Source organism: Marmota monax, unplaced genomic scaffold (assembly GCF_021218885.2).
Source record: "Marmota monax isolate L192 unplaced genomic scaffold, Marmota_monax_Labrador192_F-V1.1 WCK01_AAM20220418_F8-fsc00416, whole genome shotgun sequence".
In the NCBI taxonomy this organism is placed as follows: Eukaryota; Metazoa; Chordata; class Mammalia; order Rodentia; family Sciuridae; genus Marmota; species Marmota monax.
The window spans coordinates 256204-327487 of NW_026694067.1; the positions used below are offsets into that span (position 1 = coordinate 256204).

Consider the following 71284-nt stretch of genomic DNA (forward strand, 5'->3'; position numbering starts at 1 on the left):
TGACCAGAATCCAGCCCTCCAAGGGTGGTTCTCAGAAAGAAGCAAAGACTCCTCTGTCCTTGGAGCTCCTTTACCCTGGGGATTGAGACCTTGATTATTCATGCATCAGACTCCTGACTTCCTCAAAGCGCATGTTAAATTCAGAATATGATAAATGAGAAACCAAATGGAAGGCTCACAGAACTACTTGGCTGCTAGGTGAATTCCAGAGTCATCAGGGAGTGTGAGGGTGGGTAAGGGCTTCTGTGCCCCAAAGTCTGGGGAAGGAAGTTGTCCCAAGAACACAGCAGAGGCAAAGGGTCTTGTAATGAGGATATGGCAGACTTGGAGGAGCCCCTACTTGTCTAGGTAGAGCACAACTCCTTTCCAAAAGAGCTGAGAGGACTAGGCTGGAGCAGAACCTGATGTTGAGGAGGACAAGAAGTTTCAGGAACTCTGTGAACTCAGTACAGGCTCAAAGCTTCCCCACTGCCACCAGAAACATCCTTCCATCCTGGATGGACTAAGAACACTCATTATTCCACAGAGGAGGTCTGGGAACTAGAAGCATAAAGTGAGGTGGAAATATGGACTGTGGAGGGCCTGAGGAGGTCAGGGCCAACTTCCAAACTCGGACTCAGACCAGGGAAGAGGGAGAACAACCTACCTGGGTGATAACTAGTATTAACTAAGGCTACAAAGGGGAGTGATACAGACTATCTGAGTGAGGTAATTTGGAAAGGGCTGTCTGTTCTCCAGGTGGCCTAAGTCCACAAGAAAGGAAATAAAAGGGAAGGGGAGTCCCTGAGGGGATAACAAAACCATGAAGAAAATGATTTCAGAAACTTTAGGTGCATCCCCAATACCTGGGCTGTCCTATGTTGACCCACACCACTTCTCTATCCATACAGGTCAGCCCAAGTCTTCTCCCTCACTCACTATATTTCCACCCTCCTCTTAGGAGCTACAGACCAACAAGGCCACTCTGGTGTGTCTGATCAATGACTTCTACCCAGTTCTGTGACTGTGGCCTAGAAGGCAGATAGTACCACAATCACCCACGGTGTGGATACTACCCAGCTCTCTAACTGGACCAACAACAAGTACATGGGCAGCAGCTACCTGACCATCATGCCTGACAAGTGGACATCTCATGAAAGCTTTAGCTGCCAGGTCACAAATGAAGGAAACACTGTGGAGAAGAGTGTGTCTCCTGAAGGATGTTCTTAACCTTTTGTCCCTAACCCCCCACCCTCATGATCCTGGAAGTGAAGGACCCTGGTGAGGGACCCCTCCTTTTCCTAGTCTTCCTACTGAGCGCTTCTCTCTGAACCTACTGACTGCTTAATAAAATATCCTATTGTGAATCACAAATCATGCTCTATCTCATTTGTTCTTATCTTTATTTTAGTTGCAATGGCCTCAGAGTTCTCAGTGTAGTATGAAGGGAATCCTGGCACCCAGTAGGAAAATTAGGGCCATTTGGATAATCTCTTAGGGAATAACCCCAGGACGTACCTTCCTCAACCAAATTCCCATTTCCCCAACTCTCTTCCATATTCCTGAGGCCCCCCCAACCACACAAGGTCATACCAGGTGGATCTCACATGTTCCTCATTCCTAAATCTCATCAATAAGGACCTAATCATGTATCATTTCACATTCTAATGTGCCACTGGTAACTGGTTGTGTCTCTAGGCAGAAAGATCATTGCTCAGGGACCTGGATCCCTGAACCCTGGGGCTTGGGGCCCTGCTTTTTTGTGCATCAGAATTCTGCCTCCATCAAAGGGAATGCATGTGTGTTAAACTCAGGAGATGAGAAATGAGAAAGCAAGTAGAAGATTCAGAGAACAACATGGCTGCTAGGTGAAATCAAGGTCATCAAGGACTGGGGCTGTAATTCAGGACAGACCACTTGCCTTGCATTCATGAAGCACTAGGTTTGATCCTCAGCACCACATAAAAATAAACAAATACAATAAAGGCATGCTGTCCATCTACAACTGCATTTTTTTAAAGAGTCATCAGAGACTGTGAGGGTGGGTAAGGGCTGCTGTGCCTCACAGTCTGGGGGTGAGGAGTAGTCCCAAGAACACAGCAGAGCCAAAGGCTCTGTAAGATGCCATCTCCTGCTCATTTGTTCCACCAAACCCACATAGAATTGGTGAGTTCCCTATGCTAGTCGGGACTGTGAGCAGAAATTTTATCCCTGCAGAATGGCCTTGCCTACCTGGAAGGGACATAGGCCTGTTAGAACAATGGAATTGGCCATGATGAGGAATTAGGGGGAAATAAAGAGGACTACAGATGTTCAGCTACAGACTAGAGATAAAAACATGAAGATAAAGAAAAACCTTGGACCAAGATCATGGTCTTAGCATGAACAATGTTTGAAATTTCCATTTCCTATGAGGAACCATTTTGGGAGACTATTAACCAAGTGAGTTGTCCATAGTTTGTCATCACCAGGGAATCATGGAAAAGTTTGGAAAATGAAACTTATAATGTGTATTCCTGAGGCTTTAACATTGCATGTTAGCTAAGTAAAGATACAACTTCCACAGTAGGAAAAAACAGCTAATATAATGAAACAGTATTTTCCACACTGTGTTGACCTGCTTCTCCATTCTTGGGAGTCCTATAGTACTCTCAAAGAGAATCATATTTCATGGAGATAGTTAGGGGAACATAGGGTAAAGCAAAAGCATACAGAAATGATCACTGTATGATCCAATGAATGTGAAATCGAGATTAAGTTTGATAATATCATGGGGTTGGAATGAAGCCCTGAAATATTGGAGCATAACCTTCCAGGATGAAGAAGGTTTATGGTTGGTTGATGGATAGAATTTTGTGATGGTAAAAGATAGAAATTGAAACAGTTGAAAAAGATATGAAAGAAATTAGGCAAATGGGAAAAGGCACCAAATTGGGCATAGAACCAGCATTCATTGATTTCCCAATGAAGATGTGTCAGAGATCAATTAAAGACAAGAACTAGGTAAAGTTCAGAATAAATCTGGGCAGAATGAATGTATCAAAATAGCTACTAGCAAGGTCTAGTTTCCGGGAGGACTCAGAGCCTCCAGATTCTCCATCCCACAAGGCCCACACCCTTCCTTTCTCATATGGATCAATCATATGCACCTCCAGCCCAAAGTCAGAGATACACTCTCAGGAGCCATGACAATGGATTACATAACCTAAATATGCATCCCTAGCTGTCTCTATTAGTCCACTGTGCCCAAGGTGCTCACAGGCCCTCTCTCTGAGTGTCTACCTCATCAAGAACATGGCAAATGTCCACACCAGAGCTGCAAAACCAAATATAGCACTTGCAAAGAGAGGAAGTTCTGGTGTCACAATGGGACAGAAAAGGGGTTCCTCCTCGACCTTGATTATGGACATACCTAATCAGAAACCTCAGATTTAATATGCCTCAGCACTAAACTGACTCCAAGTTTTGGATAGAGAATCTGAGACTATCCAATGCCCTATCAATGGCCTTAGTGCACACAATGCCAGGATCCACCCGATCCCAAAACACTGCCCCAAGAATAACCTCCTCTTCATTTTAAAAATTGGTGTTTATGGTGAGGATTTTCAACCCAAAGAGAAAACAGGAATAACAATGACCCCCCATGGTCTCATCATGTACTAATTATCTTTCAGCAAGAGTAACTTCCCTTCATGCAGGTTGCCCAATTCCATCAGTGGCTGCAGCCAGCACAGATGCAGCTGGTTGGGGGAGGGTCAGGGCAAGGCAAAAAAGGATTTTTGCACAAGTCTGTGTCATAGTGTTGGGTGTTCAGCAGAAGGACAAAATTGACCATCCTAAGTGAGTGACTTTCTGTTCTCTTGCTCAACCTTAGTTTGGGGGAAATTTTCTGCTTATTTACTCTTTTTCTGTGTCCAGTCTCTGTCCAGGGACAAGTAATCTCTCTGGATTTTATTTCTGTTACACTGAATTCTTTTCTTTCTGTTCAGATGCTTGTGATTGTTTCAGTAGTTTATAATTAGTTTGTGAAGGATTAACTTGAGGCCCTATCTAAGGGGAAGAGGAGATAAAAGACATTGTGGGAGTGACAAAGGGTGAACTTTAAAAGACTTAGGACACTAAGGAGTAAGTGTGGGGAACAACATTTCAAAACTCAGCCCAGGCATCCTGGACTTTAACCTCAGGATCAAAGGTCATGAAAGGGATAAGTACAAGGAAACCCAAGTCTTCAAGTTTGACAAGGAACAAACCCCATACAACACATTGAGTTTCAGGAAACTTAGGAGAAAGAAAAGAAGAGGAGGCTCTGGATAACAGATAGGCAAGAGAAGAGTGACTGAAGATGAGTGTTGTGGATGTGTGTCTCCACAGGGCACAGGCTCCTGAGTTTACATATGAACAGGTCCCAATACAGGAAACCTACAGATATGACCTGTATACAAGGCATTCTGGTTTGACTCTGCAAAGAAACACATTGGGGTGAAAATGGGCTCCTTAGTAAAAACACTGGCCCTCAAAACCAAGTAGTCAGGTCATAAATGACCATAATGAAACACACTGGAGTCCTGGAGAGCTCAGAGGACAGACAGAGACTAAGGATGGACCAGAAAGATATCAGAAGGAGGCAGGTCAGGAAGGCAAGGGTGACATATTTGTGTGAAAGACCATGGTCTAAGAAGTGCCAGGCAAGGTGATACACAGGTGTCCTGGATTATTTAAAGCCTAAACATGGGGAATACTTTAAGGAATTCCCCAACACACTCTCTACATCAAACATGCTCCAACACAGAGTTCCTGAACAAGAAGACATTCCTCACACACTGAGCATAGGGGCTCCAGAGTGGACATCAGAACACTGATCCTTTTTGCTTGGTCCATTTTTCAGGTCGGTCAAAGGCTGGGCCCTCGCTCACCCTGTTCCCACCCTCCTCTGAGGAGCTCCAGAGCAACAAGGCCACACTGGGGTGTCTGCTCAACAACTTCTATCCGGGTGCTGTGACCATGGACTGGAAGTGAGATGGAACCATGGTCACAGAGGGCGTGGAGAACACTCAGCCCTCCAAACAGACCAACAACAAGTACATGGCCAGCAGCTACCTGGCTCTGACACAACATGAGTGGATCTAATGTGACATACACCTTCCAGATCACTCATGAAGGGAGCACAATGGAGAAGAGTGTGTACCCTGTACAGTGTTCCTAGGTCCCAGACCCTCATTTCACCTTGGAGCTGAAAACCCCAGGGAAGCTTCTCTCCTCCCACCCTATCATCCCAGCCCTTCTCCCTCAACCCAGAAAACCCTCAATAAACATCTTCCTTTTCAACCATAAATCATGGTCTTTTTAATTTTAGTTTTCACACTTCCCATCTTATCTTTGACCATCCCCTAAGTGTGGTCAAAGACTTTGAGATTAAAAATCCAGGAAAGGCTTCTGATATTACCCTGGCAGATCCACATGATTTTCTACAGCAAGGAAATGGCCCTCAGCAGGAATCCAGCCTCCACATTTTCACCTATCCACCCTATGCTTGTTCCTCATGTGCCAACTTGTTTACCTCCCCACTCTAAGGATCAGTCTCTCCTTGGATCTTCAAGACCTCCAGAAGAATGTGTGAGCTCCCTTCCCTGGAGCAGTCTGAACATCACTCCATCCTTGAATATCCTTCCATCTCAAGCCTAAGCCCCCATCACTGAGTCCATCCATCTTTTCCCCTTTGTCTCCCTTTTCCCACCTGTAATTCCTCTCCTTGCTGCCTAGAGGCAATTGCTCTTTCTTCTGTGTCAACCCTGCTCCTACCTCCCTGAGGACACTGCCTGGGCCCCATAGCACTGTCAACTCCCAGCCCTATAGCACTTATTAATAGGATACTCAGTCCATGAAACCTGATGATTCATACTACACTCACCTCTTGGTACCCCTGGTCTATGTGTGTCCCTCAATTTTCCATCTATTTTCTAGTCCCCTGAGAGGCAGGAATCAGTATTGCTTCTAATGGACCCACCATAGGTGCCCTAAGATTGTCAGTGAGTCTAATGTGTTCAAAGTCAGTAGCCACATTCTAGAATACCTTCCACCTGCTGTGTGCAAGCTGATGCACCTTCTTAACAACTTGGTGTAGGCTCCCTGCTGTTGTGGAAACACACACACATAAACATATATGCCCACAAACAAACACGCACCTTTCCACACAAAATGCATATAACAAGCATATGCTCTTTGATACACATTGTCATGTTGAGCATCTCTATGAATGGATCAGGAAGTCTCCAGGTAACAGGAGAGGCAGAAAAGCCCTCTGGTGTCATGAAATCAATCATCAAATGTCATCACCTAAAGTCCCAGAATAATGGTCTCTGTGGTAGGCCACTCACACTGGGGAAAGGGAGGAAGTTTCTGTCCATTCCAAGAATGGCAATGAGTTGAGGAGAAAGCTTGGGAAGGGCTGTGCTCAGGGAGCAGCACGTGACTTTGGAGAACTAGGGAGGTACTTGTTGAGGAGGATACTTCAGGTATTCCAAGCTGCCGGTGTGTGTCCCCATGTGAGCTCTACAGGTTAATGGGCCAGCACAAGGAAGTGCACTGAGAGCCTGGTTCTGGGATCCCATTCTGCTTATGTACTTCTCATGAGGGTTACTATGTGTGTCTCTAGGTTGTAGGGGCACCCAGTCATGGTGACAATATGAACAGAGGCTGACTGCTTCATGTGTGCACAAAGGCCATGTTGAAGCAAGTATGTGCACAGGTGCATGTGTAAGTCAGAAGGAGGTCAAGGGGAAAACAGAGATCCCCACACTTAGAGCTTATGGAATAAACTCTACTGTGAGCAAGGAAAGTATTCCAACCACTACCCAGGAACTTATCTCTGGAATTTGAAATTAGGATCATCAGTCATTATTTAAACTGCTGTTAGAATATTGTATTATTAGAACATTATTTTATTAGAATGTTACATAATAGGTGTTTGTCCAGTATATTCCTGTGACATAATTTTGAGTATTCTCTGAATAGAAAGAAGAGAACAATAAATCTTGGAAAACATAGGTCTTTGAGTTTTCAAATATCTACAACTATGTATGTAAGTGTATGTGTGTGTATATATGTGTGTGTGTGTATATATATATATATATATATATATATATATATATATATATACTTACATATACATATATATAAATATATATGTATATATATATATATATATTTATATATGTATATATAATCATCATTCAGTCAGTAGTGTTAAGGTTTTCATATTGTTTTTGGAAATTACAAAAAAATTGTAAGATGAGGAGAAAATTATCCAGAACCCCATCATCTCACATGATTGCCATTAATTTTTGACAGATTTTTGCACTTTCATCTTTTCATATCATAATTAATATATATATATATATATGTATTTTATTTATGTATTCTTTATTTATATATGTATTCTTTATTTAAATGTCATATATATATGTATTTTATTTATGTATTCTTTATTTATATATGTATTCTTTATTTAAATGTCATATATATATATATATATATATATATATATATATATCTCATTTAAATAAAGAAAAGAAAGAAATCCTCTACAACCCTTGGGATGACTCAAGATGGTCCTATCCCACAGCCTTTAAAGAGGTCATCTTCCCACTCAAGCAGAAGCAAGAAATCTCACCCACCCATGTCCTGAGCAGCCCCTGTGAAAGAAGGCTGAACATTGGGCCTCTGTTGCAACTGCAGGAGGGTCTGGGCTGTGGTGAAAAAAATGGTTCATATACAGATCTGTTTCACAGTGTGCTGTGTTTGGCAGTGGGGCCAAGGTGACTGTCCTTGGTGAGTTTTCCCCTTCCTCTCCCATTTGGTGGATTTTCTCTCCTGTCTAGCCTTTCTGGAGCTGAAGTTTCGATTTATGCAGGAATCTGTAATCTTTGCCACTCCTTATCTGCTTACTCATTTTCTTCCGTTAGTCCCCTAGTCTTAGTTATTTGCTGGTGCAGTATGGAAATAACCCTTCCGTGTACCCTGCTGGAAATTCCCTCTGGCCCAAGGGACATTCTCAAGAGGTTTTCTTTGAAAGATCTTCAGAGTACCCACAATCTCCACTTGCTGAATTCTCTGGACCACAGCGTTCAGAGTCACAAAAGTGTCTCAGGCTAAAGCTCTAGGGGTATGGGTTCTACAAAGGGGGTTGGGAAGTGCTTGGCCTCCCAGGGTCTATCCTTCATGGTCTCTGTTATGGTCTGCCTCAACACATTAAGGAGAGTTAGACTGAAAACTTGGAGTTATGGAGAAGTAAATAGAAAGGAGACAAGGATGGAGGAAGAACTTTCTGTGGAAAGGTAGATCCAGTTATTGGGTCTCTTCTCCTGCTGCCCCACTATAGTTAGGATGCCTTAGCCAGGGGTGGGGAGGGGGAATTTTATGACTCACAAGTCTAAATGTGTCCACTCTCCATCCTATTACTGGAGGAGAGGCCCAACAGAAACTTCCCAGGGAACATATCCTGATAGGCATGGGTGACGGAGGAAATGTTGGGGCAGGAAGATATCCAAGGACTTACACATCCCCCAAGAACTTCAGATAGCAGTGTGACATTTTAGGAATTATAGCCCCAAGCTTTGTCCCAATTAACTGGACCCTCAATTAACTGGACTCCTTGGTATCCAGACCCAGGGACTGTCACTTCCACTAGGGGTAGGTAGCCCAGAAGGGTCCTGTGGACAGAGGCTGCAATGAAAGTGCCAGGGCAATGTGTGAGCATAAAATTGGCACTTCCTCTGTTTTTCCTTTTCCCAACAAGTGATTCTTCCATAGTGAAGAGAAATACATGCTGGTGATCTCTTGGTGAGGTTTTTTCTCAGGACAGATGGCACCTTCCAAGAATGACACCATGTACTGGTCATTTCTCAGGGATTTTGCCTTTTTCTCATGAAGATACCAGATGTATCAAAGACTTCCTCCAGCACAGATGCAGCTGGGTCTAAGGGGATAGGGGTAAGGCAAGAAAGGGTTTTTGCACAAGCTGTGTCACAGTATTTTTGTGTTTGGTGAAGGAACCAGCTGACAGTCCTGGGTGAGTGACTTTTTATCCCACTTTCTTTGTTATTCCCGAGGATTATAAGAGTTTCTCCTGGTCGTGTTGTGCCTGGTCTCAGCCTGGGGTTAAACATTCTCTATGGATTTCAGCCCTCAGGCACTGAACTCCTGGTTTTCTGTAAGACTCCATGAAAACTCAGATAGTACCCATGACCCTTCAACTCTGATATCAGAGGAAAGAAACTAGACAGGATTACCTTTGGATACTCAGCTGTCTTTCTCTCAGTTTGTGCCACATATTTTCCCTCAGATGTGCTGTGTTGTTCTGTCTTTCATTGGCTTAAGCCCTGTCTGATGAGCTGTGTGAACATGTGCACTGAGGCACTATCTTATGGGGAAGAGGGACCAGGCTTATGAGGAGCTGAAATTACTTGAATTAGAAAAGAAATGGAACACCCAAGGCTGGGATATCAGAGGTTGGAATATCATGTGCCCAAGGCTGTGAGACTCAAAATACAGAAGCAGACAGGGATCCTTAAGCCTCCATGGGTCTCTAGGTAAAGGGAACAGAGCCACAATGAGACTCATGAAACTTAGACAAGAGAAAGAAAGGAGTAGAAGACTGTATATATGATGCTGGGTACAGATGCACTGAAGGACATGATATGGCAAAGTGAGCTCCTCAGAAGTATGAGATCCTGAACTCATAAAAAATACTTGTCAGTGCAGAAAACCAACATATCTGCCCTGTGGACAAAGACCTTTACCTTGAGGCCATTCCAGAAAGACAGACTTTTAGGAACAGAGATCCTTACCCATTGCAGAGAATCAAGAGGAGACTCATTGGGGTAAAATGGGCTCCTTAGTAAAAACACTGTCTCTCAGAGCCAAGGAATCAGGTAAGAACTGACCCTTAATGGAACACACTGAAATATCAGAGAGCTCAGAGGACAGACAGAGACCAAACATGGACCAAACAAGATGTAGGGTTAATCAGGACAGGAAGGCATGGGTGACATATTTGTGTGCAAGGCCATAGTCTAAGAGGTGCTAGGTAAGATGATACACAGGTTTCCTGGGTAGTTTAACATGTAGTAACATACAGAATAGTTTAAGGAATTCTCCAGGACACCCTCTACATCCCACATGCTCCAACAGACTCCCTAACCAAGAAGACTCTCCTCACACACTCAGCATAGGGCCCCCCTGGGTGTACACTAGAACACTGATCCCTTTAGCCTGCTCCATCTTGCAGGTCAGGCCAAGGCTTGGTCCTCAATTACCCTGTTGTCACCCTCTTCTTAGGAGCTTCAGAGCAAAGGCCACACTGGTGTGTTTGATCAACAACTTCTACCCAGGTGCCATGACCATGTCCTGGAACAGAGTTGGCACTAAGGTCACCCAGAGTGTGGACAATACTCAGCCCTCCAAACAGACCAATAATAAGTACATGGCCAGCAGCTACCTGACTCTGACTGCAGATGAATGGATCTCATAAGATATACCCCTGCCAGGTCACTCATTAGGGGAGCACCGTAGAGAAGAGTGTGTCCCCTGCACAGTGTTCCTAGGTTCTAGACCCTCACTCCACCCTGGATCTAAAAACCCCAGGGAAGCTTCTCTCCTCCCACCCCTACCATCCCAGCCCTTCTCCCTCAAACCAGAAAACCCTCAATGAATATCCTCCTTTTCAACCAGAAAACATGGCCCTGCTTCTTTTAATTTATGCACTTCCCATCTTAACTTTGGCCATCCCATCAGGTGTACATAATTAGACCTTGAGAAAACATGGCCAGGAAAGACTTTTGATATTTCCCTGGTAGATGCTTTCACTCTCACCCAAACTCCTCAGAATTTTCTACAGCAAGGGAATGCCCTCAGCAGGAACCCAGCCTGCATATTTTCACCTATCCACCCTGTGCTTGCTTCTCTTGTGCAGACTTGTTCACCTCCCCACTACTGTGATCAGTCTCTCCTTGGATCCCCAAGGCCTCCAGGAGAATGTGTGAGCTCCCTTCCCTTGGACAGTCTGAATGTCACTTCATCCTTGAATGTCCTTCCATCTCTAGTCTAAGCCCACATCACAGAGGCCATCACTTTTATATCTCCCTTCCCCCACCTGTAATCCCTGTCCTTCCATGTCCATCCTGCTCCTACCTCCTCAAAACACAGTCTTGGTCCCCATAATCCCTCTGTGTAGCACTCACTGAAAGGAATTCTTAACCTCTAGATCCTTTTTCTTACTCCACATTCTTCTCTTTGTGCCCTGTTTGGCTATTTTTCCTTTTTCAAATCCCTCAGAGACATGGGTCAGTTCTACTCTCTATTGTCCCCTATGGTCAGCTCAATAGTTCCCTGTCTTTAGTTCTTCATGTTCAGCCATTCATGGCTAGTCAATAAGTGCTCCAGATTACAGTCAAGTGTTTGATTCCAGCCTTACATCTTGCATCAGTCTTTGAACTGACTCCTCTCATTAGGAGCTCTGTGTTAGTCTTCTTAAACAGGTTATTGTCCTTGAAGTACCACACTGTGGGTATCTGAGCTATGAGACAAATGAATGCACATGTGAAATCCCATGCATGCACCCACATATGTTACAGACATGAACACATATACACACATTCTATATTGTACATCCTTCTGGGGTTAAAGTGGGCACCCAGGACCCTCCTAGGTGCCTCAGTTTCACAAAGGTCCCCAGCTCCACTTTCACTGTGATATAAACAAGCCTCTCTCTTTTTGCCCTCTACATTCCCCATGATGAGCTGAGCTGGAAAGACTCCAGAAACTGAAGCCCTCAATCCACTGGACTCTCTGGAATTCAGACTCTGAGTCTCATGCCCCCTCTCCCACCAAGGCAGCCCTAGAAGCTTCTCTACATGGAGATAGAGCAGGGTCTGCAATGATGGTGCTTTGTTGATCAGAAATCTTTTTCTATCTCCTTTCCTCTTAACTCACATTCATTTGCAATTTCCCTGAGATGCTTACTGTGTAGTGGGGAAAATTCTGGCACCCAGGAGGAAAGTAGCCCAGAGAAGCAGTTCACAGTCTCTTGGAGCATCAGATGGAAAACAGTAGTCAGAAGGACTTGGGACTCACTTCTCTCTCCTTCCTCTTTTTCTTCCTCACAGTACATGGACCCCAGCTGTCTGGGTCCTTACTGTATGGGGATATCCATGGCTGGAACCTACTGAGACAGTTTCTTTCTCAGTCTAGAGAATGAATGCATAGATGAATGAATAAAGAAAATGGCCTTGAGAATCTGTCCTGAGTCCCCCACCTTGGGTGGCAGCACTGAGCAGCTAGAAGGAGAACTGGAGGCTTTGGTTGCTAAGCACATTTCCTGACACTCTCCTCCTCCCCTGTGTGCTCAGGCTCACAAACAGTTAAGTTTTGCTGTGCTTAGCAAAACAAGGAGTTCTGTGAGAAATGAACTCTTTGAACTGTGTCCTTGTTTGCTGTCTTAAGAAGATAAAAGAATGTTCTGCCAAGTGTAAAATATATATATATATATATATATATATATATATATATATATATATATATATATATATATATATATGCCAGGAAATAACTAACCACAAACTAAATGATAAGAAATATGGGACTTTTTAGAAACATGGCAGCGGGTGCTGAGAGATCAATTCTCTGACCTCTTCAGCTGCGCAGGCAAAGGGACTCTTAAACCAACTGAATGCTGTTTGCCCAGGATAACTAGGCAATGCTGGGCTGACTCGGACCTGGGGTGAGCAATTTGAACCCCTCAGAACCCACACCGAGCCTGGAGCAGGTGAATTCAGGCTTCCGTATGCAGTTTCTGGCTGATCTACTGCGTCTCGCAGCCAAACAGTCGTGACTCAGCGCTACGAACGCTCACGCTGAATAGAGAAACAACTCTTCGGTTCCTCCATGAACCTTTGGAGGTAATACCAACTGAGCCTTCATAGGCAGCGGGCACGGGATTGAGACGGTGCCTGGGAGAGCCGGACCGGACCCACCCTTCGCATCAGACAGCCGGCAAACGGAATGAACGGCGGCCCTTTGCAAGGGACACCAACATGGCAGAGAAGTGATGTCACCAGAATGTGGTGGAGGGGATAGCTTCATTGAAACTGGCATCTGCAGGTGTGTGAACCCCGGGCCCTTCATCTCCACACAGTGGGGAAATCTCAAGGCCCCCCCCCCAGCTCTCCCAGGAGCGCAATAGTCAGACCGAAGGAGTCAGGAGCGGTGCAGGACCTGCAGCACAGGATCCCTGGCTACTGCTCCCACCAGCGCTGAAAACTGAGATCTCTTGCACCAGCTCCTGGGGGCGTGGCTACCAGAGGGCAGGTAGAATACGCTGACGGTTCATAGCCCCACGCTCCACAACCTTACAGTCTGGGGGAATGGCAAACAGGGAGAGTGTGCCCAGTCATTCGAGAAAATAGGGCTCCCAGGAGCAGCAGACCCAATGTGTAGCCAGTATTGTAGTGAGCGTCACCAGTGAGCGGGGCCTGGCTGGAGGAAAAGTGGGGAAGTGACTGGATACTGAAGATACTGGATACTGGATACCAGAAAAGGCCCTAGGCACTCAGGATTGGAGACCTGCCCAGTGGGGGAAGAGGAGCCACCTCACAGTGATTGGTTCCTGCGTATTGAGAGGAGAAGCTTGACCCGGTGGGCGCAGCTCCACCTACTGGGAGAGAAGTTAATCAAACTTTAAGACTGCATTTTTTAATATATTTTTTAAATTATTATTATTTTTTAATTTTATTTTTTGTCTTTTCATTTCTTTTCAATTTCCTTATTCCCCTTTTCTTGAATTCTACCTGTTTACTCTCACTCTCTTTAGCGACTTCTTCCCTCCCCTTCAAATACCTTTCCTCCCAAGCAACACCACGCTGTTTATGTGTAATTGACTAAATGTGTATAGGTAAATGTTCTGAGGCGTTATATAGTGCTACCAATTCCCTAGCTACCCACAAATACTCCAGACCATTCTCCTGTTAATATCCCTCGTCAGTAGAGCAATCTTCCAAGGTTGCCAAGAAATACCAACCTCTATACCATCACATCACTCGACCTAAACATAAGTCCCAAGACCAAACCGCAGATAGCTATATGCCATCAGTATCCATCACAGTTTAGGAAACAAAAGAATCTGCTTTAAAGTGCAACAAAATTCATCATCTTTAGTCATAGTCTCCCATCACAAAAGAGAGACTCTGGAGATACACAAAACCAAAATAAATTTATAGGAGTAAACAGTAATTCAGCAGTCAAACAGAACCGGAAGCAACATGAGCAGCATGAAAAAGCAAGGAAGAAAAGGAGTACAAACAATGCAAGATAGCTTAAATCTACAGGAGAACCTAGAGGCATCAGAAAAATGGTCAAATAAAGAACTCAAGGAATGCCTTATACAGATGGAATGGAATCTTAAAGAGGACATGAGACAGCAAATTCAAACAATGAAAGAACACATTGAAATTGAATTACATAAACAGATAAAAGAAGCAAATAAGCAACTTTACCAGAAAATAGAGATTATAAAAAATATCAAACAATAATCCTAGAAATGAAGGAAACTATAAACCAAATTAAAAACTCAAACGAGAGTATCACTAGCAGGGTGGAGCAAGTAGAAGTCAGAATGTCAGACAATGAAGACAAAATATATCACCTTGAAAAGAGTCTAGCCAACTCAGAAAGGCTGGTAAGAAACCACGAGAAAAACATCCAAGAGATATGGGATAATATAAAAAAAACAAACTTAAGAATCATCGGGATAGAGGAAGGTATAGAGGTCCAAACCGAGGGAATGAGCAATCTGTTGAATGAAATAATTTTAGAAAACTTTCCAGATATAAAAAAGGAAATGGATGTACAAATTTTAGATACATATAGGACATTGAGCATACAAAATCACAGTAGACCAATGCCAAGGCACATTGTTATGAAGATATCCAATATACAGTACAAAGAGAAAATATTAAAAGCTACAAGAGAAAGGAGGCAGATCACACTCAGGGGTAAACCAATAAGGTTAACATCTGATTTTTTATCACAGATGCTGAAAGCGAGAAGATCCTGGAACAACGTATTTCAACCACTGAGAGACAATGGATGCCAACCAAAAATTTTGTATCCTGCAAAATTAAGCTTCAGATACAACAACGAAATAAAAATCTTTCATGATAAACAAAAGTTAAAAGAATTCACAGCCAGAAAACCAGTATTGCAAAACATCTTGAGCAAAATACTACACGAGGAAGAAATGAAAAACAACAACCAAAACCAACAATGGGAAGTACCTCAGTAAAGCGAGAGTGGAGAAAAAAACTAATCATGGAGAAACAAACCAAATTAAAAAAAAGAAAGATAAATTATCAAACATGACTGGAAGTACAAACCATATATCAATAGGAACCCTAAATGTTAATGGCTTAATCTCACCAATAAAGTGACATAGGCTGGTAAAATGGATTAAAAAAAAACAAATCCAACAATATGATGCCTTCAGGAGACACATCTGATTGGAAAAGACATACACAGACTGAAGGTGAAAGGTTGGGAAAAATCATAGCACGCACATGGTCCTCGGAAGCAAGCAGGGGTGGCCATCCTCATATTGAATAAAATCAACTTCAAGACTAAGTTAATCAAAAGGGATAAGGAAGGATATTATAAACTTTAAAAGAAATCATTCACCAACAAGACATAACAATTATCAATATTTATGCACCAAATAATGGTGCTGCAACGTTCATAAAACAAACTCTCCTCAATTTCAAGAATCAAATAGACCACACCACAATAATTATGGGTGACTTCAACACACCTCTCTCACCACTGGACAGATCCTCCAAACAAAAGTTGAATAAAGAAACTATAGAACTCAATACACAATTAATAACCTAGACTTAACCGACATATATAGAATATATCAACCATCATCAAGTGGATATACTTTTTTTCCTCAGCAGCACATGGATCCTTCTAAAAAATATACAATATATTATGCCACAGGGCAAATATAAAATGTGGAGATAATACCATGCATCTTATCTGGTCATAATGGAATGAAACTGGAAATCAATGATAAAAGGAGGAAGGAAAAATCTTACTTCACATGGAAAATGAACAATATGTTACTGAATGATCAATGGGTTACAGAAAACATAAAGGAGGAAATCAAAAAATTCTTAGAGATAAATGAAAATACAGACAAAACATATTGGAATCTATGGGACACAATGAAAGCAGTTTTAAGAGGGAAATTCATTGCCTGGAGTTCATTCCTCAAAAAAATAAAAAAAAAAAACCAACAAATAAATGAGCTCACACTTCATCTCAAAACCCTAGAAAAGGAAGAGCAAAGCAACAGCAAATGTAGCAGAAGGCAAGAAATAATTAAAATCAGAGCGGAAATCAACAAAATTGAAACAAAAGAAACTATTGAAAAAATTGACAAAACTAAAAGTTGGTTCTTTGAAAAAATAAATAAGATAGACCCTTTGCTAACAGAAGAAGAGAGAGAACTCAAATCACTAACATACAGGATTAAAAAGACAATATCACAACAGATGCTACAGAAATACAGAAGATAACTAGAAATTATTTTGAAACCCTATATTCCAATAGAATAGAAGATAGTGAAGACATCGATAAATTTCTTAAGTCATATGATTTGCCCAGATTGAGTCAGGAGGATACACACAATTTAAACAGACCAATATCAATGGATGAAATAGAAGAAGCCATCAAAAGACTACCAACCAAGAAAAGCCCAGGACTGGATGGGTATACAGTGGAGTTTTACAAAACCTTTAAAGAAGAATTAATACCAATACTTTTCAAGTTATTTCAGGAAATAGCAAAAGAGGGAGCTCTCCCAAATTCTTTCTATGAGGCCAACATCACCCTGATTCTGAAACCAGACAAAGACACTTCAAAGAAAGAAAACTACAGACCAATATCTCTAATGAACCTAGATGCAAAAATCCTCAATAGAATTCTGACGAATCAGATACAAAAACATATCAAAAAAATTGTGCACCATGATCAAGTAGGATTCATCCCTGGGATGCAAAGCTGGTTCAATATATGGAAATCAATAAATATTATTCACCACATCAATAGACGCAAAGAAAAGAACCATATGATCATCTCGATAGATGCAGAAAAAGCATTCGACAAAGTACAGCATCCCTTTATGTTTAAAACACTAGAAAAACTAGGGATAACAGGAACTTACCTCAACATTGTAAAAGCTATCTATGCTAAGCCTCAGGCTAGCATCATTCTACATTGAGAAAAATTAAAGGCATTCCCTCTAAAATCTGGAACAAGACAGGGATGCCCTCTCTCACCACTTCTATTCAACATAGTTCTCAAAATACTGGCCAGAGCAATTAGACAGACAAAAGAAATTAAAGGCATAAACATAGGAAAAGAAGAACTTAAATTATCACTATTTGTGGATGACATGATCCTATACCCAGAAGACCCAAAAGGTTCTACAAAGAAACTACAAGAACTAATAAATGAATTCAGCAAAGTGCCAGGATATAAAATCAACACGCATAAATCAAACGCATTCCTGTATATCAATGACAAATCTTCTGAAATGGAAATGAGGAAAATCACCCCATTTACAATATCCTCAAAAAAATATACATTGCTGGTGGGACTGCAAATTGGTACGGCCAATTTGGAAAGTAGTATGGAGATACCTCGGAAAGCTGGGAATGGAACCACCATTTGACCCAGCTATCCCCCTTCTCGGTCTATTCCCCAAAGACCTTAAAAGAGCGTATTATAGGGATACAGCTACATCAATGTTCATAGCAGCAAAATTCATAATAGCTAGACTGTGGAATCAACCTAGATGCCCTTCAATAGATAAATGGATAAAAAATATGGCATTTATACACAATGGAGTATTACTCAGTACTAAAAAATGACAAAATCATGGCATTTGCAGGGAAATGGATGGCATTAGAGCAGATTATGCTAAGTGAAGCCAGCCAATCCCTAAAACACAATTGCCAAATGTCTTCTTTGATATAAGGAGGGCAACGAAGAACAGAACAGGGAGGAAGAGCATGAGAAGAAGATCACCATTAAATAGGGACAGGAGGGGGGAGGGAAAGGGAGAGAGAAGGGAAATTGCATGGAAATGGAAGGAGACCCTCATTGTTATACAAAATTACATATAAGAGGAAGTGAGGGCAAAGGGAAAAAAACAAGAGACAGAAATGAATTACAATAGATGGGGTAGAGAGAGAAGATGGGAGTGGGGGGGAGGGGAGGGGAGGGGGGATAGTAGAGGATAGGAAGGGCAGCAGAATACAACATACACTAGTTTGGCAGTATGTAAAAAAATGGATGTGTAACCGATGTGATTCTGCAATCTGTATACGGGGTAAAAATGGGAGTTCATAATCCACTTGAATCAAATGTATGAAATATGATATGTCAAGAGCTTTGTAATGTTTTGAACAACTAAAAATAAAAAAATAAAAAAAAAAGAAATACGGAGCACTGTGACCATAAACAAACTTTTTCTGAGAATGTTTATCCATTCTTGAAAGGATTAAGCTGTTCAAAGGATGTTTTTTTTCTTTTCCCTTGTTTTAATTAACAATGATGTATAAAAGAAGGATAGAGAAAAGTAAAGAAGGTGCTCATTTATACTGGATGTGTGTGTGTGTGTGTGTGTCTTTCTTTAAGCATCTCTGCTGTAACAGGAACTACAGATTGTCAGCTGGTTTTGACACTCCCCTGGGCTTCTGGAGCCCCAGCTGGCCCCAGGGCCATCTTGTGCCACCAGCAATGTTCCCCTCTGCTGTTCCCTCCCCCAAATTACTGAATTTTCTCCTCCTCCTCCCCAGCCCCTGACCTGTGGGGGAGGGGGCCTTCCCTGTAAGCACCCTACCTAGTTTCTTGGCCATGTGGCCTCTTTCCCTTTTGTTTCTGAGTCCTTCCTGGCCTAGGCCTTGGGAAAGTGTGCACATGTGTATTTCTGTCTGTGTTGTGGGTACTTTTTTTCATACATAGGCATGCATGCATGTAGCTCCTGCCTGGTCATACGTGTGTGTTGTGCACACATGCGTACAAGGGCATGCAGATCCTCAAAGGACTGTTTCTGGGCTGTGGGTGTGTTGTAAGAGAAATAGAATCTGGCTGTATCCCTGGGCAGTGGTAGGAAGGTGTACATAGTTCCTGCCTGGTCTCAAGCCTGGCTTTACCAAATCAGCTGTTCTTCAGGGCCACCCTACTCCTGTCCATCTCCCAGAAGAGGGAGAATGTTCTTCATCTCTTATCCTCAATCTCCTCTTGGGGGCAATGCAAAGCTGGGTGGAAGGAACTAAATTAGATGTCCTGCAAAAGCAGCCTCACAGAGACCCACAGGCCTGGCATATGCTCTATCAATCCAGCTCTCAGGGTATGTTTTTGGGCTCAAGAGCAAGCTTAGAAGGTGGCAGGGATACCATGTCATACCTGGTACATGCAGCTGGGTGACTCCACTTCTTCTCAGGGGCCTTGTGTGATGGTGTCCAGTGAGGTGCAGCACCTGGTCCCACCCCTGCCTCTCACCACTCACAGCACCTCAGCCCGAGAGGCCATAGTTTAAGAAAAGTGCTCTTTATTCCACATCATCCAATATTTTTACACAAGTAAATTAAAAATGCATATCTCTATATATAGTGATCTGAGTGGGAGACTGCATTCTGGAACAAATGCTACCCCAACCCTGTAAACATGATGGGATGGAGATGGGGTTGGGCTAGTGGGGTGGCATCCATCAGGGAGGACTGGCCTGCCCAAAATGACCTGTCCCTGGTGCTGGCTGGCTGCAGGGTGGGAGACCCCCTTTATACACACACCTGGCTGCTGAGAGGTTCTGGGGTTGTAGCTGGTCAGCAGGATGCAAACATTGTCCACATTACCAGCACAAGGCCAAGGGGCACAAGGCTGCAGGCCAGGGCTGGAAGGGCACCTGAACCCTCTTCATCACTTGCCCTGCTGCCTCCACTTCCCGCTTGTCGTAGATGACACTGACTGCGGGCGTGGTTCTTGCGGGAATAGCCTGTCCTCTGACGAGGACCAGTGGTGAGGACTCCTGGTGACTGAGACCCCTCTGGCTGTAGTGCAGTCAGTGGGGGCTCTGCAGAGCTGGTCAGGGTCCCAAAGAGAGAGTCATTGATGTTACGTGGGCCTGAGCTGTTGCCTCTGGGCTGTCACCAGGTGGAACACGCCTCTTGAGTGTATTGCCAGCAGAAGCTGGCCTACCAGATTCTAGCACAGAGGCCTTGTCTGCAGTGAATGGCTGGCAGCATTTGGGCAGCCCCAGCAGCTCCTCATCAGTGGCCACACTAGTCCAGATGGGATGGAAGGGCCTGGCTTCCACAGCAGAGCCCTCTAGGTCATTGGCAACAAGACACTGGAAGTCACAGCCAGCCAGGTGCATGGGCAGTTTACAGGGCATCTCAGATGAGGAACATTGGAACTGCTGCATCTCAGATGAGGAACATCGGAACTGCTGCAGCCAGGCCCAGAATGGGTGTGCCAGGTAGTCGCATACCCAGGGGTTGTCATTGAGCCGCAAATACTGCAGAGCATGTAGAGGTGCCAGGGCCTCTGTAGGCAGCATTGAGAGTCTGTTTGCAAACAGGTAGAGTGCCTGAGGCGGCCAAGGTCATGGAAGACATGTGGGTGCACATGGGCCACACGATTCGGGATGGTCAAGACTTTGCAGGCCACGGAAGGTGTGCTCTGGCACACTGGGGATGTGGTTACTGTGAAGGAAAAGGTGTGTGAGGTTGCTCAGGTCATGGAAGCCATTGTCTGTCAGTGCCTGCAGCCAATTGTCTTGAAGGTAGAGGTACTGCAAGGTGGCCAGGCCACGGAACAGGCCAGGGCCCAGTTCCTGCAAGCTACAGCAGTCCCCCTGGGCCCGATCTCCATCCCCATATTTCAAGCATTATTCATGGCTTGCCTGCCCCCAGCCCCCTAACAGCTTGCAGGTCATGCTGGAGGAGGAGGAGATGTGCTCTTGGCATACACTATAGGGCCACCAGACTGAGCACAAGGACTACTAGGAAGTGGGGTTCAGACTGTCTCATCCCTAGTCTGTCAGGTGCTGGGGTTTGGGTAGCTTATGCGGAAATCCTCCTTCAATACTGTAGAAAGAGGCACACTGAGGTTCAGAACTCTATGCCCAGCCTAGGCCCTTTTAGCTCTTGATAAACCCTAGAAGCTGGGAGACTGGGGATTTCCCCTCATTTCACAATGGGGAGTTGTGATTTAATGAAAAAAAAATGCAAATAGCAGCCACTATGGGTTCCAGGGGGTATGGGGTGGGTCTACCAAATAGCACCTCTGCTGTTACAGGAACAGTGGTCTGGGTGCAGTGAGGGCATGGGGTGAAGGAGTATAGTTCCCACCCCAGAGTACCCTGCCCCCAGCAGGCTGCTCCCTCCTCCACACATCATCCCTTTTAAGCACTTCCTGACTTGGCTTGGAACACCTCCTGCAGCCTCCTCCCCTGGCCTCATTTTCTGCTTGATCCCCTCCCAGGGGAGGAGTTCACTCTTCCCAGCTAGTCACTGCAGGTCCCAACTGTCCTCAACTCTCCAACCCAGATGCACACTCAACTGGGACAGTCTCCCAGCAGCAATCTCCCCCTGCTTATGGTGTTGTACCCTCGCTTCCCTTGAAGGGCCAGACACTCCTGGGCCTTCAGTGAGGCTCTATACTAGCAAAAGACTTCTCCTGGGGCTAGGGTGACCTGGCCTCAACAGCAGGGCCTATTATTCCACCATCAGATTCCCTGCCCCTTTGAATGCTGAAGGTTCTTTCAGCCTACCTCGCCTTAGGAATGAGTCTATTGAAATGTGAATCATTTCACATCGGGTTATGGCTTGTAAGCTAACACTTGAGTTATCAACTAACACCTTCATTGACAGCTAACACCTTCCTTGGTAGCTAGCTAAGAGCAGGATTCTGCAGATAGGAGCTGGCTAAGTGCTGGGGTTGGAGTCGAGAGGGAGGAGAGAGAGATCCATGGTCCAGCTTCAACCAGCCAGGACTGTGACCCTTGGGCCTTCCATACTATGCTGGGCCCCCTGCCACAGGGGTCCTCTTCTGCCTAGAGCACAACAATTGCTCTAAATGCAGAGTCCCAGCAAACCAGTTAAGTATAATAGTCATTAAATATGTCCCTAGGTCCTGGGAGCATGTCCAGGCATCTCCCTTCTGAACTCTGCCTTGCTGGGTTTGGGGTCATTTGTTGGTTGCAAGAGAGATGGCAGCCCCAGGATGGGGGTCCAGAAAGTCAGAAGCCTATGAGCCCCCAAGCCCTGGGTAACCTTCCCAAGGCTGGATATGCATGAGAGGCATTTTGGCCTTATGTTCTATTTAAATTACTGACACCCCTGCTTCCTTCTTATGCATCTTCCCTGGGAAAGTGGAGCTTGGCCATGCAAGTTCCCCACAGTGTTTCACCTGCTGTCACAGGCACACACTGTGCTATGTAAACTGTATTTCCTAGCCCAGGAATTCAGGAAGACCTTGGGTTGGTTGCGTTGGGGGCCCTCAGTGGTCAGGCTCACTGCCATAACTGGGCCACATCACCAGTCAAGCCATGCCACAGACTGTGCATATCACCAACTGTGCCATGCTCTTGATTAGGCCTCCCTGAGACTGGGCCATGCCACCAACCTCTCTCTGCCATAATGACAAGTTCTCTGTGCTACCTACCATATATGTTGACCATGTCCCTCACATCATGACTGAGCTAGGCTACCACTGCATCATGTCCTATGGCCCCAAGACCTGAGGTGTGGTCGGTGAGTTCACTGGTATAGATGCCCATGTTGACTCCAGACTGAGCCACACAGGGGAGGCAGGCAACTGGGAGAGTGGCCACATGGCACTCAACTCTGGTAGCAGCAGGTATCAGGCACAAAGACAAGGCTTTATTCCTGCCAAGACAACTGCTTTTTGGAAACCAACTTCTGAGAGTCGGCCCTCCACACTGGCCCTGCTATCCACACAGCGGCTGAGGTGGGCTTTCTTCTGCTGCAGCCACAGTAATTGGCTCCAGCCTGGGCCCCCTTGGGGCCTTCCCCGCTGGTCTCCATAGCAAACCCTCTGCTGAGCAAGCATGAGGGGGCATCTTTATATGAAATAATCAAATCCAACTTTGTGGCATTGTTTGTATTTACAGTGGGGGCCCAGGGAATACAGAAAACCCAACCAGGTAGTCAGGAGGGTGTCCTCTGACCTTACACCATGGCTGCCCCATTTGACCTCTTCCTGCCCTCCACCTTGGAAAGCAACCCCTCCCTATCCACCAGAAAGCCTCACTGGGCCAACCCCCTGGCCTCTGCAGCCTTCTGAACTACAGGGCTCCTGACCTCCAGGGCCGGTCCCCTCCTTGCCCATCTCTCCTATTTTTCTCCCCAACCTGACCATTAATTCTCCCAGGAGATTCTGCCCTCTTCCTGGAGATCAGCCTGGCCACCCTTGCCACTCTCATCATCTCATTCAGGTACCAACTCTCAGTGATCATCCAGTGTGAATGTGACTCCAGACACATCCAGGGAAAAAACAGCCCTGCAAGGGCTCCAGTTCTCACACATATGAACCACATGGATTGCCCCCTCAGATCCCTGCAGCCACCCCAAGGACAGGCCAGGTGGCCACCTGAGCCTGTCCTTGGTGCCCCTCTTGCCATTCCCCAGGAGCCTGGCTGTAGTTGTATAGAAGCTCCCTCCTCATATCCAGATGAGAGGGATCTCCTGCCTGAAGGGTCAATTCCCCTCTACCCTGGTATACTAGCATTCCCTGACACCCAGGTGGAGAGGTCTCCCACCTGGAGAGGCGAGTCCCCTCTACCCTGTCTGCAGCGGTATAGGAGCTCCCCCGCTAAACACCCAGGTGGGAGGGGTCTCCCGCCTGGAAGGGTGAGTCCCCTCCACCCTGGCTAGGGTGGCATAAGAGCCCCACCACCAGACACCTAGGTAGGAGGAGCCAGTCATCTCTACCCTAGTGCTGGTGGAATACGAGCTCCCCCAGATGCCCAGGTTTGAGGGGTCTCCCACCTGGTGGGACAAGTCCCCTCTCCCCTGGCTGCAGTGGTATAGGAGCTATCCTGGACACACAGGTGGTAGGGGTCTCCCACCTGACGGGGCGAGTCCCTCTACCCAGGCTGCAGTGGTATACAAGCTCCCCCAGACACCCAGTTGGGAGTGGTCTCCCTCCTGGAGGGGTGAGTCCTCTCTACCCTGGCTGCTGCAATATAAGAGCTCCCCTGACACCCAGGTGGAAAGGGTCTTTCACCTGGAGGGGCGAGTCCCCTCTACCTTGGCTTCGGAGGCACTTGGCTCCCCACCGGGAAGGGCGAGTCCCCTCTACTCAGGCTATGGCAGTATACAAGCTCCCCCAGACACCCAATTGGGGGAGGGGACTCCCGCCTTGATGGGTCTCCCGCCTGGAGGGGCAAGTCCCCTCTACCCTGGCTAAGGAGGTATACAAGCTCCCCCTGACACACAGGTGGGAGGGGCCTCCCACCTGGAAGGGCAAGTCCCCTCTACTTTGGCTGGTGCCCTATAAGAGATCAAAGGACATCCAGGTGGGAGGGGTTTCCTGCCCGCAGGGGGAACCTCTCTACCCTAGCTGTAGCATTATACAAGCTCCCCCCCACACCCATTGGGTGTGGTCTCCTGCCTGTAGTGGAGAGTACCCTCTACCCTGGCTGTGGAGGTATAGGAGCTCCCCCCACAACACCCAGGTGAGAGGGGGTCTCCCGACTGGAGGGGCATGTCCCCTCTACCCTGGCTGTGGTGGTATACTAGCTTTCCCTGTAGAGAATCAGATGTGACTGTGAGCTTGAAAACGTGATTATTATTGCCCTTGATGGAGTCTGCCTGCAAACAGGATATTCTGTCAAGGTCTAGATAAGGTGACAGCAAATTATGCTTGCATATGAGATGTTTTGTTGTCTTTGTTGGGGCTTACTTGCAAACGAGAGGTACCTTCACAGTTTAGATAAGGTAACATTGGACATGCTTGAAAAAGAGGTGTGTACTGTCCTTGGGAGGACTTGCCTGCAAACGGGATGTTCTGCCAAGTGGGCTAGGAGGGCGCCAAGAAAAAATTTTTTTTTTATCTGTTCTTGACAAAGAGCAGAGCTCAGCATGCTCAGGCCAAGAGTAGATTAGCCATGAGAAGCAGATCACTTCTGATTAGAAAGTAAAACTTCTGTATGCTATGTTTAACTAGCTAAAAGACCTGCTATAAAAAGATTGCTGTATACAATAAAAGACTTTTTTTCTTCTGCTGCTTTGCTTGCTCTGCTTCTTCTTTCTTCTCAAGCTGACCTGCGAGTGAATTACTGCAACATTTGGCATGTGAGCAGGATCCAGCACAGAAAGGGTAAGCACTCCAGGTTAAGAAAAAGAAAGGGGACTTTTGGGATTAACAAAATATCGAAAGGGTATCCCCTGGGTTGAAAGAGACTTTAGGGGAACTTTCAGAACTAACAAAACATCAAAAGGGTATTCACTTCAGGTTGAGAAAACTTAAGGGGGACTTTCAGAATTAACATAGAAAACTCCCAGTCCTTAAAGGAACAATATGTGGAGTTACTACAAAGATTATTGTATTCCATAGATGTAAAAACATATCATAAGAGACTTAAAGAGTTATTTAAAATTATAGAATGTCATTGTCACTGGTTCCAGTTTCAAACCAAGGTCCAGTTAAATTTATAGGAATGGAAATTGGTTCAGAAAGAACTCCGTAAGCAGCATCAGGCTGGGAATGTTATTTCTTTGAAGATTTGGACATTGTGTAGCGCTATTACTCAAGCATTACAATTATTAGAAAGCAATAATGAAAAGGGTTCTCATTGTGAAAGCCAAGTTGATACATCAAAATCTGATACTAAGATTAACAAAACGGAGCCCAAGGAAGATATCTGTGATACTATAGATGAGTCTCCTAAATCAGATCTGGGTGATGTGGAAGATTCAAAAAGTTCAGATAGTGACTCCAATATAAAAGAAATTATGGAGGCCTTTGTGGAAAAAATGAAATTAAAAAAGCAAAGGTCCTCTCTTAAACCTACTACTCCTTCTAATGCTTCTCTCTTTCCAATGACAAAGTATAAAATTGATATGGGTAAAAAACAACAGCACTTTTCATTTCCTTACTATGATATATGATGATGATGATGATCTTACAGCTCCCTCTAGTGGTTTTGTTAATCCACCACATTTATTTCCTATAACTGGACAACAAAACCTTCATAATCCCCAAATGATTGATGTTCATTATACTACAGTAAAGTACAAATTTATAAAGGATTGTCACAAAAAAGGTAAAGGTGTCTTTTACCTGAAGTCAAACTAAACTAAACAAAAAGCGTAAATTTTATGGTACTTTCTAATTACCAGCCGGTCATTTTTTTCTAAGACTCTTGCTTTTTCTTAGATTCTGTATTTTTTGAGCTCATAATTTTGATCCTACAGACCTAAGTTAATGTTTTTCTGATCAGTTCTATTTTTGACCAACTGTGGAGTATTTAAACATTACAATGGAAATTTCACCTAAAATAGCTACAAGGCCTTTATTGTGTTATGTGTGCACACTTGTATTATGTTTTGTATGTCTGTTCGTGCGTATGTCCATATATCATGTACATGATATAAAGGTTGATATATATGTAAAGAGAGCTCGTAAAAATTTTTAAAAAATGGGTCCAAATATTTTTAATTCACTGATTTAAATGGTTAAATTTAAATTGGGTAAACAGATAAAAAAATAAGATGTCTTTAACATGTTACTGTCTGATGTGCTTTGGTTCTAGGACTTTTCTTCAACAACATCAACAAAATGGCTAACACTGTTCATTATACTTGTCTAATGTTTTGATAAAATAAGTAAATTAATTAGACATAAGATTACTCGTTTATGAGTACTTTTGTTAAATATCTGATTGATGTACAAGGTTAATATGCTAAATGTTAAATATACCATTAAATATTTTTAACTCCTTAAATTACATTAGATAACATTATTGATTATTTTTAAGTTGGTAAATAAATAATAAATAAATGGTTGCTTTGTCATCCCTGATATTTAGACACTATATTTTCATAATATGGTAAACAGATGTGATTAATTGTGTACTACAAATAACAAAATATCTCTTATTAAAATGGAATAATTTGCCTAAATTCAAAAATTTACAAGGATTGTTTCAAAGTATGAGTAAAGAAGGAGTTAAAAGATGGAAAAAAATTAGAAGGTTCTAGGTATGGATTTAATAGAAGAAAAATTTGTTTCTGGAAGTGAATAAATAAGAGGGTTTAAGCAAGGGATAAAGAAGGTCTGTGTACATTGGCTATATAGGTTTAAGTAAATGATAAAGAAGGTCTGTGTACATTGGCTATATATGTAAGTTTTTTTAGCAATTAATCTTGAAGGAATTAAGGATTATACAACTATGGTTAAACAACAACTATTATTTTTCAATATTCTAATATGTTATTTCTTTAAGAGCTAAACTTGATTAATATAAAAACATCAATAGTAATTGTGGTACTAACACTCTTCTTTGTATATTAAATATATTCATATTTTCCAGGTATATAAATCATTAAGATAGAAGCTTTAAAAAATTATATCAAGCTGGTGTTCTCCAAAAGGTTGCATGGTAATTTTAGGCTTATAAAAATAACATTGGAGATTTATTTATATCATTTAATGTTCTATAACTGGGCCTATTATCAATAAGATATATAAAGTTTTATGTTACTTTTTACACTGAGATACAATTAAAATGTATTTTTTTAAGTTAATGAGAGCCTAATCTACATAAAGGTTAATATTATAAAACACAAAAACATTTTTCTATTTTTCTACAAAAAGCTAAAAGCTTTCAACCTTTCTTTATTTCATGTTTTAGATGTGTTATCATATTGTGTTAGTTAATACTCAAATAAACTTAAACAATTATTTATATAAAATTATATTTAAAAACAAAAATAAACTTTAAAACTGCAACACTTTAGGTTTATAAAGAGCCCTGCTTACCTAAGATAAGACTCTATGTCCTATCTCACTACATGTAAAAATACCTACAAAAATAGTAGGCCAAATTTCAGTACATTTTACTCATATTAGAGCACATTCTATACTGCCAGGACCATTAACTAGAAAAAATCAAAATATTGATCAACTATTATTCCCCTTACAAAAGGCTCATCTAGAACATGCTTTACATCGTACAAACACTAAAGAACTTTATAAAAAATACAAAATAACTCAAAAACAAACACATGAAATTATAGCTAACTGTTCATCATGTGCTCCTTTTAATATTCCTTACTGTCCTCCTGGTGTTAATCCAAGGGGACTCCATCCTAATGCCCTTTAACAAATGGATGTTGTTATAATTCAGTCATTTGGACGACTAAGATATGTACACCATACTATTGACATTCATATTCATTTTCTATGGGCCACAGCATTATCTTCAAAAAAAGCTGATGCAATCATTTCTCATTTATTATCTTGTTTTGCTGTCATGGGAATTCCCAGAGAACTTAAAACTGACAATGCACCTGCATATACCTCACAAAAATTACATTCATTTTTACAAAAATATGACATTACACATACATTTGACATACCTTATAATAGTCAAGGTCAAGCTATTATAAAAAGGACAAATCATACGTTAAAAAATATATACTAAAAATAAAAAGGGGGCATATGGCTATGGCTTATACACCTCAAAATATACTTCATAAAACTTTACTAACTTTACATCTTTTAATGTCTAGTCAGGTTCCAAGGTTCCTGCAGCCCAGCAACATTTCTCTACATTTAAATCTCAGCCATTATTTCAAAAATCATAAATACCTATATGGTACAGGGATGAAAAATAAGAATGGATTTCTAGGTTATTGCACCACATGGGAAGGGGGTTTGCTCTTATTTCTACAGGTAAAACACCATTCTGGGTACCTTCAATACTTATCAAATTGGGAATGAGCGACCCATTTGTCAGACAATTTCAGGAGCTGGCAATGCAGAGAACTTCTACAATGGCAATGAGAACAGCAGACCCCCCAACATGGGGACAGATGAAAAAGTTGACTCAAGAAGCTGAAAAAAATCTTCAAAAGGCAAATCAGCCTTTAAATCTTGTTAATCTTTTATTAGCTATGCTTGCAGTTATTAATTGCCAGGTAAGTATAGTTTCTGCTCATTCTTTTGCTTATTGGGCCTATGTTCCTAACCCTCCTTTGGTGCACAGTGTTTCCTGGGAGAACCTAAAGTTTGTGTGTGTAATAATAATACTAATTTTCCCCCCCTCCTGTATGTGTGGGAATTAAAGCTATTCCATTCCATAAAAATCTGTATAATATTTCTAAGATAACTAGCTGTTGAAGGAGTTCCATTGTGTATAGGGACTCGTTCTTTCTGTTTGCCTTTTATAGCACATACCAGTTCTCATTCCTATAATACTTGGGGAATTAATTATCATAGTTATTCTACTGCTGTTTTTACTGTCATGATATCTTCCGAGGATTTAATACCTCTAATATGTATGTTAATCAATCATTGCTAACATCTGAAAAATGTTTTATCAGAACTCATCTTCCTTTATGTTCAGCTAAATACTTTGAAACCTTTTTAACTCATTTAGAGTGGGAAAAATGTCGTGATCATCACCCTAAAACAGTAGTTAAATATCAAAATATCACTATAGTTGATTGGAGTCCTGATCATTCTAAGTTTATAAAAAGTTGGTCAAATCGTACTTTAAGATGGCATCAACATAATGGGACAATAAATGCTTGGGGTAATGAGACAATTAAAATGCAACATTATGCTTTGGTCCCTCCAATGTTACAGCATACAAAGTTTTCCAATATTCAAGGGGATATATAAAAATTATGGGAAGTATCTGGGAAACTCACTGTATGGACTGGAAATTTCACATTAGATGTATCCCATTCCTCTCCTTTTGAAGTACATCTATATAATAATCTGACTTATTTTGCTTCTGCATATGTTAAATTCCCTTATTCTCTTATGATTGGAAACTGTGATTGGAATGAAACTTGGGGAACAAGATCATGTATAGACTGTTATCTTACTCAATGTGTAAATAGAACTAATTGGGAATTAATAGAAATTAATAATTATTCTTTAGTTATTATTAAAGCTCGCACAGAATTTTGGGTGCCTGTTAATTTGACTTGTCCTTGGTCTGATTCATTGTCTGTTACTCATTTGTACAATGCTGTTCAAGTTTTGTTACATCACTCTCGATGATTGGCAGGAATAGTTATAGCTTCTATCCTTGCAGTTGCTTCTGTAACTGCCACTGCTGCAGTAGCTGGCATTGCTTTACATCAAGGCATTCAAACTGCGGATTTCGTGAGAACATGGCATCAAGATGCTCATTTATTATGGCAACAACAAAAGGACTTAGACTCTCAATTGGCTACAGATGTGATACATTTACAACATACTGTTTCCTGGCTTGGCGATAAAGTGACTATCTTGGCTACCAGAAATGTTCTAAAGTGTGACTGGAATTCTTCTCATATTTGTGTGACTCCTGGGCCATATAATACCAGTGATTCCTGGGAAACTGTTAAAAGATGGTTAAATGGACATCAAAATTTAACTTTTGAAATTATGAATTTGGAAAAAACTATTATTGACACCTTTAGTAAGACATTACCTGAACTAACAGGATCTGATATTTTACAAAAATCATCTTCAAGTATTGCTAATTTAAATCCTTTAAGTCATTTCTCTACCTTGTTGTCAACTTCTTTAGGTAACACTGTAATAATTTTTGTTTTGTGTTTTGTTTTGTATATAGTCTTCCAACGCTGAAAAAAGTGAAGGCAACTGAAACATGAAACCTCTCTTATTGCTTCTGCTATGGCTCATTTACAAAAACAGAAGGAGGGAGATGTAGAGAATCAGATGTGACTGTGAGCTTGAAAACGTAATTATTATTGCCCTTGATGGAGTCTGCCTGCAAACGGGATATTCTGTCAAGGTCTAGATAAGGTGACAGCAAATCATGCTTTCATATGAGATGTTTTGTTGTCTGTTGGGGTTTACTCGCAAACGAGAGGTTTCTTCAAAGTTTAGATAAGGTAACAGTGGACATGCTTGAAAACGAGGTGTCTACTGTCCTTGGGAGGACTTGCCTGCAAAGGGAATGTTCTCCCAAGTGGGCTAGGAGGGCACTAAGAAAAATTTTTTTATCTGTTCTTGACAAAGAGCAGAGCTCAGCATGCTCAGGCCAAGAGTAGATTAGCCATGAGAAGCGGGTCACTTCTGATTAGAAAGTAAAACTTCTGTATGCTATGTTTAATTAGCTAAAAGACCTGATTTATTGCTGGCAGAAGGCTGCCTTCTTTGTTCACAATACTATAAAAAAGATTGCTGTATACAATAAAAGACTTTTTTTCTTCTGCTGCTTTGCTTGCTCTGCTTCTTCTTTCTTTCTCATGCTGACCTGCGAGTGTATAGGAGCTCTCCCCCACACACCCAGGTGGCAGGGGTCTCCCGACTGGAGGAGCATGTCCCCTCTACCCTGGCTATGGTGGTATACTAGCTTTCCCTGACACCCAGGTGGGAGGAGTCTCCTGCCTGAAGAGGCAAGTCCACTCTACCCTGGCTGTGGCAGTATACAAGCTCCGGCCTACACTCAAGGGGGGATCTCCCACATGGAGGGGCGAGTCCTCTCTACCCTGGATAATGTGGTATACAATCTCACTGTGACACCCAGGTGGGAGGAGTGTCCCTCTGGAGGGGCGAGTCCCCTCTACCCTGGCTGCAGTGGTATAAGAGCTCCCCCTGACACCCAGGTGGGATGCGTCTCCCGCCTGGAGGGGCATGTCCCCTCTACCCAGGCTGCAGAGGTAGGTATTCCAGTTTCCGCAGACATCCAGGTGGGAGGAATTTCCAGACTGGAAGGGCCAGTACCCTCTACCTTGCTGCAGTGGTATATGAGCTACCACCAACCGAAACCTAGGTGGGAGTGGTCTCCCACCTGGAGCGGCAAGTCCCCTCTACCCTGGCTGTGGGTTATAGAGTTCCCCCAGACATCCAGGTGGGATGCGTCCCTTGCCTAGAGGGGTGAGTCCCCCTCTAGCTTGGATGCTGTGGTATAGGAGCTCCAGCAGACACCCAGTGGGAGGGGTCTCCCGAATGGAGGGACAAGTCTACTCTACTCTGTCTGCATCAGTATACGAGCTCCCCCGGCCCATACAGATGGGAGGGTCTCCTGCCTGAAGGGGCGAGTCCCCTCTACCCTGGTTGTGGTGGTATACTAGCTTTCCTGGACCGGTGAATCTGCTCTACCCTGCCTTAGGCGGTGTACAAGCTCCCCCAGACACCCAGGTGAAAGGGGTTTCCCGCATGGAGGGCCGAGTTTCCTCTACCCTGGCTGCAGTGGTATACTAGATTTCCCTGACACCCAGGTGGGAAGGGTCTCCTGCATGGAGGTTCCAGTCCCCTCTACACTGGCTGCAGCGGTAAAGGAGCTCCCACTGACACCCAGGAGGGATGGGTCCCCTGCCTGGAGGGGTGAGTCTTCTCTAGCCTGTCTGCTGCGGTATAGGAGCTCCCACGCAAACCCAGGTGGGAAGGGTCTCTTGCTTGGAGGGGCAAGTCCCCTCTACCCTGCCTGCGGTGGTATATGAGCTCCCCCCAAAACCCAGGAGTGAGGGGTCTCCCGCCTTGTGGAGAGAGTCCCCTCCACCCTGGCTAAGTCTGTATACAAGCTCCTCTGGACACCCAGGAGGGAAGGGTCTCCGGCCTCGAAGGGCTAGTCACCTCTACCTGGCTGCAGTGGTATAATAATTTTCCATGACACCAAGGTGGAAGGGGTCTCCCACCTGGAGGAATGACTCCCGTCTACCCTGGCTGCATTGGTGTACAAGCTCCCCCAGACACGCAGGTGGGAGGGGGCCCGCCTTGAGGCGTGAGCCCTCTACCATGGCCGAGGCAGTATAGGAGCCCCCCCCCATACCAAGATGGGAGGGATCTCCTGCCTGAAGAGGTGAGTTCCCTCTACCCTGGCTCTGGTGGTATAGTAGCTTTCCCTGACACCCAGGTGGGAGGGGTCTCCTGCCTAGAGGAGTCTTTCCCCTGGAGGGGTGAGTCCTCTCAACCCTGGCTGCAGCAGTATAGCATCTCCCCTGGATACCCAGGTGGGAGGGGTCTTCTGCCTAGAGGGGAGAGTGTCCTCTACCCTGGTGCAGCAATGTACAAGCTCCCCCAGGCACCCAAGTGAGAGGCAACTCCCTTGTGGAGGGGCAAGTTCCCTCTACCCTGGCTGTGGTAGTATAGGAGCTCACCGCCATATCCAGATGAGAGGAGTCTCCCACCTGAAGGGGCAAGTTCCCTCTGCCCTAGCTGCTGCAGTGGTATACTAGCTTTCCCTAACACTGAGTTGGGAGGAATTTCCTGTCTAAAGGGTTGAGTCCCTTCTAACCTGGCTAAGGTGGTATACAAGCTCCCTGCTACACCCAGGTGGGAGGGGTCTCCTGCACATCGGGGCGAGTCCCCACTATCCTGGCTGCAGCAGAATAAGAGCTACCTTCCCCCGACACCCAGGTGGGAGGATTCTCCTTACTGGAGGGGCGAGAACCCTCTACCCTAACAGTGCAGTTTTAGGAGCCCCCTCCGGCACCCAGGTGGGAGGGGTCTCCCTCCTGGAGAGGCAAGTCCCCTCTAACCTGGCTGCAGCAGTATATGAGCTCCCCCTGACACCCTGGTGGGAGGGGTATCCCGCCTGGTGGGGCAAGTACCCTATACTCTGGTTTTGGGTGTATTAGAGCCCCCCCCCCATCCAGGTGGGAGGCTTCTTTTGCCTGTAGTGGCAATTCCCCTCTACCCTGGCTAAGGTTGTATACAAGCTCCCAGTGACACCCAGGTGGGAAGGTCTCCTGCTTGGATGGGCGAGTCCCCAATACTCTGGCTTCTGCGGTATAGCAGCTCCCCCACACATACATCCAGGTGGGAGGGGTCTCCCTCCTGGAGGGGCGATTCCCCTCTCCCCTGGCTGTGGCTGTTTTGAGTTCCCCCACACCCAGGTGGGAGGGGTCTCCCATCTGGAGGGGCAAGTCCCCTCTCCCCTGGCCGCAGAGGTATAGGAGCTCCCCCAGGGAGAAGTCTCTCAACTGGAGGGACAAGTCCCCTCTACTGTGCCTCTGGCAGAATATGAGCTCTCCTGACAAGCATGTGTGAGGGTTCTCCAGCCTATTGGGGCGAGTCCCCTCTATCCTGAATGCAGCCACATATACGAGCCCCCCCCCCCCCCCCCCCCGCCTCAATAGCCAGATCAGAGGCTTTCCAGCTTGGAGGGGCGAGTCCCCTCCACCCTGGCTAAGGGAATATACAAATTCCTGAGACACCCAGGAGGGAGAGGTTTATGGCCTGTAGGGGCGAGTCCCCTCTACCCTGGCTGTGGCAGTATAAGAGCTCCCTCTGAAACCCTGGTGGGTGGGGAATCCCGCCTGGAGGGGTGAGTCCCTTCTACCCAGCCTGAGGCAGTATAGGAGCTCCACCTAACACCCAGGAGGGAGGGGTCTCCAGCTTAAAGGGGAGAGTACCCTCAACCCTGGCTGTTGTGGTATAGCAGCTCCACCCTACACCCAGATAGGAGGGGGTCTCCTGCCTGAAGTGGTGAGTTCCTTCCACCCTACCTGTGGCAGTATATGACCTCCCCTGACAACCAAGTGTGAGGGGTCTCCCGCCTAGTTGAGCGAGTCCCCTCTATCCTGGCTGCTTCGGTATATGAGCTCCGGCTCCCCCATAGACAGAAGGGAGGGATCTCCCTCCAGGAGGAGTGAGTACCCTCCACCCTGGCTAAGGCAGTATACTTAGGCAGTATACTTCTTTCTGGAAACCCAGAAGAAAGGGGTCTCCCGCCTTCAGGGGCAAGTCCCCTCTACACTGGCTGCAGTGGTATAAGAGCTCCACCCCCCATACCCAGGTGGGAGGGGTGTCTTGTCTGGAGGGGCAAGTCCCCTCTACCCTGGCTGCTGCAGTATACAGGCTACCCTGGACACTCAGGTGGGAGGGATTTCCCACCTGGAGGGGCTAGTCGGCTCTACCCTTTTTGCAGTAGTATATGAGCTCCTCCCGAAACCCAGGTGGAAGGGGTCTCCTGCAAAGAGGGTCAAGTCCCCTCAACCCTGGCTTCAGTGGTGTACGAGCTCCCCCCAGACACACAGGTGGGAGGGGTCCCTCGCCTGGAAAGGCAAGTCCCCTCTACATTGGCTGAGGCAGTAAAGAAGTTCCTTCAGACACCCAGGTTGGAGAGGCGAGTCCCTTCTACCTGGCTGCAGCAGTAATCGCCCTCCCCCGGACAACCAGTTGGGAGGGGTCTTCTGCCTGGAGGGGCGATTCCCCTCTACCCTGGCTGCGGACATATAGGAGCTCAGCCAGACACCTAGGTGGGAGGAGTCTCTTGCCTGGAGGGGTGAGGCCCCTGTACCTTGGCTGTTGCGGTGTATGACACCAGGTGGGAGGGGTTCCCTCCTTGAGGGGCAAGTCCCCTCTTCCCTGGCTGTGTTGGTATAGTAGCTTTTCCTGACACCCAGGTGGGAGGGGTCTCCTGCCTAGATGGGTATTTTGCCTGGAGGGGTGAGACCACTCTACCTTGGCTGCAGTGGTATAGGAGCTCCCCCAGACACCCAGTTGGGAAGGGTCTCCCGCATGGAGGGGCAAGTCCCCTCTACCCTGGCTAAGGCGATACATGAACTCCCCCCCCCACACACACACAGGTGGGAGGGGTCTCCTGCCTGGAGGCCCAAGTCCCCTCTACTTTGGCTGTTGCCCTATAAGAGCTCCCTGGACTCCAAGGTGTTAGAGTCTGTAAACAAGTCAAGATGGCGCCTGGCATTTTGCAGAGGGAGTGGTTTGTGAAGTAAAGCCAGCGAGCCATTGAGTGTTGGAGATTCCTTATTGGTTGACTGCTGTATCTAGTTTATGTTAATTAAGATAAGCTGTGTGTAATATATATATATATGTATATATATATATATATATATATATATATATATATATATATATACCCCTCCGGTCCTACAATAAATGGCTCCCACTCCTGCTGTATCAATGTACACAAGTTGCTAGTCACCCCCTGGGCTGTGGCACCAAGGTGGGAGGGGTCTCCTGCCTGCCAGGGCAAACCCCTCTACCCTGGCTATAGTAGTATAAGAGCTCCCCCAACACCCTGGTGAAAGGGGTCTCCCTCCTGTAGGGGCGAGTCCCCTCTACCCTGGCTGCGGGGGTATAAGAGCCCCCTCTGACTCCCAGGAGGGAGGGGTCTCCTGCCTGGAGGGGCAAGTCCCCTCTACCCTAGCTGCAGTGGTATTCAAGACACTGACACCCAGGTGAAAGCGGTCTCCCGCCTTGAGGGGTGAGAACCTCTCCCCTGGCTGTGGCAGGATATGAGCTCCCAGGACACCCAGGTGCGAGGGGTCTCTCCTCTGGAGGGGTGAGTCCCTGTTACCCTGAATACAGCAGTATAGGAGCCCTCCCCCCAGACACCCACGTGGGAGGGGTCTCTCCCCTGGAGGGGCTAGTTGCCTCTACCATGGCTGCTGGGGTATAAGAGCTCCCATGACACCCAGGTGGGAGGGGTCTCCCGCCAGGGGTGGCGAGTCCCCTCTCCCCTGGCTGCAGCAGTATAGTAGCCCCCCCCACACACCCAGGTGGGAGGGGTCTCCCACATGGAGGGGTAAATTTCCTCTACCATGGCTGCGGCGGTATATGAGCTCCACAAGACACCCACGTGAAAGTGGTCTTCCACCTGGAGGGGCGAGTACACTATACCCTGGCTGCAGCAGTATACAAGCTTCCCCTAACAGGCAGGTGGGAGGGGTCTCCTGCCTTCAGTGATGAGTCCCCTCTACCATACTGAGGCGGTGCATGAACTCCCTCAGACACACAGGTAGGAAGGGTCTCTCCCCTGGAGAGGAGTTTCTGGTACACTGGCTGCGGCAGTATACAAGCCCCCCCCCCCACACACACCCAGGTGGGAGGGGTCTCCCGCCTAGACTGGTGAGTCCCCTCTACCCCGGCTGGGGCAATATAGGAGCTCCCCCGACTCCCAGCTAGAAGAGTTTCTTGACTGGAGGGGCTAGCCCCTCTACCCTGGCTGCAGCGGTATTCGGGCTCCTCACCACAACCAGGTTGAGAGGTCTCCAGACTGGAGGGGTGAATCCCCTCTACCCTGGATGCAGAGGTTTAGGAGCTCCCCAGACACCCAGGTGGGAGAGGTCTCTCCCCTGGAGGGGCGAGTCTCCTCTACTATGGCTGCAGCAGTATAGGAGTACACCCCCCAACACCCAGGTGAGAGGGGTATCCCACCTGGAGGGGAGAGTGCACACTACCCTGGCTTCAGAGGTATAGGAGCTCCCCACGACACCCAGGTGGAAAGGGTCTCCCTCCTGGATGGGCGAGTCCTCTCTACCATGGCTTTGGTGATATAAGAGCTCCCCCTGACACCCAGGTGGGAGGGTTCTCCCACCTGGATGGGCAAGTCCACTCTACTTTGGCTGCAACTGTGTACAAGTTCCCACTGGACACCCAGGTGGGAGGGGTTTCCCGCCTGGAGGGGCAAGTCCCCTCTACCCTGGCTATGGCGGTATAGGAGCTTCCCAGGACACCCAGGTGGGAGGGGTCTCCAGCCTGGAGGGGTCTCCAGCCTGGAGGGTTGAGTTCCCTCTACCCTGGCTGCAGTGGTATATGAGCTACCTCCAACACCCAGGTGGGAGGGGTATCTTGACTGGAGGGGAGAATCCCTTCTTCCCTGGCTGCTGCGGAATTCAAGCTTCCCACCTGGAGGGGCGAGTCCCCTCTACCCTGGCTAAGGTGGTATACAAGCTCCCCCTGACACCAAAGTGGGAGGGGTCCCCGGCGTGGAGGGGTGAGTCCCCTCTATACTGGCTGTTGTGGTATTCGAACTCTCCCCAAAAATCAGGTGGGGGGGGTCTTCTGCCTGGAGGGGCGAGTCCCCTCTACCCTGCCTCCAGTGGTATACTAGATTTTTCTGAGCTCCTGCAGACACCCAGGTGGGAGGGGTCCCCGCCAGGATAGGCAAGTCCCCTCTACCCTGGCTGCAGAAATATAGGAGCTCCCCCAACACCCAGTTGGGAGGGGTCTCCCGCCTAGAGGGGTGAGTTCTTTGTACCCTGGCTGCGGAGGTATAAGAGCTCCCCCTAACACACCTAGGTGGCAGAAGTCTCCCGCCTGGAGGGGCGAGTCCCCTCTACCCTGGTTGTGTGGATATAAGAACTCCCCCTGACACCCAGATGGGAGGGGTTTCCCGCCTGGAGAGGAGAGTCCCCTCTACCCTGGCTGCAGGGGTATACAAGCTCCCCCAGATACCCAGGTAGGAGGGGTCTCCCGCCTGAAGGGAGTCTTCTCTACCCTGGCTAAGGCAGTATACAAGCGACCCCTACACACAGATGGGAGTAGTCTCCCACCTGGATGGGCGAGTCCTCTCTACCCTGGCTTTGGTGGTATACAAGCTCCTCAGACACCCAGGTGGGAGGGGGTATCCCTCATGGAAGGGAAGGTCCCCTCTACTTTGGGTGGTGCCCTATAAGAGCTCCCAGGACACCAGGTGGGAGGGTTCTCCCGCCTGCAGGGGCAAGTCTCCTCTATCCTGGCTGTGGCAGTATAGGAGCTCCCCGCGATGCCTAGGTGAGAGAGATCTCCCTACTGGAGGGGCGAGTCCCATGTACCCTGGCTGATGAGGTGTAGGAGCTCACCCAGACACCCAAGTGGGAGGGGTCCCCCACATGGAGAGGCGAATCCCCTCTACCCTGACTGTTGCCTTATACAAATCTCCATACCCAGATGGGAGGGGTCTCCCTCCTGAAGGGGCGAGTTCCCTGTATCCTGGCTGAGGTGGTATACTAGATTTAACTGACACCCAGGTGGGAGGAGTCTCCTGCCTGGAGAGGTGAGTCCCCTATAGCGTAGCTGCAGGTGTATACAAGCTCCCCGCAACACTCATGTGTGAGGGGTCTCCCACATGAAGGGGCCAGTCTTCTCTACCCTGACTGCTGCGGTTTAAGACTCCCCTAACACTCTGGTTTGAGGGGTCTCACACCTGAAGGATCAAGTAACCTCTACCCTGGCTAAGGTGATATACAAGGGTTCAATGATACCCAGGTGGGAGAGGTCACTCTACACTGGCTGCTGCTGTATAGGGGCTCCCCCCAACACCCAGGTGGGAGGGGTATCCCGCATGAAAGGGCGAGTCTTCTATACCCTGGCTGTGGCTGTATTCGAGCAGCCCCTCCCATAGCCAGATGAGAGGGGTCTCCCCACTGAAAGGGCAAGTCCCCTCTACCCTGGCTGCAGTGGTATACTAGCTTTCCCTGAAACCCAGGTTGGATGGGTCTCTGGCCTGGAGGGGCGAGTCCCCTCTACCCTGGCTGCAGCGCTAAAGGATCTTCCCTGACACCCAGGTGGGAGGGTCTCTGGCCTAGAGAGAGGAGTCCTGTCTACCCTGGCTGCAGTGGTATAGGAGCTCCCCCCTACAGATGGGAGGGGTCTCCTGCCTCCAGTGGTGAATCCCCTCTACCCTGCCTGTGGCGGTATATGAACTCCTCTGACAACCAGGTGGAAGGGATCATCCGCCTGAAGGGTCGAGTACCCTCTCCCCTGGCTTGGCAGTATATAAGCTACCCCCCACACCCAGGTAATAGGGTCTCCTGATTGAAGGGGCGAGTCCCCTCTACACTGTCTGCGGGGTTATGTAAGCTCCCCCTGACACCCAGGTGGGAGTGGTCTCCCGCATGGAGGAGTGAGTCCCCTCTACCCTGGCTTTGTAGGTATACAAGATCCCCTGACACCCAGGTGGGAGAGGTTTCCTGCCTGTAGGGGCGAGTCCCCTCTACCCTGGCTGCAGTGGTATAGGAACTCCCCCTGACATTCAGGAGGGAGGGGTCTCCCGCCTAGAGGTACTAGTCCCTCTACCTTGGCTGCAGCGGTGTAAGAGTGCCCCCAGACACCTAGGTGTGAAGGGTCTCCCGCCTGAAGGGGTGAGTCCCCTCTACCCTGTTTGTGGTGGTATATGAGCTCCTGCAGACACACAAGTGGGAGGGGTCCCCCGCCTGGAGGGGCGAATCTCCTGTAATCTGGCTGCAGAAGTTTAGGAGCTCCCTGGATACCAAGTTTGGGAGGAGTCTCCCGCCTAGAGGGGTGATTCCCTTCTTCTCTGTCTGCTGCAGTATAAGAGCTCCCCCTAACACCCAGGTGGGAGGGGTCTCCCGCCTGGAAGGGCAAATCCCTTCTACCCTGGCTAGTTTGGTATACAAGCTCCCCCACCCAACAACTAGGTGGGAGGGGTCTCCTGTCTGTAGGGGCAAGTCCTCTGTACCCTGGCTGAAGCGGTATATGGAGCTCCCCTTACACCCTGGTGGGAGGGGTCTCCTTCCTGGAAGGGCGAGTCCCCTCTACCCTGTCTATGGCGGTAAAGGAGCTCCCCGCGATTCCCAGGTGAGAGGGGTCTCCAGCCTGGAGGGGCAAGTTTCCTCTACCCTGGCTGCTGAGATATAAGAGTTCCCCCAGACACCCGCTTGGAGGGGAGAGTCTACTAACCCCGCCTGTGGTGGTATAGGAGCTCTCCTGGTCACCTAGGTGGAAGGGGTCTCCCACCTGGAGGTGCGAGTCCCCTCTACCCTGGCTGTGGCAATATAGTAGCTCCCCCGACCCAGGTGGAGATATGAGAGTTCCCCCAGACACCCAGGTGGGAGGGGTCTTTAGCTTGGAGGGGCGAATTCCATCTACTCTGGCTGTGGCAGGATACAAGCTCCCCCTGACACCCAGGTGAAAGGGGTCTCCCACCTGGAGGGGCGATGCCCTGCTACCCTAGATGCAGATGTATAGGAGCCCCCGCACACACACACACCAAGGTGGGAGTAGTTTTCTGCCTGGAGGGGCGAGTCCCAACTACCCTGGCTGGAGCGGTATATGAGCTCCCCTACCCTGACACCCAGGTGGAAGGGGTCTTCCGCCTGGAGGGGTGAGTCTTCTCTACACTGGCTGGGGCGGTATACTTAGCTCCCCCAGACATCAAGATGGGTAGGGTCTCCTGCCTTTAGGGGCGAGTCCCCTCTACCCTGGCTTCAGCCGTGTATGAGCTCCCTCAGACACTCAGGTTAAAGGGGTTTCCCGCATGGAGGGCAGAGTCTCCTCTACCCTGGCTGCAGTGGTATACTAGCTTTCCCTGACTCCCAGGTGGGAGGGGTCTCCTGCATGGAGGGGCGAGTCCCTTCTACACTGGCTGTGGCAGTATAAGAGCTCCCCTAAAATCCAGGTGTGAGGGGTCTCACACCTAGTGGGGCGATTCACCTCTATCCTGGCTGCAGGTGTATATGAGCTTCACCTCCCCATAGCCAGATTGGAGGGTCTCCCGCCTGGAGGGGTGAGTCCCCTCTACCCTGACTGCTGCGGTATAGGAATTCCCACAGACACCCAGGTAGGAGGGGTCTCTTGCCTGGAGGGGCGAGTCTACTGTACCCTGGCTAAGGTGGTATACTAGCTCCCTGGGACACCCAGTGGGAGAGTTCCCCTGCCTGGAGTCTGGAGTCCCCTCTACCCTGGCTGGTGCCCCATAAGAGCTCCAGGGACACCCAGGTGGGAGGGGTCTTCCTACTGGAGGGGCTAGGCCCCTCTACCCTGGCTGTGGCAGTATACAAGCTCCCCCCCACTCCAGGTGAAATTAGTCTCCTGCCTGGAAGGGAGACTACCCTCTCCCCAGGCTACAGCAGTATATGAGCCCCCCAACCAGACACCTAGGTAGGAGGGGTCTCCCGCCTGGGGGGGGGCGAGTTCCCTCTACACTGGCTCAGGTGGTAATCAAGCTTTCCCTGACACCCAGGTGGGAGGGGTCTCCCGACTCCAGGGGTGAGTCCACTCTACCCTGGCTGTGGAGGTATAGGAACTTCTGTAATCACCCAGGTGAGAGGGGTCCCCCATCTGGAGAGGCGAGTCCTCTGGCTGCAGTGGTAAAGGAGCTCCTCCAGACACCCAGGTGGGAGGGGTCTCCCGCCTGGAGGGGTAAGTCCTTTCTACCCTGGCTTCAGTGGGATATGAACTCTCCCTGACACCTAGATGAAAGGGGTCTCCGCCTGGAGGGGCAAGTCTCCTCTACCCTGGCTGGTGCCCTATAAGAGCTCTAGGGACACCCAGGTGAGAGGAGTCGCCCACCTGCAGGGGCAAACACCTCTACCCTGGCTGTGGCAGTATATGAGTTCCCCGCGACACCCAGGTGGGAGGGGTCTTCTGCTATAGGGAGGGATCTCCTGCCTGTAGGGACGACGTTCCTATACACTGGCTGCAGTGGTATTCTAGCTCTTCCCAACACGCAGGTGGGAGTGGTCTCCCTACTAGTAGGGCAAGTCCCCTCTGCAATGGCTGTAGAGGTATAGGAGCTCCCTCCCCACCCATACCCAGGTGGGAGGGGTCTCCTGCCTGGAGGGGGAGTCCCTGCTACCCTGGCTGCAGCTGTATAGGAGCCCCCACCCCAGACACCCAGGTGGGAGAGGTCTCTTGCCTGGAGGGGCGAGTCCCATCTACCCTGGGTGAGGCTGAATACAAGCTCGCCCAGAGTCTAAGTTGGGAGGAGTCACTCCCCTGGAGGAGTGAGTCTCCTGTACCCTGATTAGGGAAGTATATGAGTTCCCCTGACACCCAGGTGGGAGGGGACTTCCCCCAGGAGGGGCAAGTCCACTCTTTCCTAGCTGCAGCGGTATAAGAGCTCCCCCAGACACCCAGGTGGGAGGGGTCTCCTGACTAGAGGGGCGAGTCCCCTCTACCCTGGCTGTGGCAGTGTAGGAGCTCCCCCAGACACCCAGGTGTGAGGGGTCTCCCGCTGGAGGGGCGAGTCCCCTCTGCCCTGGCAGGGGCTGTATATGAGCTCCTCCTGACACCTGGTGGGAGAGGTCTCCCTCCTGGAGGGACAAGTACCCTCTACCCTGGGTGCGATAGTATATGAGCTTCCCCTGAAGTCCAGGTGGGAGAGGTCTCAGCCTTGAGGGGCGAGTCCCCTCTACCTTGGCTAAGGTGGTATACAAGCTCCACCTTGAGGGATGAGTCCCCTCTACACTGGCTCCAGTGGTAATCAAGCTTTCCCCGACACACAGGTGGGAGGGGTCTCCCAACTGGAGGGGCAAATCCACCCCTACCCTGGCTGCAGAGGTATAGGAGCTCCTGAAGTCACCAGGTTGGAGGGGTGGCTCAGCGAGTCCCCTGTACCCTTGCAACAGCAGGATAAGAGCTCCTCCCGGACACCCAGGTAGGAGGGTCTCCCACCTTGAGGTGCGAGTCCGCTCTACCCAGGCTGGAGCAGTGTATGAGCTCCTCCAGACTCTCAGGTGTGTGTGGGGGTCCCCCGCCTGAAGGGGCTAGTCCCCTCTACCCTTGCTGCAGCAGTACATGAGCTCCCCCAACACCTAGGTGGGAGGGGTCTCCCGCCTGGAGAGGCGAGTCTTCTCTGTTTTGGCTGGTGCCATATAAGAGCTCCCAGGACACCCAGGTGGGAGGGATCTCCCACCTGTAGGGGCAATTCCCCTCTATCCTGGCTGCTGCGGTAATTGAGCTCTCCCTGAAACCGAGGTAGGAGCCTTCTCCCTACTGGAGGGGCGAGTCCCTTCTACTCTGGCTGCGGCAGTATATGAGCCCCCACACGACACCCAGATGGGAGGGGTCTTCCACCTGGAGGGGTGAGTCCCCTCTACCCTGGCTGCGGTGGTAATTATGCTCCACCTGACACCCAGGTAGGAGGGGTCTCCCGAGTGGAGGGGCGAGTCCCTGCTACATTGGCTGCTGCTATATATGAGCCCCAGCTGACACCCAGGTGGGAGGGGTCTTCTGCCTGGATAGGGGAGTCCCTTCTAGCCTGAATGCAGCGGTATAGGAGCTCCCTCACACACACCCAGATGGTAGGGGTCTCCTGCCTGGAGGGGCGAACCCCCTCTACCCTCGCTGCGGGGGTATAAGAGCCCCCTCTGACACCCAGGAGGGAGGGGTCTCCGGCTTGGAGGGGCGAGTAGCCTCTACCCTGGTTGGGGCCGTATACTAGCTCCCTGACACCCAGGTGGGCGGGGTCTCTCGCCTGGAGGGGCGACTCTCTGCTAGCCTGGCTGTGGTGGTATATGAGCACCCCCAGGACATCCAGGTGGGAGGGGTCTCTGGCATGGAGTGGCGAGTTTCCTCTAGCCTGTCTGGTGGTATAGGAGCTCCCTGGACACCCATGTGCGAGGGGTCTCCCACCTGGAGGTGCAAGTCACCTCTACCTCGGTTGGGGCAGTATACTAGCTCCCCCGACACCCAGGTGGGAGAGGTCTCCCGCCTGCAGGGACGAGTCCCCTGTACCCTGCCTGCGGAGGTATAAGAATTCCCCCAGAAACCCACTCTAGTCTGGAGTGGTGAGTCCCTGCTACCCTGGCTGCAGCTGTATAGGACCTCTCCCCCCAGGAACCCAGGTGGGAGGGGTCTCACGCCTGGAGGGATAAGTCACCTCTACACTGGGTAAGGGGGAATACAAGCTCGCTCCAACACCATTTGGGAAGGGTCTCTCCCCTGGAGGAGCCATTTCCCTCTACCCTGGCTGTAGCAGTATAGGAGTTTCCCCTGACACTAAGGTTTGAGGGGTCTTCCTCCTGGAGGGGCAAGTCTGCTCTACCATGGCTGCAGCTGTATAAGAGATCCCCCAGACACCCAAGTGGGAGGAGTCTCCGCCTGAAGGGGCAAGTACCCTCTAACCTAACTGCAGTGGTATATTAGCTCCCCCCTGACACCCAGGTAGGAGGAGTCTCCTGCCTGGAGGGACTAGTCCCCTCTATCCTGGCTTCTGTAGTATAGGAGCTCCCATGACAACCAAGTGTGAGAAGTCCGCTGCCTGGAGGGTAGAGTCCCCTCTACCCTGCCTTTGGCAGTATAAGAGCTCCCGCAGACACCCAGGTGGAAGGGGCCTCATGCCTGGAGTGCAGAGTTCCCTCTACCATGCCTGTGGTGATATAGGAGCTCCCCTTGAACACCCATCTGGAGGGGCGAGTCCCCTCTACCCTGGATAATGTGGGATACAAGCTCCCTGTGACACCCAGGTGGAAGGGATCTCCTGTCTGGAGGGGCAAGTCCCCTCTACCCTGGCTGCTGCTGTATAGGATCTCTCCTGGACACTCAGGTGGGAGGAGTCTCCTGCCTGGAGGTTAGAGTTGCCTAGGCCCCCTGCCTCTGGCCTTATAGGAGCTCCCCTTGACACCCAGGTGGGAGGTGATTCCCACCTGGAGGGGTGAATCCTCTCCACCTTAGCTGTGGAGATATAGGAGCTCCCCCTGACACCCAGATGGGAGGGGTCTCTTGCCTTGAGGGGCAAGTATCTTCTACCCTGGCTGCAGCAGGATAGGAGATACCCCTGAAAACCAGGTGAAAGGGGTCTTCCGCATGGATGGGCGAGTCCCTGCTACCCTGGCTGCAGCTGAGTAAGAGCCTCACTTCCACTCAGTTGGGAGAGGTCTCTTGCCTGGAGGGGCGAGTCCCCTGTCCCCTGTCTGCAGCAGAATAGAGTTCCCCCTGACACTCAGGTGAAAGAGGTCTCTGCATGGAGGAGCCAGACCCTGCTACCCTGGCTGCAGCTGTATATGAGGCCCCCTACCCCTGCCATACCCAGGTAGGCAGGGTCTCCCGCCTTGAGGGGCTATTCCCCTCTACCCTGGCTAAGGTCCCTTTTACCAGCCAACTCCTATGACTCACCATTGTTCCCCTTATGGTGTGGTATCCTGGCACTGCCGGGACCCTCTGCTCCCACTGCTTCTTTCTAGCTTGGGTTCTTCAAATAGGTCCTGGCTACCCACTGACCACACCCCAGCCTCTGTACCACTGGTATCCCCTAACAGTGCCCGCTTTTGCCCCTCCTTTGGTCCAGGATCCTGGGGCAGAGGAGTGGAATTGGCTAGGCTCTGCGCCCTGAATGCTCCCTATCAGAAACACAGCCCTGCCACTCGCCTGTGTCCCCTTTGCTGCCTGAACCTTGATGCCTGGCAGTTAACATGTGACTTGCTCCAACCCAGCCCTGAGAGATACCCTCCCTTCCCTCCACTGCCCTCTTGCCTTGCATGCTGCCCCACCCCAACCCAGCCTTCCCTAACCCTGACATTTGCACTCAAGTCCCAGGGCCTGGCCACTCACCTGATCCCATTATCACATTCCTCATGTCCCTTGATGTAGCATGGATTCTCTTCCTATTGGGTCTGACCTGGGGACCCTTGCTTGGGCCTGCCAGCATGGTCCCCTAGCTGCCCTTTGTGCTTCCCTCTGTCTCCTGGTCCTCCTGCAGCCCTTCCTAACCTTCACCTTGTGCTTTTCCCTGGCACTCGTGGGTCTCCTGATCCTTCATTCTGGGTCGGTCCGGGGGTCCCTTGCCTGTGCTCCTGACTTGGGTCCTTGCTCTTGCCTCTCTGTGCACCCACTGTGACCCCCACCCCCGTGCCATCACTTTGCCCTCCTCCTGGCCCCCTTCCCTTGCCAGATCTCCTTTTGCCAGGTCCCTAGCCCTAGATTTTCATCTGGGCCAGGGCACCTTACGGGAAACAGAGCCCTGCCCCTCAACTAGGCCCCATTGCTCTCCCTGGATGCTTGTTCCTTCAAGTGGAACCCTGACACCTAGCAGTGGCCCTGGGCCTGGAGCCTGCCTGTGCCCTGCTGGATCCCCTGCCTTCCCTCCCAAGTCTTGTCCACTGTCCTGAGCCCCCTGCCCAAGCCCTGGTCCTTGTCTCTTCATTCCTTGGTCTGGCTCCTCACTTGAGCCTCTGGTGACCCTTCTTGCTCTATGCTTTTCAGGGCTTTGTCTGAGGGCCTCTTGCTGGGGCCACTTCCCTTCTTTCCTTGGCTTCCCTGTATTTCAGTACCCTAGTGCAGACCTGGCTTATCGGCCCCACCCTTCCCTGCTCTCCCCTGGCCTGAGCTCTCCTCTAGGTCCCTTGCTTGGGCTCCTTGCTGGAGTCCTAGCCCCCACCCCACCCACACCCATCATGCAGCCCTTCAGGCTATGCCTTCCTTTGGCCTTCCTAGTTTCTGTCTCTGCCAGGCCCGCTTTCCTGATCCCCTTTCCAGGATGCTCACCTGGGCCAGGGGACTTGACCTGGCTTCTTTGCCCTGTGAGCTCCCTTTGGGAAAATGTAGCCCTACCCCTTGCCTGTGCCCTTTGGCCTCCCTCAGCCTGGGCCCTGCTCCTGAACTCTGATACCCTGCAGTGGACCTGGGCTTCAGCCTTGCTCCCACTGTGCCACCCACTGCTCTTTCTCCACTCCCTCCCCTCCCCATACATGTTTCTTTTCATTCACCCAGGACTAGGTTCTAGCACTTGGCTCTCCATTGCTAGGCCCAGCTCCTTGCTTGAGTCCCTGGCCACCCTTCTCGAGGACCCTGTCCCTGTTCCTTGGTTTCAGGTACCTTTTACCAACCCCCTCCTGTGTGTCCTCTCTGTTCCCCTGGTGCTGTGGTATCCTGGCACTGCCTAGACCCTCCACTCCTTCTGCTTCTTCCTAGCCTGGGCTTCTTGTATGGGTCCAGCCTGCCCACCGACCCAACCACCACACATCAGAGAGCCCCTCACAGTGCCCTCTATTGCCATTCCTTTGGTCCAGATCCCTCTCTGAGGATGTAGACAACTGGTGTAGAGGAGTGGAATTGGCTGTACTCTGCACCCTGAATGCTCCCTATGGGAGACACAGCACTGCCCCTCTCCTTTGTCCCCATTTCTGCCTGAATCTTGAGACTGGGAATTAACATGGTACTTGTTCCAAACCAGCCCTGAGAGATCCCCTCCCTTCCCTCCACTGCCCTTTCACGTCCGTGCTGCCCCTACCCCAACACTGCCCTCACTAACCCTGGTACGTTGCCCTCAAGTCCCAGGGCCTGGCTGCTCACCTGAGCCCCTCACCACATTCCTCATGTCCCTTGAAGTAGCATGGAATCTCTTCGTGTTGGGTCTGACCTGGGGGTCCCTTGCTTGTGCACCCCAGCGGGCTCCCCTAGGTGCTCATTGTGCTTTTCTCTGTCTTCTGTTCCTCGTGCAAACCCTTTTCACCTTCCCCTCGTGAATTCCCCTGGCGCTTGTGGGGTCTCCTTCGCCTTGGGTCTCTTATCTATGGTAGATAGTTTGGGTCCCTTTCCTGGGCTCCTGGCTTGGGTCCTGGGTTTCGCCCCTCTGAGCACCTACCACGACCCCCCTGCCGTGCATTCCAGTCACCCTGCTCCTGTCCTCCTTCCCTTGCCAGGCCTCTTTTGCCAGGTCCCCAGCCCTGGATTCTAATATGGGCCAGAGAGCCTTATGGGAAACAGAGCCCTGCCCCTCACCTGCACCCAGAACCCTGACACCTGGCAATGGCCCTGGGCCTGGACCTGACTGCCCCTGTTGGATCCCCTGCCTTCCCACCCAAGTCTTGTCCACTGTCCTGAGCTCCCTGCCCCAGCCCCAGCCCTTGGCTCTCCATTCCCTGTCCTGACTCCTTGCTTGAGCCTCTGGTGGCCCTTGTTGCCCAGAGCATGCCTGGGCGTTGACTGAAGGCCCCTTGCTTGGGCTGCTTCCCCTCTCCCCTTAGTGTTCCTGTACTGCAGTCCACTAGTGCCATCTGCCTTCCAAGCCCTGCCCTTCCCTGTTCTCCTTTGGTGTGGGCAATCCTCTAGTTCCCCAACCTGGGCTCCTTGCTGGGGTCCAGGTCCTACCCCACCAGCACCAGTGCTCCAGCTCTTCCCGCTGTGCCCTCCTTTGGCCCTCCTTTCATTCCTGTCCCTGCCAAGCCCCCTTTCTTGATCCCTTTCCCAGGATTCACACCCAGGCCAGGGGAGTGGACCTGGCTTCTTGGCCCTCCTGACTCCCTAGGGGAAAAAGTAGCCCTGACCCTTGTCTGGGCCTTTTGGTGTCCTTCAGCCAGTGTCCTAGTCCCCAACCCTGACACCTAGCCATGGACTTGGCCCTTAAGCCTTGCTCCCTGTGTGCCACCAGCTCCCCTCTCTCCTCTCTCTACCCTCCCCAGCCCTGTTCTGGTCCAGGTGCCTCCCTGAGGATCTACTTACCTGGGGCAGAGGAGTAGAACTGGCTTGCCTCCGTACCCTGAAGCCTGCTATGGGAAACAGAGCCCTGCCCCTCACCTGGGCCCCTTTGTCTGCCCAAACCCTGACACCTGGCAGCGGACATGGGCCTTGTGTGGACCTTGCTGTGCTTGATCCCTTCCCTTACCTCCCCTGCCCTCTTATCTTACATGCTGCCCCTACTCCAACCCAGCCCTCCAGAACCCTGACCCTTTTTGCTCCAGTCCCCAGGCCTGGCTCCTCGCCTGGGCCCTTGACTGGGTTCATTCCTCATGTGCAGTAGTGTCCCATGGCTTTGCCTGGCATTTCTTCTTGTGGGGCCGGATGCGGGGGGCCCGTTTCTTGTGCCCCCTACCTCACTCCCCTTGGTGCCCCTTGGGCCGCCTGCCTGCCCGCTGTCTCTTCATCCTCCCATCACCCCTTCCTCCCCTTTCCTGCTTTCCCCTCAAGCAGTCCTCTGCTTCTTGGGTCTCTCATCATCGTGGGTATGGTCGGTCCCTTGCCTGGACTCCTTGCTTGGTTCCTGGCTCTCGCCCCTCTCCACACCCCTGTGAGCTTGCGTTGAGCCCTCCTGTCACCCTCCTCCTGGCCCCCTTCCCTTGAACCCACCTCTGCCCAGTCCCTGGCCCTGGATTCTCATCTGTGGCAGTGCGCCTTATAGGAAACAGAGCCCTGCACCTGACCTTTGTATTTGCTCTATCTGGGCCCTTTGTCCTGCCCCCAGAACCCTGAAACCTGGCAGTGACCCTGGGCTTGGGGCATGCCTCCTCCCTGCTGGATTCCCTGCCTTGCCTCCCCATCCTCATCCACTTACCTGAGACCCCTGCCCCAGCCCAAACCCCTCCACCACATCCAGAGGAAAGGTATTTCCTCACAGTCCCTTTTTTGACCCTCCTTTGGTTCTATTCCTTATCTGAGGATCTACTCACCTAGGGCAGAGAAATGAAATTGCCTGGCCTCTATGTGTCGTGACCCCTCATCGGCAAGGGAAAACACGACATAGGATTCTTCTTTCAGCAGTTTATTCAGGCCTTGTTTCATGTATCATCTTCTAGTGACCCCCCCGCCGAGCGCCCAAGCATAGCCTAATAAAGCTTACTCAAGTCCAATCCAAAGCTGCCACGCGGGGTTTTCTCATAGGGTGTTGAGGGACAGCATGCCAACTCTCCCAAATAAGGAGTTGTTTACCAAGATCCACAACGGAGACTGGCACCATCTTCTAATGGCGGCAACGGTCTACAAACACGGCTCACCACAGTTCCCCCTTATCTCTTAAAAAACAATGCAGGCGAAAGTAGAGGTCCTATCCCACTGTGCAAACATGGCTGCAATGTATGGCTCAGTCCTAAGGAGGCGCCTTCCCTAGATCTGACACCATATCAGCCGACGCCTTTTTTCATGGGACGGGGCGTGGACGCCAAACCCGTATGCAATAGGATATGCTTCCCTTGAGGTCCGGAGATCAGATCACTCAAGTGCAGTGTCTTGCCTCGCATCTTGCATCGTGCTGATGGTGAAAAAGAAATGGGATTTTACAAGTAGCCGGTCAGTGACTATGAGGTTGGAAGTGGCAACACCATCCCTCAGCCCTTGAGAAAACGAAGGGTCCAAAGCATAAAGTGTAGCACCAGCATGGAAGCCCATCTGCGTGCAATGGCAACAAGGCCTGCAGAGTGCATGGGCCTTCCATAACTGGGAAGGCAGGAAGAGGAGGGCATGCCAAACCCAGTGCAATGTCAAAGATGACTTGGGGTGCAATGGCCAAAACCCAGGAAATTATTGCTTAAGTTGCGCAAGCCAAACTTGTGGAGAGATACCATTTTCTAGGGCTGCAAAAGCCTGGACAATCATAGCCTTTTCTTGGCTATGGGGAGCTCTTAGGCGACAGAAAAGCCACAGACAAAGGACAACCCCAAAACAACACATTGCTCCAAAAATGCCTACTCCCACCCATTCCTTAAAGAAAGAAAAAGCAGAAGACAACCAATTTGTAAATTGGCCCAATGTCACAGGGTCCACACGAGTGTTGTTCAACATGGCAATTTGTGTCAGTTGGGTCTGGATCAACTTCTCTGCTTCCATGGACCAGTTTCCGGCCAGGTACTGTCCAATGATTTGAGAGATATTTCTGGAATCATTAAATCTGAGAGATGTTATACATAGATGTGCACGATGATCAACACAACCCAAATGTACTAGGTCTGACAATTCCTCAATCTGAGCTTGGAGGAGATCCACCCTTTGATTAATGGCCAAAATTCCTGATAAAATATGTTGATTGATTTTACTTTGAGACTCTAAAATGCTGGAAGTTTGTTGGATGACCTGATTAACCGTGGCCGCAGTCTTCACTTGACTAGCCATGGCCACTCCAGCTGTAACTGCTGCAGCAGCAGACATTGCCACAGCTGTCACTATAGCTGCCGTAATTCCAAAATCTCTACGGGCTCTAATCAGTTCAACAATAGGAAGTGACTCTGGATCTGCAGTAACCGGGATCGGGACAAAAGTTGGAATTTTTATAACCACTGCCATAGGCCAGGATCCATTCCAACACTCAGACAAGTAACAGGTAGTATTAGAAGAATTAAGCATCCCCTGTGATGTAACATTAGCCAAAAGGAACAGAAACGGAGATTGGAGACAGACTGCTGCAGAGGGTAACGTTGCATTACCTAATAGTGCATTGTGTGAAATAGATTTGAGTCTCTTATCCCACCCTGAGTTTTGGGTACTGCCAGAAACATAAAACAGCCAACTTTGGACTCCTCGTAATTGAGCCAAAGCGGAGATGTCGGCTGTGGCTCTCTTTTCATTGGAAATCAACCATTGAAACCAGGACCAACCCGCTCCTATAGAGGAATTATTGTTGGAAGAATTATACAAGTACCTTTTGAGAGAGGGGGAAAGGGAAAAACATTTAGCGACCTGATGTTTCTCCCAAGAGTGATCTTGACAAGGTGTAAATATAGGAGGGAAGCCATACTCAGGGGTGCAATAAGGGGAAGCCTTAAAATGAGTGGCATTAGAGGTCTCATTAGAAGGAGACAACGGAATTAACACCTGGGAAGTAATGGCCAAAGTGGTTATATTTAACTCAGATGTATTTGTCGGGACTCTTCTTGTCAGGCGTTCTGGAACCCACACCGGCTCTGTCCGGTCTTGGCCCCCGGCGGCGCTCCGCTTTCTCTGCAGCGTGAGCTTGTTCCGCAGCAGTGTAGGCAGGTCCTTCAGCCGCGGCCACAGTGACAAGTTGTTCGCGCTCCGGCTCGCGGGCGCTGGGACTGCGGCGCAGAGTGCTGTCCGCCACCGCTATCGCCGCGGCCAGGGCCGGGTTCTCTTATGGCGGCTGCATTTTGACTGAGCCCATCGCCATCCTCATGCCCAGACTGCGGCCGCGGCCCCGGCAGCTTCTCTCAAAAACATCTGCAAAGTGCTCTGCTTTACCTTAAGTCCTTTTGAACGTAGCAACCCATCTAGGGCCAACAAAATTGGGCTTGAAGAAGTAACGCCCATAATGTTTTTAGAGCTATAAAGAAAGTGAAAGTACAAAAATTCCCGCTCTCTTCCTTTTACAGGGGAGCGTTCCGTTCTATGAATTCCCCGCTCTCTTCCTTTTACAGGGGAGCGTCCTTTTTCTTGCTCTCTCTCTATTTACAGAGAGAGCGCCCTGCTATTTGCTTGCGGATTCCCACTTTACCTGGGAACTTACCGGTGCACCACCCTGACTGCTGAAAGTTCTGGATCCTGGGTTCGAGGAATATAATTCCCCGTCCGGGCCACCAATTGTCTTGACCCCTCGCCGGCAAGGGAAAACATGACACAGGATTCTTCTTTCAGCAGTTTATTCAGGCCTTGTTTCATGTATCATCTTCTAGTGACCCCCCCGCCGAGCGCCCAAGCATAGCCTAATAAAGCTTACTCAAGTCCAATCCAAAGCTGCCACGCGGGGTTTTCTCATAGGGTGTTGAGGGACAGCACGCCAACTCTCCCAAATAAGGAGTTGTTTACCAAGATCCACAACGGAGACCGGCGCCATCTTCTAATGGCGGCAACGGTCTACAAACACGGCTCACCACATCTATGTACTGAAATCTCCCTATGGAAACACAGCCCTTCCCCTCACCTGATCCCCATTGCCACCAGAACCCTGACACCTGGCAGTGGAAGTGTGCTTTGAGCCAGCCGTGCCCTGAGCCATTCCCTCCCTTCCCTCCCCTGCCCTCTAGCCTTCCATGCTGCTGCAACCCCAACACAGCCCTCCCAGACCCTGAACCTTCGCCTTAGCCCCTGATGGGGGCTAGTCCTGTGGCATCATGTGGCTTCACCTGGTGTCATTCCGTTTTGGGCCCTCTAGTGTGCTCTGCTTGGTTTGCCCTGTGCTTCCAGCTGGCTCCTCCTTCTCACATCACCCCTTTCTCCCCATCCCCTTTTGTTTAACCTGGGCATTCCAGGGAGCCTCCTGCTCTTTGGGTCCCTCATTTTTGGTCGGCCAGGAGGGACCCTTGCCTGGGCTTCTTGCTTGGGTCCTGGCTCTCTCCCCTCTCTGCACCCACCATGACCCCATGCCTTGCCCTCCCGTTGCCCTCTTCCTGGGCCCCATCCCATGCCAGTCTCCCTTTGCCCGTTCAATGGCCCTGGATTCTCATCTGGACCAGTGCACCTTAGGAGAACAGAGCCCTGCTCCTCCCCTGGGCCCCTTGCTCTCCTTTGGACCTTGGTTCTGAACACAGAACTTGGACACCTGGCAGTGGCCCTTGGCCTCGAGCCTGTCTGTGGCCTCTTGGATACCCTGCCTTCCCTCCCCGGCCCTGTATACTGTCCTGAACCCCCTGCCTCAGCCTTGGCCCTTGACCCTTGGCTCTCCATTCCCTGGCCTGGCTCCTACCTGGAGCCTCCTACCAAGAGCCCTCTTGTTCCCTGCGTCCCTGGGATTTGACTTTGTGCACTTTGCTTGGGCCGATTTTCTGCTTCCCATGGCTTCCCTTCCCTGCAGAACCCTAGTGCTGCCGCCTGTCCAGCCCTGCCCTTCCCTGCTCTGCTCTGGCATGGGAACACATCTAGGTCCCTAGCCTGGTCTCCTTGCTGGGGTCCTGGCCCCCAATTCAACAACACCCATCCTCTGGCCTATTCCGCTGTACCCTACTTTGGACCTCCTGTTGTCCCTGTCCCTGCACGCCCCTTTTCCTGATCCTTTTACTAGGGTGCACACCAGAGCTGGGGACTTGATCTGGCCTTTTCACCCTTCAAGCTCCCTTTGGGAAAATGTATCCCTGCCCCTTGCCTGGGCCCTTTGGCCTCCCTCAGCTGGGGCCCTGCTCCCCAACCCTGACACCCAGCAGTGGTCCTGGTCTTTGAGCCCTCTTCTCCCTGAGCCACCTGCTCCCATATCTATACTCCCTCCCCTCTCCAGCCCTGTCCATTTTCATGAGACACCAGTCTAGGTCCTACCACTTGGCTTTCCATTCCTTGGCCTCATCCCTTGCTTGAAACCCTGGCTGCCCTTCTCGATGATCCTGTCTTTGTCCCATGATTTCAGGCCCATTTGTTTGGCCCACTCCTGTACCTCTCCTCTGTTCCCTTTGTATTGTGGTATCCTGACACTGCCTGGACCCTCCACTCCCCCTCTTTCTCCCTAGCCTGGTCTCCTCGAAGGGGTCCTGGCTCCCGACCAACCCTGCCCCAATTCTGGACACAACATATCCCCTTACAGTGCCTTCCTTTGGCCCTCCTTTGGTCCTGGTCTCTCTGTGAGGTTCTACTCACCTGGGGCAGAGGAGTGGAATTGGCTGGCCTCTGGGCCCAGAAGGCTCCCTATGGGAAACCCAGCCCTGCCCCTCACCTGGGCCCCCTTCGCCTTCCAAACCTTGACACCTGGCAGTGGACTTGGGCTTTCCACCGACTTTGCCCTGTGCAATCATCTCCTTTCCCTCCCCTACCATCTAGCCTTGTATGCTGCCCCTACCCCAACCCAGCCCTCCCTAACCCTAACGTTTTGTGCTCCAGTGTCTGGGCCTGGCTGCTTGCCTGAGCCCCAGACCGCATTCCTCCTGTTGCGTGGCATCACGAGGTGTCACTTTGTATTGGGTATGACCTGGGGTCCCTTGCTTGGTCCCTTTAGTGTACTCCACTGGGTGCTCTTTACGCTGCCCTCTGTCTCCACATCTTAGTGCCAACCCTTCCTCTCCTTGCACTCGCACTTTCCCCTGGAGTGCTGGCCTCCTGCTTCTTGGGTTTCTAATGCTCTTTTGGTGGGATTGGTCCCCTGCTTGGGATCCTGGCTTGGGTCCTGGCTCCTGCCCCTCTCCGCAACCAACGTGACCCCCCGCCATGCTCTCCTGTTGTCCTCCTCCTGGCCCCCATCCCTTGCCAGGCCCCCTTGGCCTGGTCCCTGGCCTTGATTTTCATCTGGGAAGGACACCTCATGGGACAGAGAGCCCTATACCTAGCCTGGGCCTCTTGCTCTCCCTGGGCCCTTGTTCCTGCTCCTGGAAACCTGAGACCTGGCAATGGCCCTGCGCCTGGAGCCTGCTTCCCCACTGCTGTTTCCCCTGCCTTCCCTCCTCTGCCATGTCAACTGTCCTGAGACCCCAGCCCCAGCCCTGACCCTTGTCTCTCCATTCCCTGGCATGTCTCCTCGCTTTGACCGTCTGGCGCCCCTTCTTGCTCCGTGCAACCCTGTGCTTGGACTGTGGGCCCCTTGCTTTGGGTGCTTCCCTGTTCCCCTTGGCTTCCCTGCACTGCAAAACCCTAGTGCTGCCCTCCTACCTGGCCCCGCCCTTCCCTGCTCTCCCCTGGCCTGGTCCCTGCTCTAGGCCCCTAACCTGGGCTTCTTTCTGGGGTTCTGGCCCCCTCCCCAGCAACACCGGTCCTCTGGCCCTTCACACTATGCCTTTTTTCCCTGTCCCTGCCATACCCCTTTTCCTGATCCTTTTTTTCCAGGATTTTCACCAGGGCTAGGGAACTGGACCTGGTTTTTTGTTCCTAAGGCCTCCCTTTGGGAAAATGTAGCCCTGTCACTTGTCTGGGCCCTTTGGTATCCCTCAGCCCTGGCCCTGTTCCCCAACCCTGACACCCATTAGTGGACCTTGAGCCCTCCAATCCCTGTGCCACATGATCACCTTTCTCTCCTCCCTCCCCTTCCCAGTCCTGTCCATTTTCATGCAACCCTGGCTTTGGTTGTCCAAGGCACTTGGCTGTCAGTTCCTGGGCCTGGTTCCTTGCTGGAGCATCGGTCCTTGCTTCTCGAGTTCCCTATCCCTGTCCTTTGATTTTGGGCTCCTTTTTTGAACCCCTGCTGTGCCTCCCCTCAGTTCCCCTTGTACTATAGTATCCTGGCACTTTACAGACCCTCTCCTCCACTTGCTTCTCTCTAGCCTGGGCTCTCTAATGGGTCCTGATTCCCCCGGACCACCCCCCAATTCCAGAAGCAAAACATCCATTCACAGTGCCCTCCTTTGGCACTCCTTTGATCCAGTGTCTCTCTCAGGATCCACTCACCTGGGGCAGAGGACTAGAATTGGCTGGCTTCTGCTCCCTGTAGGTTCCCTATGGGAAACACAGCCGTGCACCACTTCTGGGCCCCTTGGCCGCTGAAACCCTGACCTCTGGCAGTGGACTTGGGCCTAGGGCAGACCTTGCCATGTGTGATACCCTCCCTTCCATCCCCTACCCTCTAGCCTTGCATGCTGCCCCTATCCCAACCCAGCCCTCCCTAACCCTGACCACTCATGCTCCTCTCCCTAGGCCTGGCCGCTCACCTGAGTCCCTGACCACATTCTTTCTGTTGTGTGGCTTAGCGTGGTATCTTTTGGTGTTGGTCTGACCTGGGGGCCCCTTGATTGGGCCCCCTAGCACGCTCCCCTCCTTGCCCTTTGCACCACCTCTGTCTCCTATCCTAGCGCCACCCCTTCCTCTACTTCCCCTTTTGCTTTCCCCTGGAGCACCAGCCTCCTCCTTCTTGGGTCTCTAATCCACTGTTGGTCAGGTCCATCCTTTGCCTGGGGCCCTGCCTTGGGTCCTGGCTCTTGCCCTTCTCCAAACCCAATGCAACCTGGTGCCATGCCCTCCCATTGCCGTCTGCCTGGCCCTTGTCCCTTATCAGGCCACCTTGGCCTGGTCCCTGGCCCTTGAATCTAATCTGAGCCAGGGTGCCTTATGAGAAATAGAGCCCATGCCCTTGCCTGGTCCCCTTGCTCTCCCTGGGTCCTAGGTCCTGCACTTGAACCCTGATACCTGGCAGTGGTGCTGGCACTGGAACCTGCCTCTCTCCTGTTGCATCTGCTCCCTCTCTTCCCCAGCCCTGTCCACTGTTCTGAGCCTCCTGCCCCAGCCGTGTCCTTTGGCTCTCCATTCCCTGTCCTGGCTCCTTGATGAGCTTCTGGTGTCCCTTCCTTCTCTATGCTTCACTGGGTTTGAATGTGGGCCCCTCAGTTGCTCAGCTTCCCTGGTCCCCTTGGCCTCTCTGAACTGCAGAACCATAGTGATGCCCTACTGCCAGGGCCCCCCTTCCCTGCTGTCCCATGGCCTGGGCCCTCCTCCAGGTCCCTAGCCTGGGCTCCTTGCTGGGGTCCTGGCCCCCCACTCCACCAACAAAAGTCCTCGGGCCCTTCACAATATGCCTTCTTCAGCCCTCCTGTAGCACCTGTCACTGCTGGTCCCCTTTTCCTGATCCCTTTCCCAGGATGCTCACCCAGGCCAGGAGACTTGAACTAGCCTTGTGGCCCTTTGGGCTCCCTTTGGGAAAATGTAGCTCTGCCCCTTGCCTGGGCCCTTTGGCTTCCCTCAGCCTGGGCCCTTCTCCTGAACCCTGATACCCTGCAGTGGTCCTGGGCCTTCAGCCTTCCTCCCACTGCACCACTCGCTCCCCTTTCTCCCCTCCCTCCCCTCCCTGCCCTCCCCATCCATGTCCTTTTTCATTCACCCATTCCCAGGTGCTAGCACTAGGCTCTCCATTACTAGGCCCAGCTCTTTCTTGAGGCCCCGGCCACCCTTCTTGGGGACCCTGTCCCTGTTCCCTGGTTTCATGCCCCTTTTACTGACACCCTCCTGTGCCTCCCCTTTGTTCCACTGGTGCTGTGATATTCTGGCACTGCCCAGACCCTCTGTTCCCCCTGCTTCTCCCTAATCTGGGTTTCTCGGATGGATCCTGGCTGCCCACCAAACCCAAACCCAACCTCCGCTTGTCAGGTATCGCCTCACAGTGCCCATTTTGCTCCTCTTTTTGTCCAGGTCCCTCCCTGAGGATTTACTCACTAGGGGCAGAGGAGCAGAATTGGTTGGTCTCTGCGCCCTGAATGTTCCCTAATGGGAAACACTACTGTGCCCCTAGCCTGCGTCCCTTTCAGTGCTTGAATCTTGAGGGCTGGAAGTTATCATGGGACTAGCTTCAACCCAGCCCTGAGTGATCCCCTCCCTCCCCTCCTCTGCCTGTGAGCCTGAGCCCCTGACCCAGTTCCTCGTGTCCCTTGGCATAGCATGGAGTCTCTTCATGTTGGGTCTGACCTGGGGGCCCCTTGCTTGGTCCTGCCAGTGAGCTCCCCTGCGTGCCCCTTGTGCTTCCCTCTGTCTCCTGGTTCTCGAGAAGCCCTTCCTCCCCTTAACCTAGCACTTTTCCCTGGCGCTAGCAAGTCTCCTGCTCTTTGGGTCTCTCAGTCCTTCATCAGTCAGGTGGGTCCCTAGCCTGGGCACCTGGCTTAGGTCCTGGCTCTTGCCCCTCCACACACCCACTGCGACCCCCTGCCATGCCTTCCTGTAGCACTCCTTCTGGCCCCCTTCCCTTGCCTGGCCTCCTTTGCCAGGTCCCTGTGCCTGGATTCTCATCTGGGCCACTGGGCCTTATGGGAAACAGAGCCCTGCCCCTCACTGGGACCCCTGCTCTCCCTGAGTGCTTGGCCTTGCACCCAGAACCTTGACACCTGGCAGTGGCCATGGGCCTAGAGCCTGCCTGCACCCTGCTGGATCCCCTGCCTTCCCTCCCAACTCTTGTCCACTGTCCTGAGCCCCCTGCCCAAGGCCTGGCCTTTGGCTCTCCATTCCCTGCCCTGGCTCCTTGCTTGAGCCTCTGGTGGCCCTTCTTACTCCTTGCTTTTCTGGGCTTTGTCTGAGGGCCCCTCGCTGGGGCCACTTCCCTGCTCCCCTTGGCTTCTGTGTACTGCAGTAACCTAGTGCAGCCCTGCCTTAGCAGCCCTGCCCTTCCCTGCTCTCCCCTGGCCTGGGACCTCCTCTAGGTCCCTTGCCTGGGCTCCTTATTGGAGTTCTAGCCCCCACCCCATCCACACCCATCCTGGGGCCCTTCAGGCTGTGCCCTCCTTCAGCCTTCCTGTCATTTCTATCTCTGCTAGGCCAGAGTTCTTGATCCCATCCTAGGATGCTCACCCAGGCCAGGGGACTCCACCTGGCATCATGGTCCTGCGGCCTCCCTTTGGGAAATCATAGCCCTGCCCTTTGCCTGGGCCCTTTGGTCTCCCTCATCTGGGGCACTGCTCCTGAACCCTGACCCTGCAGTGGACCTGGGCCTTCATCCTTCCTCTCCCTGTGCCACCCACTCTCCTTTCTCCCCTCCCTCCCCTCCCTCCCCTCCCATCCATGTCCCTTTTCATTCACTCAGCCCCAGGTGCTAGCATTTGGCTCTGCATTACTAGGCCCAGCTCCTTTCTTGAGCCCCTGGCTGCCTTCTTGAGGATCCTGTCCCTGTCCCCTGGTTTCAGGCCCCTTTTACCAGCCCCCTCCTATGCCTCCCCTCTGTTCCACTGGTGCTGTGGTATGCTGGCACTGCACCAACCCTCTGTTACCCTTGATTCTCCCTAACCTGGGTTTCTCGAATGGATCCTGGCTGCCCACTGACCCCACCCTCAAACTCTGCTCACCAGGAATCACTTCACAGTACCCTCTTTTGCCCCTCTGTTGGTCCAGGTACCTCCCTGAGGATTTACTCACCAGGGCAGAGGAGCAGAATTGGCTGGCCTCTGCACCCTGAATGTTTCCTAATGGAAAACACTGCCCTGCCCCTTGCCTGTGTCCTTTTCAGTGCTTGAACCTTGAGGGCTGGCAGTTAACATGACACTAGCTCCAACCCAGCCCTGAGTGATCCCCTCCCTTCCCTCCCCTGCCCGTAAGCCTGAGCCCCTGACCCAGTTCCTCATTTCCCTTTGCATAGTGTGGAATCTCTTTGTGTTGGGTCTGACCTGGGGGCTCCTTCCTTGAGCCTGCAAGCAAGCTCCCCTAGGTGCCCCTTGCGCTTCCATTTGTCTCCTGGTCCTCACGAAGCCCTTCCTCCCCTTCCCCTCTTGCTTTTCCCTGGCACTAGCCAGGGTCCCTCATCCTCAATAGGTCGTGTGGGTCCCTTGCCTGGGCACGTTGTTTGGTTCCTGGCTCTTGCCCCTCCAGGCACCCACCACGACCCCCCGCCGTGCCCTCCCATCCACCTCCTCCTGGCCCCCTTCCCTTGCCAGGCCTCCTTTGCTAGGTCCCTGTCTCTAGATTCTCATCTGCACCAGAGAACCTTATTGGAAATAGAGCCCTGTCCCAAGCCTGGGCCCCTTGCTCTCCCAGGTGTTTGGTCCTGCACCCGGAACCTTGACACCTGGCAGTGGCCCTGGGCCTGGAGCCTGCTTGCCACCTGCTGGATCCCTTGCCTTGCCTCCCAAGTCTTGCCCACTGTCCTGAGCCTCCTGCCCAAGGCCTGGCCATTGGCTCTCCATTCCCTGGCCTGGCTCTGCACTTAAGTCTCTGGTGGCCCTTTGTGCCCAGCGCATCCCTGGGCATTGAATGTGGGCCCCTTGCTTGGGCCTCTTCCCTGCTACCCTTGGCTTCCTTGTACTGCAGTACCCTAGTGACGACCCACCTCACCGACCCTATCCTTCCCTGCTCTCCCATGGTCTGGGCCCTCCTCTAGGGCCCTTGCCTAGGCTTCTTGCTTGGGTCCTGGCCCCCACCCCACCCACATCCATCCTGCGTCCCTTCAGGCTGTGCCCTCCTTCAGCCCTCCTGTTGTTCTGTCTCTGCCAGACCTGCCTTCCTGATCCCCTTCCCAGAATGCTCACCTGGGCCAGGGGACTTGACCTGGCCTCTTGGCCCTGAGGGCTCTCTTTGGGAAAATGTAGCCCTGCCCTTTTCCTGGGCCCTTTGGCCTTCCTCAGTCTGGGCACTGCTCTCGAACCCTTTCACCTTGCAGTGGACCTGGGCCTACAGCCTTCCTCCCCCTGCACCACCCTCTCCCCCTGTGCCACCCACTCCCTGCCTCCCCTCCACATCCTTGTCCCTTTTCATTCACCCAGCCCCAGGTGCTAGCACTTGGCTCTTCATTACTAGCCTAGCTCCTTGCTTGAGCCCCTGGCTGCCCTTCTCGAGGACCCTGCCCCTCTCCCTTGGTTTCAGGCCCCTTTTAACGGCCCCATCTTGTAACCCCCCTCTGTTCCACTGGTGCTGTGGTATCCTGGCACTGCATGGACCCTCCGTTCCCCCTGCTTCACCCTAACCTGGGCTTCTCAAATGGGTCCTGGCTGCCCACTGACCCCACACCCAACCCCATCTCACCAGATATTGCCTCACAGTACCTACTTTTTGCCCCTCTATTGGTACAGGTCCCTCTCTGAGGATTTACTCACCAGGGCAGAGGAGCCGAATTGGCTGGCCTCTGAGCCTTGAATGTTCCCTAATAAGAAACTGCTGTGCCCCTCGCCTGTGTCCTTTCAGTGCCTGAACCTGGAGGGCTGGCAGTTAACATGAGACTTGCTCCAACCCAGCCCTGTGCAATCCCCTCCCTTCTCTCCCCTGCCCACGAGCCTGAGCCCCTGACCCAGTTCCTCATGTCCCTTGGCATAGCGTGGAATATCTTCATGCTGGGTCTGACCTGGGGGCTCCTTGCTGGGGCCCGCCAGTGGGCTCCCCTAGGTGCCCCTTGCGCTTCCCTCTGCCTCCTGGTCCTTGCAAAGTGCTTCCTCCCCTTCCCCTTGTGCTTTTCCCTGGTGCTAGTGGGTCTCCTGCTCCTTGGGTCCCTCATCCTCAGTCAGTCGGGTGGGTTCCTTGCCTGGGCACCTAGCTTGGGTCCGGCTCTTGCCCCTCCACGCACCCACTGCAACCCTCCGCCATGCCCTCCTGTCACCCTCCTCCTGGCCACCTTCCCTTGGCCTCCTTTGTCAGGTCCCTGTCCTGGATTCTCATCTGGGCCACTGTGCCTATGGGAAAGAGATCCCTGCCTGTTGTCTGGGCCCCTTGCTCTCCCTGGGAGCTTGGTCCTGCACCTGGAACCCTGACACTTGGAGTGGCTCTGGGCCTGGAGCCTGCCTGCTCACTGCTGGATCCCCTGCCTTCCCTCCCAACTCTTGTCCACTGTCCTGAGCCTCCTGCCCAAGGCCTGGCCCTTGGCTCTCCCTCTCTGGCCTGGCTCCTCGCTTGAGCCTCTGGTGGCCCTTCTTGCTCCTTTCTTTTCTGGGCTTTGTCTGAGGGCGCCTTGCTGGGGCCACTTCCCTGCTCCCCTTTGCTTCCCTATACTGCAGTACCCTAGTGCAGCCCCACCTTACTGGTCTCGCCCTTCCCTGCTCTCCCCTGGCCTGGGACCTCCTCTAAGTCCCTTTCCTGGGCTTCTTGTTGGGATCCTAGCCCCCACTCCACCCACACCTGTCCTGTGACCCTTCAGGCTTTGTCCTCCTTTGGGCCTCCTGTCATTTCTGCCAGGCCTGCTTTCCTGATCCCTTTCCCAGGATGCTCACCCAGGCCAGGGGACTTGATCTGGCCTCTTGGTCCTGTGGGCTCCCTTTGGGAAAACATAGCCCTGCTCCTTGCCTGGACTCTTTGGCCTCCCTCAGCCTGGCCCCTGTTCCTGAACACTGACACCCTGCAGTGGATCTGGGCCTTGCGCATTCTCCCCCTGCCTCAGCTGCTTCAATTTCTCCCCTCCCTCCCCTCCCCATCCATATGGGTTTTCATTCACCCAGCCACAGGTACTAGCACTTGGCTGTCTATTACTGGGCCTGGCTCCTTTCTTCAGCCCCTGGCTGCTCCTCTCAAGGACCCTTTCTCTTCCTTTGGTTTCAGGCCTTTTTAACAGGCCCCATCCTGTGCCTCCCCTCTGTTCCACTGGTGCTGTGGTATCCTGGCACAGCCGGGACCCTTAGCTTTCCCTGCTTCTCCCTAGCTTGGGCTCCTCGAATGGGTCCTGGCTGACAACCGACCACCCCCAAAAACCTTTGTATGCCAGGTATCCCCTCAGAGTGCCTGCTTTTGATCCTCCTTTGGTCCACGTCCCTCTCTGAGGATCTACTCACCTGGGCAGAGGAGCAGTAATTGGCTGGCCTCTGCGCCCTTAAGGCTCCCTATGGGAAACACAGCCCTGCCCCTCGCCTGAGTCCCTTTCAATGCCTGAACCTTGAAGGCTGGCAGTTAACATGAGACTTGCTCCAACCCATCCCTGAGAGATCCCCTCCCTTCCCTCCCCTGCTCTCTGGCCTTGCATGCTGCCCCTACCCACACCCTGCCCTCCCTAACCCTCACCCTTTGTGCTCCATTCCCCAGGCCTGGGCACTCAACTGAGCCCCTGAAGGTGTTCCTCATGTCACTTGCCTTAGCATGGAGACTCTTCCTGTTAGGTCTGACCTGTGAGCACCTTGCTTGGGACAGCCAGCGTGCTCCCGTAGGTCCCCCTTGTGCTTTTCTCTATCTCCTGGTTCTTGTGCTGTCATTCTTCCCCTTCCCCTCGTGCTTTCCCCTGGCACTTGCAGGTCTCCTGCTCCATGGGTCCCTCATCCATGGTCCATCAGGTAGGTCCTTTGCCTGGGCACCTGGCTTGGGTCCTGGATCTTACTCCCCCATGTATCCACAGAGACCACCCGCCATGCCCTCCCATCATCCTCCTCTTGGCATCCTTCCCTTGTCAGGCCTACTTTGCCAGGTCCCTGTCCCTAGATTCTCATCTGGGCCAGAGTGCCTTATAGGAAACTGAGCCCTGCTCCTCCCCTGGACCCCTTGATCTCTCTGGGCCTTAGGTCCTGCACCCAGAACCCTGACAACTGCCAGTGTCCCTGAGCTGGGAGCCTGTCTGCTCCCTGCCGGATCCCCTGCCATCCCTCCAAAGTCTTGTCCACTGTCCTGAGCCCCCAGCCCATGCCCTGGCCCTTAGCTCTCCATTCCTTGGCGTGCATTCTTGCTTGAGCCTCTGGGGGCCCTTCTTGCTCTGTGCTTCCCTGGGCTTGGACTGTGGACCCCGCTGGGGCTTCCCTGCTCCCCTTGCCTTCCTTGTACCTCAGAACCCTAGTGCCACCCACTCCTGCCCAGCCCCGCCCTTCTGTGCTCTCCCCTAGCCTGGGCCCTCCTCTCAGTCCCAAGCCTAGGCTCCTTTCTGCAGTCCTGGCCCACACCCCACCCCTCCAGTACTTCATGCTGTGCCCTCCTTCATCCCTCCTGTTCTCAGTGTCCCTGCTGGGCCCCTTTTCCAGATCCCTTTCCCAGGATGCTCACCAGTACCATAGACTGGAACTGGGATGTTTGGCCCTGCAGGCCTCCTTTGGGAAAAGGTAGCCTTACCCCTTGCCCGGGCACTTTGACCTCACTCAGCCAGGATTTGCTCCTCAATCCTGATACCCAACAGTGAACCTGGGCCTTGAGCCCTCCTCTCCCTGCACCATCAGCTCCCCTTACTCCCCTTTCTACCCATATAACACCACAGCCAGGAGAGTGGGACTCGCCCTTCCAGACGGGAGACCCCTCCCACCTGGGTGTCCAGTGAGCTTCTATACTCCAGCAACCAGGGTAGAGGGGACTCCCCTTCCACTCTGGAGACCCCTACCACCTGGGTGTTGGGGGGAGCTCCTATACCCCTGCAGCCAGGGTAGAGGGGACTTGCCCCTATGGCTGGAGACCCCTCATACCTGGATGTCGGAGGGAGCTCAAAACAGCCACAGCCAGGGTAGAGGTGACTCACCCCTCCAGGCTGGAGGCTCCTCCTGGTTTTCAAGGGGAGCTTATATACCAGCACACCCAGAGTAGAGGGGCTTCGCATTTCCAGTCCCCTCTACCCTGGCTAAGGAAGTATACAAATTCTCCCAGAAACCCAGGTGGGAGGGGTCTCCCGCATCAAGGGAGTAGTAGTCCCCTCTACTTTGGCTGGTGCTCTGTAAGAGCTCCCTGGACAACCGGGTGGGAGGGGTCTCCGCCTGCAGGGGTGAAACTCTCTACCCTGGCTCTGGCAGTATATGAGCTCCCCCGAACCCTGGTGGGAGGGGTCTCCAGCTTGTAGTGGTGATTCCCATCTACCCTGGCTGCGGGTATAGGAGCTCCCCTGAATGCAGGTGGGAGGCGTCTCTCCCCTGGAGGGGCGAGTCCCTGCTACTCTGGCTGCAGTGGTAAAGGAGCACTTCCCCCTCCACACCCAGGTGGGAGGGGTCTCCCGACTGGAGGGGCAAGTCCCCTCTACCCTGGCTGCAGCGGGATACGAGCTCCCCCAGACACCCAGGTAAAAGGGGCCTCCATCATGGAGGACCAAGTCTTCTCTGCCCTGGCAGTAGTGGTATATTAGCTTTTCCTGACACCCAGGTTGAAGGGGTCTCCCGCATGGAGGGGTGAGTCCCCTCTACACAGGCTGCAGCGTTAAATGAGCTCTCCCTGACACCCGGGTGGGATGGGTCCCTCGCCTGGATAAGCCAGTCCCCTCTAGCTTGGCTGCTGTGGTATAGGAGCTCCTGCAGACACGCAGGTGGGAGGGTTCTCTTGCCTGGAGAGGTGAGTCCCCTCTACCCTGGCTGCAGTGGTATAGGAGCTCCCCGCTACACTCAGGTAGGAGGGGTCTCCCGTCTGGAGGGTCCAGTCTGCTCTACCCTGGCTGCAAAGGTATTCAAGCTCCCCCCTGACACCCAGGTGGGAGGGGTCTCCCGCCTGGAGGGGCGAGGCCCTTCTACCCTGGCTGCAGTGGAACATGAGTCCTCCCACCCCACCCCACCCCCCATCACCGATTCCCAGATGGGAGGGGTCTCCCGCCTAGTGGGGCAACTCGCATCTACATGGCTGCTGGGGTATGAAAGCTAGCCTGATACCCAGGTGGGAGGGGTCCCTTGCCTGGAGGGCCGAGTCCCCTCTACCTTGGCTCAGAAGGTATATGATCTCCAAATGACACCCACGTGGGAAGGGTCTTCCGCCATGGGGCGAGCCCGCTCTACCCTGGTTGCGGTGGCATATGAGCTCCTCCAGACACCCAGGTGGAAGGTTTCTCCTGCATGAAGGAGCGAGTCCCCTCTATTCTGGCTCAGATGGTATAGAAGCTCCTCCTGACACTCTGGATAGAGGGGTCTCTTGACTGGAGGGGCGAGTCCCTGCTCCCCTGGCTGCCGCGATAAAGGAGCTCCCCTGACACCAATGTGGGAGGTGTCTGCCGCCTGGAGCAATGAGTCCCCTCTACCCTGGCTGTGGCGGTATGCAAGCTCCCGCAGACACCCAGGTGGGAGGGGGTCTCCCGCATGAACGGAAAAATCCCCTCTACCCAGGTTAAGGCGGTATACAAGCTCCCCACCCCCAGACACAGGTGAGAGGTGTCTTCCGCCTGGAGGGGCGGTCTGCTCTACTTTGGCTGGTGTCCTATAAGAGCTCCCTGGACACCCAGGTGGGAAGTGTCTTTCGCTTTCAGGGGCAAACCCTCTTCCCTGGTTGGAAAACTATAAGAGCTGCCCCCATCACCCTGGTGGGAGGGGTCTCATTCTTGTAGGGGCGAGTCCCCTCTACCCTGGCTTAGGCGGTGTAGGAGCTCATCCCAGACACCCTGGGGGGGGTTTCCCCCGCATGGTGGGGCAAGTCCCCTCTACCCAGTCTGTAGTGGTATACTAGCTTTCCCTGACACTCATGTGTGAGGGGTCTCTCACCTGGAGGGGTGAGTCCCCACTACCCTGGCTTCAGCGTTATAGGAGCTCACCAGGACACGCAGGGGGAAGTGGTCTCCCTCCTGGAGGGGCGAGTCCTCTCTACCCTGTCTGGGGCAGAATAAGTGCTCCCGCTTACACCCAGGTGGGAGGGGTCTCCGCCTGGAGGAACAAGTACACTCTACTTTGGCTGCAGGGGTAAACAATTCCGCCCGCCCACACACACACACACACACACCCAGGTGGGAAGGGTTTCCTGCATAGAGTGGAGAGTCCCCCCTACCCTGGCTATGGCAGTGTACCAGCTCCCCAAACACCGGGTGGGAGGGGTCTCCCGCCTTGAGCAGGGAGTCCCCTCTACCCTGGCTGTGGCACACTAGTGGGAGGGTCTCCTGCCTGTAGGGGCGAGTCCCCTCTACCCTGGCTACGGAGGTATAGGAGCTCCCCTGACACCTAGGTGGGAAAGGTTTTTCCCTTGGAGGGGAGAGTCTCTGCTACCCTGGCTGTGGCGTATACAAGCCCCCCCACCTCCGACACCCAGGCGGGAGGGGTCTTCTGCCTAGACTGGTGAGGTCCCTCTACACTGGCTGGGGCGGTATAGGAGCTCCCCCCGACACCCAGGTTAGAGAAGTCTCTTGACTAGAGAGGGGCGAGTCTCCTCTACCCTGGCTGGGGTGGTATTCAAGCTTCCCCAGAAACCCAGGTGGGAGGGGTCTCCCGACTGGAGCTGTGGGTCCCCTCTACAGTGGCTGCGGTGGTATAGGAGTGCCACCGGACACCCACGTGGGAGGAGTTTCCCTGTGGAGGGGCAAGTCCCCTCTACCCTGGCTAAGGCGGTGTACCAAGGGGTCTCCTGCCTGCAGGGGCGAACCCCTCTACCCTGGCTCTGGCAGTATAGGAGCTCCCCCCTACACCCTGGTGGGAGGGGTCTCCCACCTGTAGGGACGATTCCCTTCTACCCTGGCTGCGGAGGTATAGGAGCGCCCCTGAACCCAGTTGGGAGTAGTCTCTCCCCTGGAGGGGCGAGTCCCTCCTACCCTGGCTGCAGGGGTATAAGAGCCCACACACTCAGACACCCACGTGAGAGGGATCTCCCACCTGGAGGGGCGAGTCCTCTCCACTCTGGCTGTGGTGGTATGAGTTCCCCCGGATTCCCATGTGGGAGGGGTCTCCCGCCTGGAGGGGCGACTTGCCTCTACCATGGCTGCAGGGTTATAGGAGCAAGCAGGACACCCAGGTGGGAGGGGTCCCTTGCCTGGAGGGGCGAGTCCCCTCTACTGTGGCTCTTGTTTTCTAGGAGCTCCAAACCACACCCACGTGGGAGAGGTCTCCCGCCTTGATGGGCGAGTCCCCTCTACCATCTTTGGCGGTATAAGAGCTCCCCCTGACACCCAGGTGGGAGGAATCTTTCGCCTGGAGGGGCAAGTCTGCTGTACTTTGGCTGCAGCTGTGTAAAAACTCCCAACAGACACCCAGGTGGGAGGGGTTTCCCGCATGGAGGGGCGAGTCCGCTTTCCCCTGGCTGCGGCGGTATATGAGGTCCCCCTGACTCCCAGGTGGGAGAGGTATCTTGACTGGGAGGGGTGGGGCCGCGAATCTTCTCTACCCTGGCTGTGCTGGAATTCAAGCTTCCCCGGACACCCAGATGAGTGGGGTCTCCCACCTGGAGAGGTGAGTACCCTCAACCCTGGCCCTGAGGTAGGATCTCCCACGACACCCAGGTGGGAGACGACTCCAGACTGGAGGGGCGAATCCTCTCTACCCTGTCTGCTGCGGTATAGGGGCTTCCCCAGACATCAAGATGAGAGGGGTCCCCCGCCTATAGGGGCAAGTCCCATCTATCATGGCTGCAGCGGTATAATAGCTCCCCCGCCCCATTCACAGGTGGAAAGGTTCTCTTGCCTGGAGGGTTGACTCCCTGCTACTCTGGCTGCAGCTGTATACCTGCCCCCCACCCCCCCAACACCCAGGTGGGATGAGCCTCCAGTCCCCTCTACCCTGGCTAAGGAGGAATAAAAGCTCGCCCCAACACCAAGTGGGAGGAGTCTCTCGCCTGGAGGAACAAGTCTCCTCTACCCTGGCTGCTGGGGTATATGAGCTCCACCTGACACCCAGGTGGAAAGGGTCTCCTGCCTACAGGGGCGAGTCCCCTCTTCCCTGGCTTTAGTGGAGTAGGAGCTCCCCCAGAAAACCAGGTGGGAGGGGTCTCCCGCATAGAGGGGCAAGTCCCCTCTACCATGGCTGCAGGGGTATATTAGCTCCCCCTGACACCCAGGTGGGAGGGGTCTCCAGCCTGGAGGAGCTAGTCTCTTCTACCCTTGCTAGTTCACCCCAGAATCCAGGTTGGAGGGGTCTTCCAATTGGAGGAGCGAATCCCCTCTTCTTTGGCTGGTGTCATATAAGAGCTCCCAGGCACCCAGGTGGGAGGGGTCTCCAGCCTTAGGGTTGAGTCCCCTCTACCCTGGCTTTGGCATTAATCAAGCTCCCTCCCTGACACCTAGGTGGGAGGGGTCTCCTGACTGGAGGGGGAGTCCCCTCTACTCTGGCTGCAGCGGCATAGGAAATCCCCCCCACACCCAGGTGGGAGGGCTCTCTTGCCTGAAGGGGCGAGTCCCTGCTACCCAGGCTGTGGCCCTATACGAGCCCCCCCCCCCAGGACACCTAGGTGGGAGGGGTTTCCTGCCTGGAGGGTCAAGTCCTCTCTACCCTGGCTGCGGTGGTATATGAACTCCCCCCGACACCCAGGTTGGAGAGATCTCCTGCCTAGAGGGGCGAATCCCCTCTACTTTTTGCTGCGGTAGTGTAGGAGTTCCCCCAGACACCCAGGGGGGAGAGGTCTCCCGCCTGGAGGGGGGAATCCCCACTACCCTGGCTGCTACTGTATAGGAGCTCCCATGACAACCAGGTGTGAGGAGTCTGCTGTCTGGAGGGTAGCGTCCTCTCTACCCTGCCTGCTGCGGTATAGGAGCTTCCCTGGGAAGGGGTCTCTCCAGAGGAGGGGCTAGTCCCTTCTACCCTGGCTGCGGCTACATAAGAGCCCCCCCCCCCACAACCAGACACCCAGGTGGGAGGGGTCTCTCGCCTGGAGGCGCTAGTGCCCTCTACACTGGCTGCAGAGGTATATGAGCTCACCCAGACAGACAGGGGAGAGAGGTCTCCTGCCTAGAGGGGCACGTCCCCTCTCCCCTGGCTGCAGCATTATAAAAAACTCCCTCAGACACCCAGGTGGGAGGGGGTCTCCCACATTGAGTAGCGAGTCCCCTGTATTCTTCCTGCTATGGTACAGGAGCTCCCCCCCCCCCGCCCCCGACACCCTGGTGGGAGGAGTCTCCCACCTGGTGAGGCAAGTATCCTCTACGATGGCTTTGGTAGTATATGAGCTCCCTAGACACCCAGGTGGGAGGCCTCTCCCAAATGGAAGGGTGAGTCCCCTCTATCCTGGCTGCTGTGGTATACAAGCTCCCCTGGAAACCCAGGAGAAAGGCGTTTGCCCTCTCGAGGGGCGCCTCACCTCTACCCTGGCTGCAGCGGAATAAGAGCTCCCTCCACATACCCAGGTGGGAGGGGTCTCTTACCTGGAGGGGCGAGTGCCTTCTAGCCTGGCTGCTGCAGTGTAAGATCGCCCCCCCCCCCAAATACCCAGATGGGAGGGATCTCCCGCCTGAAGGGGAGAGGCCCCTCTACCCTGACTGCAGTGTTATACTAGCTTTCCTAGACACCCAGGTGGTAGGTGTCTCCCACCTTGAGGGGCGAATCCGCTCTACCTTGGCTGCAGCAGTGTACCCTCCGAAACACAAGTGGGAGGGTTATCTCCCCTGGAAGGGCAAGTTCCCTCTACCCTGGCTGTGGCTATTTTGAGTCCCCCCACACACACACACACACAGACCCAGGTGGGATGGTTCTCTCTCCTGCAGGGGCGAGTCCACTCTACCCTGGCTGCAGCGGTATAGGAGCTCCCCCTCATACCTAGGTGGGAGGGGTCTCCAGCCTAGAGGGGAGAGTCCTCTCTACCATGCCTGTGGCGGTTAAGGAGCTCCCACAGACACCCGGTGGAAGGTGTCTCCCTACTGGAGGGGCGAGTCCCCAATACCCTGGCTGCTGCAGTATACAAGTTCCACCAGACACCCAGGTAGGAGTGGTCTCCTGCCTGGAAGGGCGAGTCCCCTCTACCCTTGCTGTGGCTGTTTCGAGCTCCCCTGACACTCATGTGCGAGAGGTCTCATGCCTGGAGGTGCTAGTTCCCTCTCCCCTGGCTGCAGCAGTATATG

The 71284-nt window shown here is 51.7% G+C and overlaps 1 long non-coding RNA gene and 1 pseudogene across 1 annotated transcript; one reads left to right on the plus strand and one right to left on the minus strand.

Annotated features, from left to right (window-relative positions):
* Positions 1–19916: 19916 nt before the first annotated feature.
* LOC124106627 (reticulon-4 receptor-like) lies at positions 19917–22873 on the minus strand (annotated as a pseudogene).
* A 2012-nt stretch (positions 22874–24885) lies between these two features.
* Positions 24886–31521, plus strand: LOC124106633 (uncharacterized). The gene is made up of 2 exons (XR_006856102.2): positions 24886–25437; positions 29017–31521. It is a non-coding gene; the product is annotated as an uncharacterized LOC124106633 (long non-coding RNA).
* The last annotated feature ends 39763 nt before the right edge of the window (positions 31522–71284 follow it).